At 39.7% G+C, this 72,089-nt stretch overlaps 3 protein-coding genes across 3 annotated transcripts; 1 reads left to right on the top strand and 2 right to left on the bottom strand.

Moving 5' to 3' along the window:
• The first annotated feature begins 27,037 nt into the window (after positions 1–27,037).
• On the top strand, positions 27,038–56,982 carry LOC139454385 (endonuclease/exonuclease/phosphatase family domain-containing protein 1-like). The gene is made up of 8 exons (XM_071236051.1): positions 27,038–28,082; positions 36,809–36,860; positions 37,756–37,863; positions 38,567–38,695; positions 47,455–47,593; positions 48,598–48,651; positions 49,134–49,274; positions 51,188–56,982. Exons 1-8 carry the CDS (start codon positions 27,115–27,117, stop codon positions 51,373–51,375), a joined length of 1,779 nt encoding a protein of 592 aa, XP_071092152.1. The 5' UTR covers positions 27,038–27,114; the 3' UTR covers positions 51,376–56,982.
• Positions 56,983–60,498: 3,516 nt separating this feature from the next.
• On the bottom strand, positions 60,499–61,892 carry LOC139450584 (ankyrin repeat and protein kinase domain-containing protein 1-like). Its single transcript, XM_071232343.1, has one exon. The coding sequence runs from the start codon at positions 61,740–61,742 to the stop codon at positions 60,840–60,842; it is 903 nt and encodes a 300-aa protein (XP_071088444.1). The 5' UTR covers positions 61,743–61,892; the 3' UTR covers positions 60,499–60,839.
• Positions 61,893–65,424: 3,532 nt separating this feature from the next.
• Positions 65,425–67,476, bottom strand: LOC139450573 (26S proteasome non-ATPase regulatory subunit 10-like). The gene has a single exon (XM_071232333.1). It carries the CDS (start codon positions 67,249–67,251, stop codon positions 66,151–66,153), a length of 1,101 nt encoding a protein of 366 aa, XP_071088434.1. The 5' UTR covers positions 67,252–67,476; the 3' UTR covers positions 65,425–66,150.
• Between the last annotated feature and the right edge of the window lie 4,613 nt (positions 67,477–72,089).

Here is a 72,089-nt window from a genome sequence, read left to right as displayed (position 1 = left end):
CTTACATATTCATAATAGGCTAGAATTGTATGGAGTATGGAGTGTATAATCGACCGTTAAACCCAACTCACTCACTCACTTTTACCAACTTTAAGAGGTCTTTTTGAGCCATAATGTGGCAGTGATCACCTTTGGTCATCCTGACCTTGAGACATGACAAGTGACCTTGAACTTTGGACAGTGGCTATATTGATTTTTCCCTTGAGAGTGATGATATCAGTTTATTGTCACTCTGCATATACAGGGGATTTGTTTCACCAATAGATGTAATTGTCATTGCCAAGGATATAATAAATTTATCCCAATTAGACTAGCAGGGAGTGGATATTGGACCATGGTACCTTGTCCGACTCTGGAACCCTGAAGTCTAAACAAGGTTAAAGTGGGTCGTAACCTGGTTGACTATGTGTGTGATGATGTGGATTATTGCGGACTGCGGACTGATGAGAAGAAAAAAACATACACTTGCAAACTTTGTAAGGTTTTAACAAAAAAGGAAAGGAATAAGATGTAAGGAATTTCAAAACTCGTTCTTAGTAATATGTCTTGTCAATTTGCAGTATTTGCTTTATTAATTAAGACATCACAATTAATCACATAGCCATCATAAGTTTTACTCTTGTCTCAAAAACCGCATTGTCCTCCCAACATGTCCGACCAGGGGGGCGGTGGGGCAGCCTTGTGGTTAAAGCGTTCATTTGTTTACGCCGAAGACCCAGGTTCTATTCCCCACATGCGTACAATGTTTGAAGGCCATTTCTTGTGTCCACACACACCCCCTCCCCCCCCATCCCCCCCCCTCCCTGCCGTGATATTGTTGGAATATTGCTAAAAATGGCGAAAAACCAAACTCACTCAATCATTCAATCACTCCAACCATACGGTCCCATAGTGAAGAGGTGTGATCCAAGGTTAAGAAGCTTAGCCAAATGCAGAAAATAATACATGTCATTTAACCATTTTGTAGGACAGGAATCTAACAAGAATCCTGATAAAAACAGTGTTCTGTATATATATATATGTTTGTCTTGGAGGTGTTGAAGCCAGACGTGGTATTCCCTTCATCTCATTCTAAGCAGTCAGCAGGGAAACTCTATCTCCTCGTGATGGACTGGCAACTGCTGCACTGCAAGAATGCAGCTCAGAGGGAACTGCATTTCAGTGGTTGCCACCTGTTGGGGTTCTCTCTGTGAGCAGGCAGGCTTGTCTGTCCACTGGTGGGGGAAGGGGTGGCTTTAATCTGATATGCTGGGAGTAATTCGAAACAGTTGCTGTAAACCATACGGTGCCACATATGGAGAGGAGATCAGCAAAACTTACTTTTAATGTGGCCGGAAGAATGTTCTGAGCTGCCAGACGGATGACACAAGCCTTGGATTTACTGGGGTCTGAGTGTGAGGTGGGTAGAAGGATTTTTTTTTTGTGTAGGATTGTGGTCTTTTCGGCATGGCCATGATGGTGTTAAATGTATTCTCCAGTTTGGTCTGGTAACAGTGGCGATTGGTCAAATGTAATTGTCTTCAGTTGGGACTTCTAAGGTTATATACCTGAAGATATGGATCATGGCATATTTTCAACAGTCCAATGGCTGAGATAAAGTTATATCTATAATTTTCATGATTTGACTAAATTTTGGAATGAGTGAATAATTAGTGACTTGATAATAACACTGCGAGGGGTGATAGATGAGAATCATGATTATGTGGGAATGGGTGGTATGGTGGTTTATGGCACCGCCATTCAGTTTGTTACAAAGAGTTGCTTCCCTTAGCTGCTGTGCCACTTATTATGGACACTGACATGCCATGACACTAGATGTAATTTCACTTTCTATGTCCCTGTGTTCCAGGTTAGAATTTGTCTCGACCAAGCTACCTATGCTGGTCCTAAGAGGCGACTTAATTGGGTGGTCAAACTCCCTGACTTTGTTGTTGGGATGTTATTATATACCACTGGAGTGGATCTTTGTCAGAATATCAATCACTGGATTGTCTGGTCCATACTCGATTCTTTATTCTCGAATATTACAAGACATACTCTAAAGATCTGTGGTTCTATAGAGGACAAATTGCCTTAGGACATTTCCAAGATTATATACACTTTTAATCACATTCATCTTTTTTATGACCAAAGTTGAAAAAAATCATCAGAACATTTCAGATGACAATCAATGTCCTAGAAAATGAACCAATCTAAAACTCTGAAATTGTTATCCAAAACGAGAAATGCCCCGAAAGCTGACACAATATTATTATGTCTAGATATAGGTAATGTCTGTTTAGAAATCTATTCACGTTTGGCAAGTACTTCAGTATAATTTGTCCCTCTCAGCATTTTCTGAGACTTGTCTGGGTAAATACTTTGGCAGTGTTGTTGTTGTTTTCACATGGCAACACACTCTCATGTTTGGCAGGCATCCTACTGGGAAAAGCATCAAGTCTACTGTTTTTGACATGATATAAGCCATAAGTCACACTGGGTGTGTGATGTTTACATGGTAGTGAATGGTGAAATGGGGTTTAATGTCACGTCCCAAAATTATTGCACTTATATAGCAATGTGCATGCATGTGTGTGTGCATGTGCATGTACTCGTCCGAACTTATGCCATTTTAGTGCCAGCCCACTAAGATACCTATAATGCCGAAGTTAAACATGAATAACCTACTCAGACACAATATACTGACACCAAGCCAACCAGTCTTTGTTTTTGTCCCTGGCCGAGTGCCAGGCAGGGTAACAACAAGTACCATCTTTTAACGTCTTTTGGTATGATGCGGCCAGGGATCGAACTCCAGTCCTTCTGCTCTGCAGGTGGACGCACGACCACTAGACCACAGTGGCAGTTGTGTGGTAGACTGATATAATTAACATCTGCTTTTGATGCATAATCAGATAGATTCCTCAGTTAAAAGTCTGTATCCACTTGGATCCAAGTACATTATAATTAAGCTTGTCGTAAGGGGCGACTAACAGGATCAGGATGTCTGGCTCGCTGACTTCCCAGTGGCTATCAATAGCATAACATTCACTGTGTCCTGTAGCCTATATGTTTCTGCCATTCTAAATGCCATCTTAGATCTCTGAAATTTAAAAACAAATGATTCAGGGTTGTGATTCACCTGAAAAAAAAATGTACACTTTTAGAAAACAAGTACGGTTCGGGATAGAGATCGTTTCGACCCATAGTACAGGAGATACGTATCGTATCTCAACCCCACTGTATTGGTACTCCTCTAATGATCAAGCTGATTATGTGTCATCATAACCTGTCTGTGCGTGGGCTTGTTTCTTGTTTCACCATGTTCACAGAGGCTGTAACTTACTGGCCACAGTGATACAATTCGATATTGCTGACTGTCGCTTTGTTGTATGATAGCGTGGGACGCACCAGAATGTGAGATGTGGACAGGATCCTGGTATGGGAGGCAGTCATTCCTCCGATGCTAGGTGGTGACTATCTATTGCATGGTTGGAATATATTAGTGTTGGCTTAAATGTACTGGCAGGACAGTAAGTGGAGATTCATTATGCATTATGTATGATGCTGTGTAGATGTATATTCTGATCATGTTTATCATGTTTATCTTGTTTATAAGGCCAGATGTTTTGTATTTCTTGTTCAAGGATTGTTTTCATAAAAATTATGGTTTGATACTAAATGTTAGGGAAAACATAAAATAAAGACATTTTTGCTGTTGTAATTTCTGAATTTGATGTATTTAATACACTTTTATTTATTTTGGTGTGGGTATGTTGAATATGTTTAGGGGTGCAATCAGGAAAGTTATCATGATGTCTTTTGTGTAATGTGATCAAGAACTGGCCATTGCAACCCTGTCAATGAGAACAGAATAATAAAAAAAAGCATTCACAATTAAACAAGCATTTAATAATTATTTTAGGCACGATTTCTAGTTTTCTGTTAAACGTCCAAGTTTTAAAATGGCCAGTGATTATTCAATAGGACAACAGCTGGTTTATGGAATAGTTTATTATTGAATAACTGCTTTAATAATCAAAATGTTTTTTAGTATTTTAGTAGTATGACATGGCATATGATTGAAACGGAGTAAGGGTTTATGTATGTATGCGTCTGTATCAGGATCGTGCTGATTCAGCAGTCTGTGACTTTAACCACTCTTCCGAAGCATGAGTGTAGAAAAACTTTTTTTTGTCTGGTTAGATTTGATAATGTATGTCTTTTAGTTTGGCTAAAATATAATGGATGTGAAACAAATATCAGTAGACCAGTTAGATGAGACAGTCAACTGACTGTTCATAATATTTTGGGACAAAACCATTATGATCAGACAGTGTGGTGGATTTCAGATGATAACGGTGGGGTGTGACGGAGTAGTTGTATGGTGATCAAGTGATGTGGGGATGATTAATACAATTTGTGGAACTATGTATTGATTATTCAGAACAGAGAGTGTGTTGTATCACATTGTAGAGTTCATTAGTGCATTACTTGTGGTGCATGCTGGGCGGGAGTCATCGACCATGACCGTGAGGCTGTGATATATATGGTTGTAATTTTTATGAAACCAAAACCAGTCTAGATTATAAAAAAGGACATATAGCCAGCTCTATCCGCACATAAATTCAACATCAGGAAAATATATTTTCAGAGGAGTGAGTATAGTTTTCACCACTTTTAGCAATATTCCAGTAATATGGCAGAGGACACCAGAAATGGGGTTCACACGTTGTACCCATGTGGGGAATTGAACCTGGGTCTTTGGTTAGCATATTCCCGAGGCAAGTGAGTTAACTGACTACAAAAGTTCAGTTTCCACCCTTTCCGAACTAGGCTGGAATTCCTGGTCTCGATCGGAGCGCCACCAGTGGCTATTACGAGTTATGTGGCTTCTATGCCTCTCCTATGGACCAATCAGATTCCACCTCTCGTATCACTTGCATTTGTTTCAAACAAAAATATATTGTGGAATAACAGATTTTATAGACCACCCGATCCCGTTAGTCGCCACTTATACGACAAGCATAAAAGGCGACTATGCTTGTCGTAAGAGGAGACTAACAGGATCGGGTGATCAGGCTCGCTGACTTTGTGTATATTGTGAGGCTAGAGTTAAATGAAATATTAATTGTGTTGTTAAATACGCTCTTTCAACTTGTTTAATACTTAATATATTTGTTAAAACATTAATTGAAGATGTTTTTTAGTATAATTATCTGAAATCAATCAAGATAACATCTATCAGCGTTTTATTTGCATGTGGAATATTAGATTAAGAAACAAGAAATCCCACTGGTCTGACCCTAGGATTGCTTGTCATGACCTCACATGTTCAGTTCCAAAAGCTTTGAAGAAAAAAGGAGGGAAATGGCAGACCATATGTGTAAGCTCCAGGAAATCAGATTGTTTGCCCGGGCTTATCAATAAGGGTGCCATAGATGTGAACCGAAGACCCGGGTCTCAGGAGGGAGATAAACTGGCAACATGTGTTACATTCTGGCTAAATCATTGGATCATATCGCCTGGTGCCCGATTTTGGAGGTCAATGTCCTGTTCAGATTACCTCAGGTTTGCAAATGACATTGACTGCCTTGAACATCTGGTTATAAGATATGCTCTCAGCATGTTCAGTGTCATGCATAGCTCATTTCAAAATTTGTGCCCCCCTCATCTTGCTTGTTTGAAAATATAGACAAGACCACATGGGTTTGTATATAATCAAATGCATGTTTAGAAGATTAGATTTGTTTGTTTTTTGTTTAATGCCACACTCAGCAATATTCCAGCTGTATGACAGTGGTCTGTAAATAATCAAGTCTGGACCAGACAATCCAGTGACTGACATCATGAGCATCGATCCACACAATTGGGATATGATGACATGCATCAACCAAGTCAGCGAGCCTGACCACCCGATCCTATTAGTCGCCTCTTTCGACAAGCATAGTCGCCTTTTATGGCAAGCATGGGTTACTGAGGATCTATTCTACTCCTGATCTTCACGGGAATACCTCAATGAGTGTGTAGGTGATTATGAAGAGATGAATAATTTTCTTTTGCATTTTACGTTTATTACGGTAAGTTTGATTGGATGAATTTTTCAGCATAGAAGATGAGAAGTTATATGCATAAAATATCATCTTATTAAACATTCATCACCTTGGTACCCTAGGCTATAACTAATTATCAGTAGTGGGTCAGGTAGCAGCGTAACCTTGACATACATCTTGTGTGTAGCGTAATGTGTGTATACACCATGAATGCTTGCAGCTTTAAGAACATGTGTACTTAGACATGTTAGAAGCAACACACACACATAGACTTGTGATCTATTTAGCTTCATGCAATCATTATGCATGTGCATATATATATTAACTCAATACACTTACTGACGCAATTGGGATGGATGACATGCATCAACCAAGTCAGCAAGCCTCAGACCACCCAATCCTGTTAGAGGCGACTCAGGGGATCAGGTGGTCAGGCTTGCTGACTTGATTGATGCATGTCATCCATTCGGATTGCGTGGATCAATGCTCATGATATCAATCACTGGATTGTCTGGTCCAGACTTGAATATTTACAGACCGCCGTCATATAGCTGGAATATTTCTGAGCGTTAAACAACAAACAAACAAACCAAATTACTAATATATTCCCCTGATGAGGGGCATTGAGTAGCCCTAAAAGGTTGTTACATTGTTTAATAATGTCAAAGCGGATTAAGAACTTTGTTCAACACTAAGCCCACTAGCCCAGGGCTAATACAAACATTTAACGGGCATTTTATCTTTACCTCGGGAAGTAATTAGCTTTTCATTTTCTTTCTAACCCTGAATCTGCTGTGTGATAAATGTCATATACCATGCATGGATATATATTTATCTTTACCTTTTGTACTTTAATATAATCCCAGTACATTGATACTGGTGGTGAAGCAGTCTCAGTGTACTTGATGCAAGCTAAGTAATGCATGCTTGTGATTGATTGGGGTTCCCCCGTGAAGATCCTGGTTAGAACTGGTCTTCAGCAACCCATGCTTGTCATAAGAGGTGACTAACAGGATCAGGTGATCAGGCTCGCTGACATGTCATTGTATCCCATTTGCAAAGATCAATTCTCATGATTATTGATGATATGACTTGATTTTTTTTTACCGCTGTCATATAGCTGGACTATTGCTGAGTGCTGCGTTAAACAACAAACAAAACAAACATTTTGGGATCTGATATATGATACTTTCTGTGAAACACTTCGTCCGTGGCAATGGTATGAGTGCCCATGATCCCCATGTAGATGCCATATTGTCTGCATCAGGAGAGGCACATACAGCCTGTGTTGAAATGCCAAGCTCCTCTGTTGTGTAACAAACTGAAAATAGATCTTGCACACTTTCCTGCAAACATACATACATACATGAGGATGTCATTACACAAATAATCACCACCTGTAGAGTGTAGACTTGCCTCGTCCTCCTGCTGCTCAAAAGGAGGCATCGGTGTAACATGTGGTGGTATGTCAAGGTTTTACGCGGCACAGAAATGAGAATCCAGTAAGCACAAATGTACCGAATGGACGCGGAAAAAAATACATTGTGCATCCAATAATATTCATTGTACCAAATTCTTGGCAAGAAATATAAAGCTCCTGTCAAGAAAGTAATTATTAAATCTTACAGTACAGTACACTTCTGATTTCATTGTGACTTTACTGGACCCTTTATTGGATTACATTATTTTTCCCTTGAAATTAGTAATTGTGGGTCATCTGGACCCTTAGTTTTGTAGGGCAAGGTAAGAGCCTGGTACGTGTTTCAACGTAAGTGGCAACTACGATTTGTTTGTTTGTTTGGTAGTTTAACGCCGCACTCAGCAATATTCCAGCTATTTGACCGTGGTCTGTAAATAATCGAGTCAGGACCAGACAATCCAGTGAGTGATATCATGAGCATCGATCGAACATTACAACTGCACATGTTGGTTCAAAATGTCTGCATCATCATGATCATCATAAGCATCATTAGCACTGTTTTACACATTCTACCACCTAGCCTGACCATCTTACGACAAGCATAATAAGTCCCCTTTTATGGCAAGCATGGTTGCTGAAGACCTATTCTACCCCGGATGGCGACTACGAGGATCGGGTGGTCAGGTTGGCCGCTGGTAGAATGTGTAAAACAGTGCTAATGATGCTTATGATGATCATGATGATGCAGACATTTTGAACCAAAATGTGCAGTTGTAATGTTTCTTTTTTACCTTTTTCAATATTAAAGGGATGCTGTATAAGATGAAGTTTATTCTACTTGGAAATGCCACAAAATTTTACTTGTTCTATAAGATTTTAAGATTTAACATTTAAGACCAAACGTAAATGATGTGTAATAAAAGTTATTTTGAGAAAAATCATATTCAATGCTTGAGGTATAAATTTAATAAAATATTAGGAAATGATGAATATATATTCTGTAACAGTTCTATATGTGCACTTTAATTTTGGTCAGTATCATGTTATTTACATAAATAGATAGACTTGCACAAGTCTCTGAGGCAATAATTATTAGTTTTAATCATAAGTTCTAGGTTATGTAAATAATAAGAACAAGTTGTCCCTAATCAAAAGAGACTGGAGTCCTTACTCCTATGTACTGTTCACATATCTAGACTAATGTCTGTCAGGAGGATAGATTTACCACACATCCATGGATTTTTCTTTCAGTACAGCCTTGGAGCAAGGCTAATATATAGATTACTGACATGACAACGGATTTGCTTAGGTTTCAAATTATAAACCATATTCTTGATTCTAAATACTTTACTTCAGTAAAGGCAACATTGTTTCCATGGAAATAGTGCATTCAGTATTATGCAGCAAGTTTTTCCTGTGTGTAAATATTATAACCTTTCACCATAAAGGAAGGAATGTGTCCCCAGTCTACATACCTACCCACGACTGTTAGGCAGCCACAAACTATGTGTAGTGTTACTGTGATGGTGATGTCAACATGCAATATAACAGACTGTTCAACCTGAAAGGAATGTAGAGCACTGCCAATGACTTTCCAGATCTGTTAACACTCATGCTGTGCTTATGGGTGTTTAGTTGTCATTCGTGATCTTTCAGTCCACGTTTAGTCTGTCTTACAGACCCTGATACATTTATATCAACTACAGCCCATGCAAGTCTATAATGTTTGGCAAGTCTAGATTACTGCAGTATCTGAAAATGAAGAGAATCACGGGGCTCCCTTTTTATTAGATTTTTATTTTCTGTATGATATGTTCATTTCAGAGACTATATGTTAGTCTAGTCCACGTTGTCAGATCTGCCCACTTCACTCTGGTCATCCTCCACGTAATTTTGCTGGGATTTTTCTAACAGTGGTGTTAAATCCAACTCATTGACACTCTCATCCTCCAACTGCAAGGTTCTCGAGTGATGCAAGTGATGCCAAGACATATTGATTGTGTTTGAGTCTTACTTTCTTCCAGGTTTGTTATCCTTGGTTTGTCAGCACCAGATATATGGCATACACCAATGTGCTGCAGCACTGAGGTTTTTCCCCCTATATCTGGCTGACAGACTGCGATAGAAATGAAACATTGTTCAAGGCAGCGTTAACACAACTCACTCACTCACTCACTCACTCACTCACTCACTCACTCACCCACCCACGCACGCACGCACGCACGCACTCACTCACTCACTCACTCACTCACTCACTCACTCACTCACTCACTCACTCACTCACTCACTAGTGTTGTGTTAGCTTGAAGAATTGGTCAGCTGACCTTCTGCCTGTCATAAGATAAGACAGAGATTAGAACGTGGTTTAGGAGATCTGATGACCTTCATTTAGACATCTGGGAATTGATTGATAGGATGACAGTAATTGAATACAAAAAGGTCTCTTTGCTTGAATTTCAGTTAGTCTGAGTGAACTAGAACAGCTGATGTATGTAGAACAAGTTCTCAGTCTCTTGTGACTTCAATTTGCCACTTCACTTTGTGTATCCTGAACAACTTTTGAGCAGCTGCCTTAAAAATTGTTTTTTTTTTAGAAACTGTTACTGCATGTCCAGAGGATTTCGTTCAGGGTCATCACAGTTTGTAGTTTGATGCTTGAATGAGACAAATATGTTTTCATTTTCTGTCAATTTTATTCCAACCCAATTTGCCGCAAACTGAATCTTCGAGAACTGGTTCAGAATTATATTATCAGTCAATGAGGACTAACATCATTGGATTTTTACTTGTCCTGAGCACAATTTAGTAGTCTGGGGCTTGTGGACCAGCATGAACTTTTGAAGGCTGGTAAAGGCAAAGATGAGAGGCAAGGTAATATTTGCTGTATAACACCATGTCATGTTACTGAGCAACCGTTTGATTTTCATAGGAGGGGGAGTGAAGACAGGATTATTTTGTATTGGGAGGAGGGGGGGGGGGGGGGGGGGGGATAATGTTCCCATTTTTGCAATCAAGTGTCTGTTTTCTTACAGATTGTTATGTATTTTATAAAACTAATTGAGCACCTGTTTTTGTTGAATTTTTTTTTAAAATAATTGAGCTCAATAACATTACAAAACAGATGAATTTCAAACAAATGGTTGCTTCTTGCCAGTAGGCTGGATGATAGTCACAGTACATTGGGGAAATGCTAGATCCCTTACTCACTGTGTTATACAGGTCAAAAACATCCTGTAGTAAATGGATGTCATGGTAGTGTCAACAGGAACCTAACTTGCCTCTAGGACAATGTGGGGATGGTTCGTACTCGTCTAATTTTACACACAGCTTGTTGTGGACTTTAGACATCTCACTTAATTTAGATAGTTATCAGCAAATGACAGTGTTGTGGGAATCCTGACTCTCTGCAATGTGGCCACAGACTCCGGAATCCAGGCTTAGAATAGGTCTTGAGCAATCCATGCTTGCCGTAAAAGGCAACTGCTTGTCTTTAGAGGCGTTGCGGGGGATCGGGTGGTCAGGCTCGCTGACATGATGGATGCATGTAATTATATGCCAATTGTGTGGATCGATGCTCATGATGTCAATCACTGGATTGTCTGGTCCAAACTCAATTATTTACAGACCGCCTTCATATAGCTGGAATATTTCTGGCGTTAAACAACAAACAAACAAAAACAATATGGTAACAATTGTGAGTTAATAAGTTGATGTCCTCCCCTGCCTAAAGTAATATTCCAACTGTGTCAAAACAGATGTGTAACAATCTCATTAAAATCAGACCGTAGTTCTCGCTATCGCTAAACAAAGATAAGAGGACATCCCATTAAGGGTCACATCAGAACGACCTTTCATCCAACCAATAAGAGCGTCGCTAAAAGTGACTGTCAGAATGTGTTTTCTAATCATGCAACCACAAAAAATTAAACACAGGGTATTCCGAACGACAGTTATGAGTTTATGATTATATCAATGCACTCTCAGGCCATCTATAAGCCATTCCAGAATGATCTTCTTATCAGTTTTAATACGTCAAAATATGTTTCGAAGCGTAGTCGCCAGTTTGAAACTAGTGTCGTAAAGCTCGAGAAAGCTGCCTTCTGATTGGCTAATGTCGATTTCTTGTCAGTCATTTCATTGGTCGGTCAAAATTTGCTAAAGGTTGTTCTGACGTGACCCATAATGGGATATCCTCACATCTTTGTTCAACGGTAGCAAAAACTAAGATCTGATTTTAATGAGATTGGGTGTGTAAATAATGAGCCTTGTCCATTGAAACCAGTGGTTGATATCATGGGCAACAATCCACACCTTCAGGGTATTATCATGGAACTGTTCTAGGTGAACAATACCTTCCAAATGACGTGCTGGTTTTCTTGGGGAATTAGTCAGCAAAGAGCCAGAGTCACAGGAGACTAATCACAATTTTATTTACAAGAACAATTAACAATTTACAATATACTTAGAAAATAACTGAGGGTGCCACAGAGAGTCGGTACACACTCTGGGCTGTGGGAGAGAGGTCTGCTTTGTAAGAGAGTCAAACCCCTTCTCTGCTAGAACTTGGCTACAGTATGTATTTAATGAAAGTTTGAACAATAGAAAGGAATTTGATTGGTTGATACACGATTGGTTGTGTCCTATGCTAAATGGATGGCTAGACAGAGGGGAATACTAAATCCTGTTAATCCTGTTGGACTGGCACTAATCTTGTTGACATATTTACTGGATGCTTGAAAGAGATTAGGGTGTCACTATAGATGAGCTTGTGTGGGGCTAATCCTTAATGCCCTATAGACGAGCTTGTATGGGGGCTAATCCTTAACGCACTATAGACGAGCTTGTATGGGGGCTAATCCTTAATGAGTCTTAATTGAAGTAATGTTATTCTAATATACCCCGGTAGGTGATGACAGATATACTTAAATAAATATCCTTTGTCTGGGAGATGGGATCTTGATACCTTAGGCTAGCAACCATCTAAAAAGCTATAACTGAAACTACTGATATTTTATATATGCATTTTACCTAATGATAATTATTACTTGCTAAACTATAATTATATGAAATGATGAATAAATATTACACCATGATAACTCATAAAAGCACTTGATGTAGATCTAATTATTATAAGATAACTTAGTATAAATGTTAACCATGATAACTTCCCCTCCGTCTGAAAAAGTTTGGACCCCAAACGTGTAAAATAAAAATGATTAAGGCTTAGATGGACAATGTATAAAGTTAAACTGGTAGTAGTGAATAATAATTATTATAGAGTCTCTTTGTTATAATGAAACATGATGTAAATGATCTTTCTGCTGTCATCAGGGAATCAGGATGTGGAGCTGGCTTGTCTTGGCACTCTGTACTTGTGGTTTTATCGGTGATGTATGAGGCCTTGAGTTCCACATCCTGGATTGGGGTTTGAGGATAGTTGGCTGTGTCCATTAGAGGTTTTACATGGAAACAAAGAAAAGAGAGTTAGCATGTTAAAAAAAATATGTCATATATAAATACTTCCTCCGTTTGTCTGTAATAACTAGAAAATAAAACAAATTTGATAATTACGATGTAAAAGATCAGTACATAAGTATTACTAAATGGTGTCATGACCAGGACGAATGTATTGGTGGCAGAAAAAAGTGTATCATGGAAAAATATCCTATTTTCGGATACTATCATTAGATGCTTTATACATATATGTGCATGTGCATATAACAAGTGCATTTGATTTATTACTCTAATAAGGTATACAAAAGGTGTTAGAACCTTTGTATATCCTTTTTAGAATTATTTGTTAGTTTTGTTGGTTTGCTTTTTCTTTGTTTTGGTTCATCTCAGTTGTTAGGTTGGGTTTATTTCAATTTGGTTTGTTTCACTTCGCTTCGTTTTGCTTCGATTTCCGTTTGGTTCAATTCTGTTCAATGCGATACGGTTCGGTTTCATTCGGTTTGCTATATAGTTTGATTTGCTTCGGTACGATTCGCAGTATAGGTTGCTTTGGTTTGGTTCATTTCATTTCAATTCGCGATACGGTTCGGTTTCATTTCGGTTCGATTCAGTTTTAGTTTTCATTTCGATTCGCGATAAGGTTCGGTTTCGTTTCGATTCACGATATGGTTTGGTTTGGTTCACTTCATTTCGATTCCCGATATGGTTCGTTTCAATTCGGTTTGATTCGCTTTTAGTTTTCATTTTGATTCGCGATAAGGTTTTCTTTGGTTTGGTTCGTTTCACTTCGCTTTTGAGATTGGTTGATCAGGTCAATGCTCAAAGTTTGTTGTGATACAAATAACTCAGATGATCAGGCTGATGCCATTTGTTCTCAACTGGCGACCCATAGTGAAAAGACTGGACACAAGTAAACATAACAAGATACAGCTAATAGCTGTTTAGTGATTTGCACCGTTTATTTAGGAGATTTTGTATTTTGCACAAGAATATTTTCAACTGGCATTCACAGACATATATACATAGTTGATCCTGAAATGGTTGATCGCGTCTATAGTGTATGTTTGTAGCACGGTAGTAAAACCTGTCGATGTCTTCCAAGTCTTCATGTGGAAAAATAACCCTTTTGGATTTATAGATTGGTAGTTGAGCTGGATCATATGGACAACTATCTACATTAACGGGCCAATCAGAAAGATCCTTCCAGCTATCATCAAGGTAGCTCTGTATGAGGTGGGGAGGAACATTTTCAAAATAGTGTGTAAGGTAATGATTAGTTTTGTTGTTGATATGTAAGGTCTTGACATAGCAATCTCCTTGAATAATTTCAATGCCCATAACTTTCGTTATTCCATTATCTACTTTTCGTTGGTGTTTTGGAAAAAGCGGATATGGTTTGACGTCTAATTCTATGCATGGTTTGGTTTTCTCTTGCTGGACATTCTCTGACATTGAATTACCTGACAGAACATTGACTGATTTATTGTCTTGTGCTGATTCCTTTTGGTCAAAAAACTTATGATTTTTCAGTGGACGTTTTCGTCGTTTTCCTGACATGCTTCTTTTGAGGTGAAATTCTCTCCGAATGGAGTCTGGAATGCTGCTGCCATACTCCCATGTGTTTCCTCTTTCCTAATCCTTCCATTTCACTCTGTAGTAGATTTTGCCATTTGCTCTCTTAGAACTAACAATTGAGTGGATGTCCTCTGGATTGAAAACCTGAGGGATATCCTTGGTTTGATTACCTGATGTTGGACTTGGAGGTTGAACCTGGCTGTCGTCGGGTTGTTTTCTGGATTTGGGCTGGTGATGCTTACTATTCACTCCTCTTTTCCCTTTGTTTATCGTTTCATTTACCTTGGTTGGAGCACTAGGACCTGGTGTGGCATGATTTTCCTTCATTGTTGCTGTGGGATTGGTAGGTTTTTCTGTTGTACTTGAAGCAGGGTTTTTCTTCTTTGTTGGGGTCTTTGGCTTCGGACTCTTGTTGCTGGAAGTACCTGCCTTTGTTTTGGAATTGACCTTCTTACCTTTCTGTTGTGGAGGTGACTGATCAGTAGCCTGGTAAGTTGAACTTGTTGATGGGGAATTGTTGCTGTCAGGCTGTGAATCACTGACTGGTTCCTCATTGTCATCCATGACTCCTGAATCTATGTTACTGTTGTCATTGAGGTATGGTTCTGGAGGATACTGTGGACGATCAGCAGGATCAAAATATGGCTTCAGACGGTTGGCATGGACCAGTGGTTTGTGTATTTTGTCGTCAGAACTTCGACGTAGTTTGTAGGTATAATTTGGACCTGTATGGACGATATAATAGCTACCATACCACTTTTTGGTTAATTTGTTGGAAAGGCCTTTTTCAACTTTTTGACAGTAAAGCCAAACTCTTTGACCTGGGGCGAATTCTGGTTCTTTAGCCTTTCTATTATATTGTTCTGAATACACCTCCTTAGCCCGAGCATTGTTTTCAGCTGCAATTGTTCTAGTGATTTCCAGCTCCTCAAGCAAATTTGAAAGATAACTTTTGTTATTGTGGCCTAAATTTTCTTTTGGAATTAATGCTACATCTTGTGGAGCTCTCATTTCTCGGCCGAAAAGCATAACATATGGGGATTTTTGAGTTGATGAATTTGGAGCCATCCGATAGGCCATCATGATGCCAGGAATAAAACGGGGCCAATCATTTTGAGACTTGTTACAATAGGCTCTTAGTGACTGATTGATATATGAATTGAGCCTTTCTACACAGCTGTTTGTTTGAGGATGGTATGGGCTGGTATGGGTAAATTTAATTGCCAAAAGTTCACAAATTGCTTTGATGAGTTTGGACATGAAGTTCTGACCTCTGTCTGAAATTAAGGTCCTTGGTGCACCATACCGACAAAATATTTCTCTAACGAGAACATCTGCTACTTCTTTGGCTTCTTGGGTCTGAAGTGGAAAAGCTTCACACCATCTAGATGATGCATCTGTGATGACCAAAATGTACTTGTACTTATCTGGTGTTGTTGGCAGGGGACCGAGAATGTCAACGTGCCATCGGGTGAAGACCTCTTCTACAGGTAGTGGACGAAGTGGTGCCTTCTTGCCATGGTAGTGCCTCTTGGTCTGTTGACATACCTCACATGTCTGGACATAAGTGGCAATATCGCTGTACATTTTGGGCCAGTAGTACTTAGGTCTCATGGTGTTGTGCATCCTTTCTTTCCCATGGTGGCAACCGCCAAACTCTGAGTCATGATAGGATTGCAGGACTTGATTTCTGAGGGTTCTTGGGACTGCCAGCTGTTTAATGAACTTGTCTGCATGGCCTTTCTGTCTTTGTGGAACAAATCTGTATAGGATGCCTTCATCAATTTCAAAAGTATTGGCTTCAATAAGAATCTTTTGACGATCCTTTTCATTTTGTGGAAGGACATCATCCTCTTTGTAGTCAAAGATTTGGATGAAATCTGGACAAATCCTTTGTAGGTGACGTAAATTTGGATGTTCTTTTATACTTACTTCAACCAATGTGTCTTGGGTAACATCAGCATTTGTAGCATGTAATGCTGCGACAACATTAACTGGCACTGACTGATAATCCTCTTCATATTCAAAGGTGACTGACCAATGTGTTGTCTGTGTGTCTGATTCTAAGTGATTGACAATAGGTGTGCAAATATCCTCAGTCTGAGTTGTTTGTGTGACCCGTGTGGATGAATGGGTGTTTGGCAAGATTGTGGTATTGCTAGTTGATTTGCTTTGCTGAGTTGAAGTTACTGAGAAGACTGTTTTCTCAGCATCTTCTTCTGTCTGATCATTACAGTTAATATTTTCCTCATATTCCCTACGTGAGAGAGCATCGGCATTCCCATTGGCTTTGCCGCTGCGATGAACAATGTCAAAAGTGTAGGTAGAAAGTTCCAAAGACCATCGCCCTAACCTACCTGTGGCATCCTTGATGGATTTCAGCCATTTCAATGCTATATGATCAGTGTAGACTGTGAATTTGGAATTTGCAAGGTATGGACGAAAGGATCTAATGGCTTCAACTAGAGCTAAGCCTTCCTTTTCTGTAATGCTCCAGTTCTTTTCGCTGCCATGAAGAGCTCTACCACCAAAAGCTATTGGATGTTCATTATTTTTCTCGTCTTTTTGACTCAAAACAAAACCTATGCTCATATCACTGGCATCAGTTGCAAGAAGAAATTCTTTGTCAAAATTTGGATACGCCAGAACAGGTGTATTACTCATAGCATGTTTGAGGGTGTTGAATGCCTGATCACACTCAAGTGACCATTGGAACTTTGGTTTCTTTCCCACTTCTGCCTCTGAATGCTTCTTTAGCAAGGCATTCAGTGGAAGCGCTATGTGAGCGTAATTTTTCACATACTTCCTGTAGAAGTTCGTGAGACCTAAGAAGGAGCGGATCTGCTTTTGTGATTTGGGCACTGGAAAGGTTCTAATTGCTTCAATCTTTTTGTCATCAACTTGAACACCTCCACATGATAAAACATGACCCAGAAAAGAAACTTTGTCCGTTGCAAAATTGCATTTGGATGGCTTTAGTGTCAATTTTGCCTGTTTCAGATAGTAAAATACTTGCTCCAAATGTTGGAGATGCTCTTCAAAGTTTTTGCTGTAAATTATCAAATCATCAATGTAAATCTGCGCAACCTTAAAAAGCAATTTTCTTAGCACTTTGCTCATGAGCTGTTGAAAACAAAGTGGAGAATTTGTCAAACCTTGGGGCAAACGTTTGAATTGATAAAGGCCTTGATGGGTGACGAAAGCAGTTTTATGCTTTGAATCTTCATGTAATGGCACTTGGAAGAAGCCATTAGCAAGGTCTAAAGTTGAGAAGATCTTAGCTTGTGCATTGGCTATGTTATCAACAACATCATCAAAAACTGGAAGAGGCCATGACATTGGTAAAGTGACAGAATTCAACTTTCTGTAGTCACAAACAAATCTATATGAGCTATCACGTTTCTTGACTAGGATAATGGGAGCTGAATACATAGAAGTAGACTCCTCGATCAAATCATACTTCAGGAAATCATCTATAAGCTCTTCAGTGACTTTTTGGAGATGAGGGGATTGGCGATATGGTCTACACTTAACGGGTGGGTGGTCGCCAGTGTCAATGATATGCTGGTGCATGTCAGTCTTTCCTAAATCTGCAAGACTCGTTGAAAACATGTCTCTATTTTGTCCCAAGAATCTAAGTAGTCTGTGTCGTTGGTCCGAAGTCAGTTGTGTATTGGTCAAATCAAATCCTAATTCTTGTGCAATTTTAACATAATCCCTGGTGTCATTGTCTCTCTTCTCATTGTCGGTGTTAACGGTACTGATGAATGGTTGGTCAGAGCCGATTTCAAAAACAGAGTCTTTGTCAATGTAACTAAATTTGCCTACAACTGTACCCTTGTCAAGAACTTTTTCTTCTTGGGAGGGATTCATAAGCCTAAAGGTAGCAGTTTGGCTTTTCACTTTGGAAAGAGTTCTACCACCTGCTACTTCAGAATGAGCAGTGAGGGAAGCAATGGGTTCAATCAGGATGAGGGAACCCTCTTTGACCTCTGATAGTCTAACCTTGAAATGAATTTCACTCTGAGGGGGGATGTAAATCTGATCTATTGTTTTTGCTAATCCACTAATCTCTTGCACTGAATTGGCTATGAAATTGATATATTGCCTATCTGAGGTGCTGTTGTTAAGTATCAAGGAATGACAGCTATAATCTAAGACTGCATCATTGTCATCAAGGAAGTTTTCACCTAGTATCACTGCCTCTGGAAGTGTAGGCAGAATATGGAATCTTTGAGAAAATTCCTGATCCTCAATGACAAAATCTAACACAACTGAACCTAACACTTTGTGCAATTCGCCGCCAACACCTTTAACCTGTGGAAAGGGTGAGTTTCCAAGAGTAAGGTTTTCAAAAGCTGTGCTCAGAAAAGCAGACGAAATACAACAAATGGATGCCCCTGTATCTACTAAACAATTTGTTGTTTTTGTGCCAAATTTTGCCTGAATTACACTGTTGGCAAGGGGCGTAACTAAAGACACTGTTGGAATTTCACTTTCAAAGTTACTTTCCATACCAGACTCCATTTTTGCCATGACACCTATTAGTATGTACCGAACTAAATTAAAGAAAGACAAGTAATCAACAATGTAGTACTTACAATATTTGAAGACTTTTTCTTCCTTTGTTGGTGTCTTTGCAGGAGTTGGTTGTCTTTAATCCAGTGTTGAGGTCAGAGGTAGATGCAGCTTGCTTGTTATTCCATCAGATGATCACGGTTGGACATGTCCTCCAATGGGTTCTTGTAGTTGGTTGTAGTTAGTTCCTGGACTCCGTGGTTCCGAAAACGATGATTCTCCGCCAAATTATCATGGAACTGTTCTAGGTGAACAATACCTTCCAAATGACGTGCTGGTTTTCTTGGGGAATTAGTCAGCAAAGAGCCAGAGTCACAGGAGACTAATCACAATTTTATTTACAAGAACAATTAACAATTTACAATATACTTAGAAAATAACTGAGGGTGCCACAGAGAGTCGGTACACACTCTGGGCTGTGGGAGAGAGGTCTGCTTTGTAAGAGAGTCAAACCCCTTCTCTGCTAGAACTTGGCTACAGTATGTATTTAATGAAAGTTTGAACAATAGAAAGGAATTTGATTGGTTGATACACGATTGGTTGTGTCCTATGCTAAATGGATGGCTAGACAGAGGGGAATACTAAATCCTGTTAATCCTGTTGGACTGGCACTAATCTTGTTGACATATTTACTGGATGCTTGAAAGAGATTAGGGTGTCACTATAGATGAGCTTGTGTGGGGCTAATCCTTAATGCCCTATAGACGAGCTTGTATGGGGGCTAATCCTTAACGCACTATAGACGAGCTTGTATGGGGGCTAATCCTTAATGAGTCTTAATTGAAGTAATGTTATTCTAATATACCCCGGTAGGTGATGACAGATATACTTAAATAAATATCCTTTGTCTGGGAGATGGGATCTTGATACCTTAGGCTAGCAACCATCTAAAAAGCTATAACTGAAACTACTGATATTTTATATATGCATTTTACCTAATGATAATTATTACTTGCTAAACTATAATTATATGAAATGATGAATAAATATTACACCATGATAACTCATAAAAGCACTTGATGTAGATCTAATTATTATAAGATAACTTAGTATAAATGTTAACCATGATAGTATGACGACACACTCAGCTAGGTCATACAATGTGACCACCTGATTCTCATATGGTCCTGGCTGATTTGAATTGAGTCCCTACGGATAGAGGGTCAGTATTGTACATATATATATCTGATGCTGATTGAGTGAGTGAGTTAGGTTTTACACCACTTTTAGCAATATTCCAGCAATATTACGGAGGGGGACACCACAAATGGACTTCACACATTGTACCCATGTCGGGTATCGAACCCGAATCTTCGACGTGACGCCCCTTATCTGATACTGAACTAAAGCTAACACTAATGAACTAATTTTCTAAATGAAAAATATTATTTGTGAATTTAAAGTTGTTAGTATGTTATTTTGATACTGTTAGTTTAATGAGTATAGGGGCAGTCACTAAATAATATTTTGGCTGTATTCAAGAAAGATCAAAGCCATTGTCAGCCTGAATGTGGACCAAATTACTAATCACTAGTTTACCAGATAATTTTCCGTCAGTGAAGATAAATATTTACAGAGCATCAATTATTTCTACTCTTATCAAAGGTCACATGGTCAAGGTGTGATCTAAGTCATGTTTCATCTCTCCTTGATTAACATTCATGTTGACGAAGTATTATAAGCAGCAGTTGACAGTAGGTCAAGGGGTGTTTACCGAACCCTTCATGTTACAAGTTAACCATCTAAGGGACCCATGATTAGAATGAGTGAGTGGGTATGGTTTTATGCTGCTTTTAGCAATATTCCAGCTAATAATATCATGGCGGGGGACACCAGAAATGGTCAATGGGCTTCACACATTGTGACCATGTAGGGAATCGAAACCAAGTCTTCAGCGTGACAAGGGAACGCTTTAAACACTTAGTCTACCCCCCACTGCACCCCCCCCCAAAAGATTGGAATATTTAAAATATTAAATCCTCAGGTTAGACTTAAAGACCCCTCTGTCTGACCCCTGAGTTCTGACATTGAGCATATACTTATAGACTTATTTGAAAATAATATTTAGAAAAATATGTCTTAATACAGTTGGGTTTTCTAGGAAAGAATAGGCCCCAAGAAGCTGTATGTCTTGAGAGTCAATTAAGGTAGATCTGTTTGCTGGGCACAGTGACTTGGTTGACCGGGTGTCATCATGCCCCTGTTGTGTGCATCTTTCCTGTCAAACAGATGGTCCAGGTTCAATTACTTGGCATGCTGTGATGTGGCTGTGGAACATTCATGAGAGCCTCTCTTGAAATGCTGTATTATTACCCCATGGGGAAAACATTTAGATGTGAATGTTATGATATTTGAACAGTGTGCACAATTGCTTTTCAGTTATTCCAGGCATTTGATTGGCACAATTATCACGTGTCTCAGTCCGTCCACTCCCTCCCTCCAACCTCCAAACACACACACAAATTCATGTGCCCCCCACACCCCATCCACTGCAATCATGTATCTCTCCTACCCCCATCTCCCTCCCTCCGCCCTCATCCCCGCACCCACCCCCATCTCCCTCCCTCCGCCCTCATCCCCGCACCTACCCCCATCTCCCTCCCTCCGCCCTCATCCCCGCACCTACCCCCATCTCCCTCCCTCCGTCCTCATCCCCGCACCTACCCCCATCTCCCTCCCTCCGCCCTCATCCCCGCACCTACCCCCATCTCCCTCCCTCCACCCTCAACCCCCCACTCCCACCCCCCACAACAATCATGTATCCCCTAACACCACACAACCACATTCATGTGTCTCCTACCCCCCTTCTCCCTCCCTCCACCCTCAACCCCCACGAGACTCCACCCACCACAACAATCATGTATCTCTCCTACCCCCATCTCCCTCCCTCTGCCCTAAACCTCACTCCCCACCCCCCACAACAACCATGTATCCCCCAACACCACACAACACATTCATGTGTCTCCCACCCCCCCGTTCTCCCTCCCTCCACCCTCAACCCCCACTCCCACCCCCCACCCCCACAATATTAATGTCTCCCCCAACACCACGCCCACAACATTCTTGGGACTCCCACACCCAAAACACAGCAACCATGTGTCCCCCCACACACGCAAGTCAGCAATTCTTCTATCAAGCCGAACAGTGCACCTTTAACAGACTTAATTAGCAGGTGAGCCAGAAAGTATAATGGCTGCTGGGAGTTCACAGAGGAATTCATTAGATCTACACTTGAGTTACTGGCCTGGTGTTGGAAGGCTAGTACAAGCAGGCATGACCAGAGTAGTGGAATGAGCACTGTACAGTCACTAGGTCGGGCGTCATGGGTCACTAGACACAGCAAGCACTGCTGGAAGAACCAGCTTGAGTATGAAAAGCGGAGTAAGCGTGCTGCACTTGAATTAAACAGCACATGTTACAGCTCAATAGTGGCTGTTCAATACACCAGGGCTCACAGTGCTGTATGCTGGGACGTACGTACGTGTTATGGGGTGTTGACACTGCTGCAGTTGGGCTTGGCTTTGTATTGAGACTGTAGCTTCTGCAGCACACTGCAGACTGTCAGGTGTAGCGGATACATTATCCGCAGGTTGTGGGACCATCAGGTGAGTGGTCAATTTCAGCAGATCTGTGTTATCAGGGGTAATCTTTGTTGTCAGTTGCAGCTGAATGAGTGTTGATTTGTTACATGTACTGGTACAATGCAACAGGGTTTGTGTTGGATGCTAGAAATTTGATTGCTACCCTGGTATGCTCAGAATGTAGTCCATGTGTGGAGGTATTATGATTCTGTTCCCTGTGAGTGTGGACAGATGGACTCCCATTAATAATAATAATAATGATAGTAATGATAATTAAAATTATAATAATATTATTACCGTATTCGATGTAATCAGCGCCCCGCTCTAATAAGCGCCCACGGCGATATTTGCTAATATTGACTTGTGAACAATCCCAATTGGCACTCCTTCCGATTGATCAATGTACACAAGACTTATTTATTCGCGTATAATACGCACTCGTGTGTTATATGCATTTTTAATTATGGGTAATTAAATTCTGGAAAAATGTATTTGAGAGCGCCCTGGGCGCTTATTACGTCCAATACGGTATTATTAATAATAATAATTATATTATTATTATTATTATTATTATTATTATTATTATTATAATTATATAATATAATTTTAGATAAAAAGTCTGATGATTTATTGGTTGAACGTATCGCATGTACCAGATTATTAAAACACAACTACCTCCATGAACCCTAATGTCTGTGGATAATATAACAGAGACATCTTGTCACCTCATAATCCTAAGTTCAGTCAAAAATATATGTTGACTTAGTTGAAGACCAGCAGAGTGCAGGTATGTAGAATTAACGGAGTTAGTCTTGTGTATATTTATTATTTCATACTGAAAGAATCAAATGTAAAAAGGGAGATTTGTTGAAATAATATGTCAGAAAAAAGGTATTGATTCTTATCCACTATTATAAAACGAAACTGTTGTAAGCCAGTAATTTCTAAATAATTTTACGGACTCATTTGATTGCCAGCATTATTCCTTTGTCCCTACATTGGCCAAAGCGTGGAAGCGGTACTTACAGGTAGTCATTGTTCTCCCGATGGAGCCACTATTCATGGCAGTTATGGTTTGATATGCAAATTACTATGACTCACATGTGTCGATGCATGGTCTGTGGAGTAGATTATGGAATATTCAGAATGGAGACAGCTCGCTTATTGTTGTGTTGAAGATTTACTGTTGTGTCTTGAGGTGGTAATCAACAATAAGAGAGTGTGGTTTAACGCTGCTTTGAACGTTATTCCAGTATGAATCACGGTGTTTCAGCTTGATGTGGTAGGAAACCCCTGAATGATTCTAATCAAAAGAGAGCACACCAACTGATGTAGAGGGGGGCGGTTGTACAAAGCCATCTTTGTGCTGAGGTGATCGTAACTGCCATACCTTAACACACCAACTGATGTAGAGGGCGCCGTTGTACAAAGCGGTCTTAGCGCTGAGGTGATCGTAACTCCCATACCTTAACATACAAACTGATGTACAGGGCGCCGTTGTACAAAGCGGTCTTAGCGCTGAGGTGATCGTAACTGCCATACCTTAACACACCAACTGATGTAGAGGGGGCGGTTGTACAAAGCGGTCTTAGCGCTGAGGTGATCGTAACTGCCATACCTTAACACACCAACTGATGTAGAGGGCGCCGTTGTACAAAGCGGTCTTAGCGCTGAGGTGATCGTAACTGCCATACCTTAACACACCAACTGATGTAGAGGGCGCCGTTGTACAAAACGGTCTTAGCGCTGAGGTGATCGTAACTGCCATACCTTAACACACCAACTGATGTAGAGGGCGCCGTTGTACAAAGCGATCTTAGCGCTAAGGTGATCGTAACTCCCATACCTTAACATACGACAGTCATAGCACTAAGGTTGTTTTGTACAACGGTAGCCTGTTCTGGATTCAGAACAGTGAGCACGGGGATAGGGCCTGAGGTACCAACTTTGTAACATTTTGGAGGATGGGGAAAAAATAAAAATGTGAAAACAAATTTTCCTCAGGTTTTACACCAAAATATAAATTGTTTGCAAGGCATGCTGGGTGTCCTTAAATAAGATGTGCTGTGAAAATAATAAGATTGTTTTGCTCCATATTCCACTGGAAATAAGTGTTTTTGTTTTGAAGCAGTGAACAAAAATATATGCTGTTGCTCACAGAACTGTAGATGCTCTCTACATAAGCAAGCCTAGACCAGACAATCCAGAGATTGACATCATGAACATCGATCCATGTAATTGGGATACAGTGATATGCATCAACCAAGTCAGGGAGCCTGACCACCCGATCCCATTAGTGGTCTTTTGCGGCAAGCATGGGTCACGCCAAAGACCCAAGTTTGATTCTCCACATGGGTCCAATAAGTGAAGCCCATTTCTGGTGCCCCCTGCCGTGATATTGATGAATTATTACTGGAATATTGCTCGAATATTGCTGGAATATTGCTGAAACTCACTCACGACACTTACTCACTTACTCATCTTCTATAAAATGCTGTTGGTCATGATAAATTAATTATAAGATTCTCATCTTGGCTCAGCGTGAAGATCTGTTTATTGTCCCCTACCTCCTGTCATGGAGACCTGGTGACAAATTACGCCATACATACGCAGTCTTACCAAACATTCATGCTTCAGTCGTCATGTAGTAGCATGATCAGATATCATTATTAGTCGATTATATGACGTCTCTACATACTTAGCAATAAGGCCAGGCTTTTGTTATTTTTTAGGATTATGGATTTTTCAGCCCAAAGTCCCGGGTTGGAGGAGGGGAGAAAAAAGAAGAAAAAAAGCCAGATGCATTTTTTTTAATGCAGAATGCCTCTGGCATACTTTATGAACATATTCTGTGCTCAAAAGACTGCCATTTGTGACAATAAGGCCCCTTGTAACAATAAAAATTCTACCACTTACAACACGGACAATTGTCAAGGGAGGCTAACCATGTTCGGCTTCGAGATCAACAAAGATTGATTATGTATCTCTTTACTAGTTAACAGCGGTAAATTAATATGTTTTTTATTATTAGGTGATGATAACAAATGAAATAACTGACTGAAAAAAATGGAAATCTGGTTTTATTTTTTTTACATTTTCTAAAAAAATTAGAGTCGGGGGGTCTGTGATCCGCAAAATATGTAACACCTGGCCTAACCCATGTCTTGTTTCGTAGCATGATGTAGCCTAGTCATCTATGGTGTCACAATTCACTGTGCAGAGTTGTGTCCATTGTGAAACCGGTATGAATGTGGATTTATAAATCCTGGTTGGCCCGGATGATATTTCTCGGTTTGTTATTGCCAACCCATGCTCGTGGCTTTCACCGAGTATTAAATTTCAGTCTTACCTCCAACATTAGGCTGATATGCCTTGATATAACTGGAATACTGTTAGAAACAGCATTGAACCCAACTCACTAACTCTTAACATGGGGGACACGGGTGGCCCAGTCGTCTAAAGCGCTGCAATTCACTGTGCAGAGTTGAGTCCCTTGGGCGCGCCAGAAACCTGTGATTGTGGGTCCGAATCCCAGTTCACCTTAATTATGTATCAAGGTTTGTTGGCACCATACCCATGCTCGTGGGTTTCACCGAAGTGGTAAACGTCTGAGACCTGCATCACTTCAGGCTTTACTCACACATTAAGCTGACACACCGTGATATAACTGGAATAGTGTTAAAAGCGGCGTTAAACCCAACTCACTCCCACTCTTATCATGATGAAATGTTTAACATCAGGCATGACAACAAGCAGCAGGAGGCTGTATATATTTTCACAGATTCCCGGCTGATGAAATGATTACAAGTGCACCTGTTGCATTCCAATAATTTGTCTCTGTCAAGAATAGACTTGTCAAGCTGTGAACCACATATATCGACAGTTCACATCCATTTTTTTCTTTTGTCCGACATTATTTTTAACAAATTGGTGAAATTCTAGTAACTAATTCATTGTGGCCTTATTGAGTATATTTTGTAAAGAATGAGAAATTGTTACCAGTGAATGAATGGGTTTCATTCTTCTAGTTTGAGGTCAGCCATATTGGTGGACATGTGCTGGCTGTGAGTTGTCAATGTTTGATGGAGGTATCAGCAGCTATAAAACAGATGCTGTAATCCCAGTCATGATATACACACTAAGACGGGGAACGCACAAGTTTCACAAAGTGGTAAACGTCTGGGACCTGTATCACTTCGGACTTTCCTCACACATTAAGCTGACACGCCGTGATATAACTGGATATAACTGGATATAACTGGAATAATGTTAAAAATGACGTTAAACCCAACTCACTCACTCACTCTGATCTTGTTTTCATGAAATAATTTTTTTTTTTAATTCCGCCATTTCAGAAAATGGCCCAAAGCCGGAACAAGACTGTACAATACACAGAAGACGAATAGAAAATCCTCCCAATGAAGGACGTCACATGACCAGCTGAGATTGGCGGCCATATTACAAACGGAACAAGATGGGTGCAGTAAACAGTTGCTGCATACCTCGACGATCGTTCGAGGAATGCAGGGAAAACAAGATCAGCACACCACGTGTCAAAGGTCATCGGCGCAATTTAAGCGCCACGTTTAATTTTTCATTCGGTGACGATGAAAGCGGGGATACAAATACCACCTTGCTTAACATCAATGTGGCTACGGAGGAAGAGCTTATGACATTGCCAGGGATTAACAGATCAACGGCACAAAATATTATCGACTACCGAAGACAGATTAGCAATTTCAAGAAAATTGAGGACCTTGCCTTGGTATCGGGAGTTGGTGCCACAAAATTAAGTCATATTCGATCCGAGATTTGTGTCAGTAGTAAACGTACTCCCAGCTTACACAGCAATTCACCAGATGGCAGTAAGTCGGATCTGAACAGCAGCACAACATCAAGCTACCGTGAGAGGAAGAAGTCAAACGGGACATCCCCTGTCAAGGTCAACGTGAACTCCGCCAATGTCTTCCAGTTGATGAAGGTCAAAGGTCTTGGTCAGAGTCTTGCTGAAAATATTGTGATATATCGTGACAAGAAGGGTCCGTTTAAGTCTATCGATGATCTAGTCAAGGTGAAGGGCATTGGCCCCAGTATACTCAGTGCAATACAGCATAGTTTGACATTAGATGACAGCGATGCTGCCAAGAAACCGTCTAGTGTGTACATAAATGGAGGATTGCCAAATAATAGCAATACTGATAGCCATTGTGAATGTAATGACATTGGAAGAAATAGTTCCAGAGCTTCCATGGATAACGTGGTGGATATACTCGGTCCGCTTTCCAAGAAACCCTTTCGGGCGGAAGTAGTGCCATTTAATTTTAAGTGGAAAAACAGACGAGTGTTTCGTATTGCCAGTTGGAATCTTGAACAGTTTTCTGAGGAAAAAAGCAGGAATCCAGGTGTGCAGGAAGTGGTGGCCTTGACCTTGCTGGAAAATGGGTATGTAATTTAATGATAATTACTGTCACAACAATAGTTGTGTCATTACAGGCCACACATAATAACATGCTATTTCACTCGAGAAATAACAGGCGACTATGCTTGTCGTAAGAGGCAACTAACGGGATCGGGTTGTCAAGTTGTTGACTTGATTTATACATGTCATCATATTCCAATTGTGTGGATCGATGCTCATGATGTCAATCACTGGATTGTCTGGGCCAGACTCGATTATTTACAGACCGCCATCATATAGCTGGAATATTGCTGAGTGTAGCATGAAACAACAAACAAACAAACAAACAAACAAACAAGGGAAATAATACATTATGCTGGAACTGCATTCAGTCTGCCTCAATCATAATGTATCATAATGGTTTCCAGAAGACTGTCATATTATTTTGAAAACATGTATAAACACTTGAAATGATAGAAATAGTATTCCTGACTTTAGCCAAGCATTACATCTGATAAAGAATTTTACAACATAGAGATATATATACCTCAGACAGTGTTAAGATAAATGAAAAATGATCAATACATAACTTAGATTAGATAATGATAGTATCCTATCTCCTCCTCCTCCTCCTCCTACTCCTACTCCTCCTCCTACTCCTCCTCCTACTACTCCTCCTCCTACTCCTCCTCCTCCTCCTCCTACTCCTCCTACTCCTACTCCTCCTCCTACTCCTACTCCTCTTCCTCCTCCTACTCCTCCTCTTCCTACTCATCCTACTCCTCCACCTCCTCCTCTTACTCCTCCACCTCCTCCTACTCCTCCACCTCCTACTCCTACTCCTCCTACTCCTCCACCTCCTCATCCTCCTCCTCCACCTCCTACTCCTCCTCTTCCTACTCATCCACCTCCTCCTCCTACTCCACCTCCTCCTACTCCTCCACCTCCTACTCCTACTCCTCCACCTCCTCATCCTCCTCCTCCACCTCCAACTCCTCCTCGTCCTCCTCCGCACCCTTCTTTTCTGGGGCATAACCTCTCGATTGGTCAATAGGAGGGACATAGAAGGGACATAACTTGTAATAGCAAACATTTCAGGCTTATAGCATGAAAGGAAGCAAGAGAGTTGCTACAATTGTGAAAGCTAGGTCCAGCATGCCTAGAGCAGGGGGGTAACACAGTGTATATGCCCCATGCATGAGTATACTGACACCCTGTAAGTAAGCCAGCCACACCTCTGCTGTGTTTATTTTGAAAGGTAGGTCACAGTCACGGTGTACACAAGAAGCGTGGGGCTGTGGGGAAACTACTGCATCATAGAGCTTGGCATGTTGTGTCATTGAGGCTTCAGTCCTCACCCTTTAAGTCATTGGTGTGAATGTCATTATGTTCAGCTTGCACAAATTTAAATGTGCTGGGAGCAATTGAGTGAGTGAGTTAAAATTTAACGTCGCATCGGCATAATTTCAGCCACATAGTGATTTTGGGAGCAAGTTAAAAAATTTGATGTATAAATATCTTAATTCTTTAAGTTTAGTGGTAGGGTAGGGAATAAATTAGAAAAATGAATCCAACTCAAGTCTAGAATGCCTCATCCTGACATAAAGCATTGTTCTGGGCTCCATTTGGATTATATTTTTATATTTGTTAGATATGTTTTTCAGTAAGATGACTTTATTTCTGAGACTAAAAGGTTCACACTGCTTTTCCATCTGACAAAATCAGTTTTTTTACATTTTTAGTGTATTGTAACCATGGTAACAGTTCAAGTCTTTTCCATTTTTAGGATGATTACATTCACCTTCCAGTTGAGTACAAAATGTCTTGATAGGGAATAGTTTTGACCGTAGCCTTGGCAAAATGTAGTTAGATACACGTATGAAGCGATCTGGTCATGCACACCCTGAAATTGACTGAAGTTTTATCTTGATTCAAACATATAAACGTCAGAAGCAGGGGTCCAGAAAATTTAAAATCCCAATCGGACATTTGCATTTAGGCCACGCCCCCTTCTAATAGCATATTTTAGTATGATTTCACACACATTACAAGTTGTTTTTAATAAATTCAAGTTTTCCAGTGAAACGATGTTTTCCCCCATCTCAGAAAACATTATTAGCTAATCACAGCGATCACGTAACACCGGAAATACCAGTCAACAAATCTGAACTGAAGTACGCAATTTAATCCTATTATTTTAATATCTGGTAATAAAAAAAATTGTTCATTGTTTATCTGGACTAATGTTTGCAATATATTTGATTAATTATCATGATTATGTTCGAAATTTCATTCAATAATAATTATAATGTTTATAATAATTTAGGCGAAATCGTATGCTAAGTGATCGGCTGATTGCACAACTCACCGTTATTTACAGCAACCACGGTCGGATTACCACTATCGACGCCTTGAAACGAACTTTAGTTGCAAGAGAATGGATACACATATCATAAATGCCAAACCATGACTCGCTAAAAGTCATATTTGAGGCAGTTTGACGAATAAATGTCGACATAACATTTTCGCAATGGAAATACATGTAGCTCGGGAAGTCCCTACGGTGACTGGTCAAAATCGTTTCATACGTCAAAACATATCCTGCATACCATCTGTACCAAAGTGCTACGCTTATGGTTCTTATAATTTTAATCATATATGGTGGAAGCTGCAACTAAAATAACACGATATTGGAATATATTATTCCTGATAAAATAATGATTTCAGATTCAAATTCTTCCGACCATTGCATCAAAATTCTTTGAAGTTGTATCATTGGGTACATTTTAACTGAATCACCGGTAGATCGGGAGAGATGTGTGCACAGCTGATTGCTATTTCCGGCTTAGTTTACGAGAAAATACACATGGTAATCTTAATCTCTACATATAAAACAATGCCTTGGAGAGCAGGAAATACAATTTAAATGGTAAATCATCATGTCTAGTGATGTTTCTATATCAAATTTCATACTTTTATTGACCAAGTTTGTTTTACCTGTTTATTCCCCTGAATTTGCTGAAGGGATATGATAACGCTCATCAATTATTTTGACCCCGAAGGTAGCGTTGTTTGTTTTTGAAAATGTCCGGACAGAAAAATTTAAATGTCCGGTAAGCAATATTTTAGACCGGACATTTGAGATTCCCAATCTGACATGTCCGGCGCATATGACCGTTTCCAGACCCCTGGTCAGAAGGAATGTACATTAGCATGATTAGTGACTCTTTGTGTAACCATGGATTTCTAGATAATTTTTGTCATTAAACAATGTATCACGTGACTAACCACGGGTCCGGGTACCCGTCCCGTCCCAGCCCTAGTGCTTGAGTTTCTTTTAATGAAAAGATCTATGCAAATAGTCAAGTTCCGTCATTATCAATGTTCATTTGATCATGTTTGAAATGCTGTTGGGTTAAATGTTGAAAGAAGTGTATTTGAGTGCACGGCGCATAATTCAATACTCTTTTTGTTACTATAGCAATAAGCACACAGGACCAGTCTGATAATGAATCTCGTGAAAACTGCACCGTCACCAAATAGGCAGATACTCTTTATGTTATAGAGTTAGGAAAACGTGGAGGACTCCATCAACCCAGGACGTGCTGTGTCGCGATGACCTTTAATTAAACACTTACAATAGGTGACAGGAGTTGTCGGATGAGTGTCACGCTGAACTTGCTCCAGTACTTACTGTTTCAGTATCTGATCCTCATAGACAATAAATGATTGATTAACGGTGCACTTTTATGAAGCTATTTAAAGTTTCCAGTTGTTTTATTTATACATGAAGGGTAACTAAGAGATAGATATCAACCATATTTGGTTGGAAGCATTCTCTGGTGGTGAAGATTCAAAATTGGACACGTGGGGGGGCTGAGGGGTGGGGTGAAATAGGAGTAATTTGGCGTTATTGCTTTAGACAACTTCTTTTCTGGAACAAAGAGATAGATATCAACCATATTTGGTTGGAAGCATTCTCTGATAGCGAGGATTCAAAAATGTACAAATGGTGGGGCTGATCCCCTAAGGGGCGGAGGGATAGGGTGAAATATGAGTAGTTTGGTGTTATTGCTTTATACGACTTCTTCTCTGGAACTGAGAGATAGATATCAACCATATTTGGTAATGGAATGACCAATCAGATGACCAAATTTATTATTATTGCATGGGACGTCCTCAGATCTTTGTTTAACGGTAGCGAGATATAAGATCTGATTTTAATGAGATTGAGCGTACCTGTTGCATGAATTATGGAGCAGGTACTCTGTGTTTTGGTGTTATGTGCAATCCACATGCAATCTGTTCTGTAGAAGCTTACCTCAGTCAGGCTTTTTGTAATGAAAGATTGAAATTAATGAGCTATTGATCTATGTGATATTGGACAGTGTCTTCAAGAGATGCTGCCACATCTTTGGAATTTGTTTTGAAAAATTGGTTCATTTCACAGTAGAAAATGGTCTTGAGAATGATATTGGATTAACTATTCTTAATATAGAGAATCAAAGAGAGGTGGTTAGCCTATTTTCATGTGATGAATGCAGCTGTATGTCTCATGATCAAAGTAAATCTTCTACTTTTCTAGCAGAGGAAGAAGTATTAAGGTAGATTTATCTAAACCTCATCTGTTATCCCTCTTCTGGAAGTTGTCTGGTATTGCCATTTGTTGCCAGTGTTTCAGGGCGGTTGGGTAACCTTGTGGTTAAAGCGTTTGCTCGTCATGCCTAAGACCCGGGTTTTATTCCCGACATGGGTACAATGTGTGAAGCTCATTTCTGGTGTCCCCCGCCGTGATATTGCAGGAATATTGTAAATCACTCACTCACTCACTCTGTCACATGGTTGGTTGCAGGGCTTTGTATTCTCATAATATCAATCACAAGTTGTCTGGTCCGGACTTGAATATTCCTTGCTGAATGTATAACTAGTCAACAATGGAATCAACAATAGATGTATGCAAATAATAATTATGGAGTCACTCTTCCGTCTCACAAATGATAATGACTCATGAAGATCCGGGATAGAATAGGTCTTCACCAACCCATGCTTTCCGTAATAGAGGCGGCTATGCTTGACATAAGAGACGACTAACAGGATCGGGTGGTCAGGCTTGCTGACTTGGTTGATGCATGTTATTGTGTCAAGTTTTCCTTGAGCTTCTAGTCAGATGACATTGCTTATATTAGCCTATGTTACCTACATACCTATATACAGAAAGTGATTGCTACCATCTCTGCTGGTGAGATGGCTGGTGCGTGCATCTGGAACAAGACACTCTACCCTGTAATAAGTACATGGCTCTATTTCACATGAAATCAGAATAAACAATGTTTTTCTTTTAATATCAACCACTGGTTTATCTGGTCAAGACTTAAATATTTACATTTATTTATATATACTTATTCATAAATATAGCTGGATGTAACTAACAACAAGACCATACCGACCTGTCCCAAAGTTGTTATTCCATATATCATGTATATCATGTATGGAATATTCAAATACAATTTGCTAATTTTGTTATACAAAATGGCTAAACTAAGACATCAATAGTGTTGTACATCATAAATGAGACAAAAACACAGTTGTGATTAGTCTTATAGGTCTTGTAACCATGGTAACTCTTGGGCTAGACTTGCACACCTCTCTATGGCATTTATGATTATTAGATTAAATCGATTCCAAGATTATACAAAAATAAAAAACAAGTCGTCCCCATAAAATGAGGCATCCTCAGAACTGTCTGCTTATCTAGACTTGCCTGTTACATGGATAGAAAGAATTTCAATATAAACATGGACTAATCTTTCAGTTTAGACTTGGAGCAAGGCTTTCCTGTTGGGCATGCTGGGATTTATTTTGAAATGTTTAGAGGCCGATATTCAGTCCCAAGTGTGCAGCAAATGTCATTGAAAATACTCAAAATGGAATTTAATGTTTCCCAACTTATGTTAATATATATAACAAATAGCTAATATTTTTAGCTTTTTAGAAATAACCTGTTTTTCACTGATAACAGGACAAATGAATAGGAAGAGGTTGTGATGTTTAGTTATTGATATTGCATTGAACGCAATGTCAAAATATAATGTTAAAATAGGCATACCTCTAAATTTATGGAAAAAGAAAACTTTGAAGAAAATAACAGATTTTTTCCAATTTGCCTGCCAGGGACACTTAGTTAATATTAAGTCCCTGACATCATGGACATATGATATGCACATTTACAACATTGTACAAGAGTCAACACTGTAGTTATAATGCACACAGTGTTCATATGGGGACAGTGTCCTCCATATATTCCCCATGTTTATAAAAACACCATGATATATCATGTATATATATACATGAGATAACGACCTGAGATATCACTGTTATCATACACCTTCATGAGGTGTGTTATCACTGTTATCATTCTCATGGTGATCAGTTTGATTGCATTTCACATGTTGGCCAAATGTGTCTGGTACAATAACGTGGTGTGATGTCGTCTGCTGCTGCTTGTTGACTTTTTACCAGGGCAGACGCAATGCATGCAGCATGTGTGTTGATATCCAGACTTGTTGAACAAGGTCGTTGCAACCCAACAATACCATACTTGCACAGTGCTCTCTGCCTCATGTAGAATATCACTCATGGTGTTGCCATCATAATCTGCATTGACCCCGCCGTGTCTGTGGTGCAGAGGGGCACGGGTGATTCGCTGTGTAGAGTTGCGTCACTTGGGTACGCCAGAAACCTATGATTGTGGGTTCAAATCCAGGTTCACCCCGATTATGTTTCTAGGTTTGTCAGCACCATGTGACCCGTGCTCGTGGGTTTCACCGAAGTGATAAACGTCTGAAACCTGCATCACTTTGGGCTTTCTTCCCACATTAAGCTGACATGCCGCAATTTAACTGGAATAATGTTAAAAGCTGTGGTGCAGATATTCTGGTATAATTTCAACCTTGGTCAGGCCATGTGATAACTAGGGAAGTGGGGTCACAAGAAATTTTATGTGTAGACTGAAAATGTCCTTTTATATGCTGTAAACTACTGTTATAAAGAACTCAAAGTGACCAATGATTGTAGTTCATTATAACCGTAGTTCATTAAAAGCATATATACAGCATAAATACAGCAAATGTCCGGGACCAAAAAACATTTGGTTATTTCCGTCAGTTCGTTATAAGCGTGTTCGTTATAAACGTAGTTTACTGTACTACTGAAAAGAAGTACATAACACCCGATTCTGTCCTTAATTTCTATAGTTAATCTGTCATTTGTATAGTATACGTTCACGGCCCATTCACAGAACAAGCATCTTACTTATTGAGCCTGCCTATATTTTTGTAGACGTGAAACAGAAATCGAAAAAATATTAATCTGATTGATTGAAAAAATGAATCTTGAACACCATGTTGCGTTGTTTCGTTGGTTTATTTTTTTAGCTTTTATTTAAAGAGCTTTTTTTTAAGAAATCAGAATGGGGCTTATACATGTTATGGGCAGCCAAGTTCTTAAAAGCTTCCTGTAATCTTAGGTTAATGCCATTACCAAGATTACAGTACATTTACATATTTTGTACAGTTGAAGATCTAGCGATACGTTGCATGATACATGAAGACTTGACACTATCATCAACTGGAATAAATATAAGTATGACATTTCTTGTAGATGGTAGGGCTGGGATGATTCCAACTTTACTACCCGGGTAGCCACCCCCCCTTTTACCCAGCCCTACCCGGGCACCCACTGTAGGTCTCAGGAGATGTCTCAAATGTCCGATTGGGAACATTTTTAGCCTAGCCCTGGCAAAATGTATTTAGATACATGTATTAAATAATCTGGTCATTCATACACTGAAGTTATATCTTTATTCAACTATATGAAAAATCAGAAGGAATGAGTGCACAGTCAGAAAGAAATGCGAACATTAGTAACTTGTAGTGTAACCATAGAGTTTTAGATAATTTTTGTCATCAAACAATATATCACGTGACTAACCACGGGTCCGGGTAGTCCTGTGGGTACCCTGGTCCTACTCAGTACCCACCCGACCCGGGTACCCAAGTTACCCATCCCAGTCCTAGTAGATGGCTTGCTACCTCAGGCACATATGGGCAGAAATTAATAGTTTACAATTAGTGCTCATGCAATCTTATATACTACTCATTACAAGTTAGAGAACAACAACAATTGGGAGGCTGTGTGTTGCAATGCCCTCCATCAATAACTATAGTCATATGAAAAGATTCTGTGTTCTTTAGCGTCTTTTGAGTTGTACTGATTTGTATCACTTTCATCAATACATGACCTCATGATTCTTTACACCCTAACTGACTATTTTTGAAATTCTTCAGACTTATGTATAAGTTGCATCCATGCATTCACTGTATTCACGGGGCCACAGACTCAAACACCTGATCCATTAGGTATACAAGTATATTTTGTCATTAATGTCATCCACCAGTGAAGATCTGGGTTAAAACAGGCCTTCAGCAACCCATGTTTGCCATTAAAGGCGACTATACCTGTCGTTACAAGCCACTAATGGGATCAGGTGGTCAGACGTGCTGGCTTGGATGATGCATGTCATCGTGTCCCAATTGCGTAGATCAATGCTCATGATGTCAATCATTGGATTGTCTGGTCCAGACACGATTATTTACAGACCCCCCATCATATAGCTGGGATATTGCTGAGTGTGGTGTTAAACAACAAACAACAACATTATTGTCATCCAAGTGAAATATGTTTTCTGAAAACATTTTCTTGTATTTAACAGGTTTGGTATTGTAGCGCTCCAGGAATTAGCCAGTGAAAAAGCCTTAGAAAGAGTGAGTATTCTTTATGTACCTTTTTTAGATGATTTACTATAGATTTCTGAACTTGGTGAGTAAATAAGGAAACGTACAACTTTATTGATAACTTTCAGTTTTTTGCATTTAGTGACGTTACAATGTAGATTCTTACATGGTTATCAAGCTACAGTCCAACTTGAATCTACGTCAAAATGTCGCTAATTGCAAGAGTTGTTAGCCATAAAGTTGTACATTTACTTACATTGCCAGACTCAGCAGGTCATGTTTTGTGAACTGACATTGCCAGACTCAGCAGGTTCTGTGTACTGATGTAACCAGATTCAGCAGGTTCTGTGTACTGACATTGCCAGACTCAGCAGGTTTTGTGTACTGACATTGCCAGACTCAGCAGGTCATGTTCTGTGTACTGGCATTGCCAGACTCAGCAGGTCATGTTCTGTGTACTGATGTAACTAGACTCAGCAGGTTTTGTGTACTCATGTAACCAGATTCAGCAGGTTCTGTGTACTGATGTAACCAGATTCAGCAGGTTCTGTGTACTGACATTGCCAGACTCAGCAGGTTTTGTGTACTGACATTGCCAGACTCAGCAGGTTCTGTGTACTGATGTAACCAGATTCAGCAGGTCATGTTTTGTGTACTGATGTAAGTAGACTCAGCAGGTTCTGTGTACTGATGTAACCAGATTCAGCAGGTCATGTTTTGTGTACTGATGTAACCAGACTCAGCAGGTTTTGTGTACTGATGTAACCAGACTCAGCAGGTTTTGTGTACTGATGTAACCAGATTCAGCAGGTTCTGTGTTCTGACATTGCCAGACTCAGCAGGTTTTGTGTACTGATGTAACCAGACTCAGCAGGTTTTGTGTACTGACATTACCAGACTCAGCAAGTCATGTTTTGTGCTGTAGATCTGTGATGAACTCAACACTCCTACATCAGCGAACAACAAGAAGTGGGCAGGTCACCGTGGCAACTGGAGGTGTTCTGTCTCAGAAGCCACTGGAAGGATGTACAGAGTGAGTGCAGATTACTCTCTGGTACAAACTGCTTGAAACAAATAACACTCTCTTTATTGTTTTAATTGAAACTGAACAAATGCTTATTTCATGTGTGATTTGACAGATTGATTTTATCATGCTGAAAAATTCATCCAATCAAACTTACCGCAATAAACGTAATGTGTTACAGAATGCAAAAGAAAATTATTCATCTCTTCGTACTCACCTACACACTCATTGAGGTATTCCCGTGAAGATCCGGAGTAGAATAGGTCTTCAGTAACCCGTGCTTGCCGTAAAAGGCGACTATGCTTGTTGTAAGAGGTGACTAATGGGATTTGGTGGTCAGGCTCACTAATTGCATGGATCGATGCTCATGATGTCAATCACTGGAATGTCTGGTCCAGTTTCAATTATTTCTCAATCAGACCCCCGTCATATAGCTGAAATATTGCTGAGTGCAGCATTAAACAACAAACAAACAATGAGGTATTCAAATAGTTACAGTATTACTTTTTCCCACTTCATTGACTAAGGGTCTCTTAGAAAAAAAGTTGAAATATGCATATACAATGTACCTGACCACCAAGAACATTTTATGAACAACAGAAACTTGAGTGCTAAAGCATATCACAAGGCTCCCTTTGTTTAACATGAGAAAACAGTTCTTTCTATTCAAATCAAATCAAATCATCCTATTTCAATATGATGTGTGTTTCAGAGCATGGAGTACAATGCGTTTTTGTACGACACATCACAGAATATTGAGCTAGTTAGCTGCTCTCTGTTGAAGAAGCCAGAGTCGGGAACATTTCCCTTTGTGAGGCGGCCGTTCTTGGGGGTGTTCAAGGTGGGTATTGATTCACAACCATATCGACAACCAGATCGCCACACTTGTCCGCTTCAATGATCCGCTGATTGTGTTTTTCAATCTCGGGAATTTCTTTGTTGATACGAGTCCCTGTGAGTCTGTAGTAGGTCACAGTAGAGATGTCTCTGGATAACAGGGGGGCCATTGATTGGAAGGTGAGGTGAGGTGAAACATCGTGTCCAAGATTATTGCATTTATATAGCGATATAGCGTGCGTGTTTGTATGTGGCTGCTTGTACTAGCTCGGACTGATGCCAATTTATAGTGCTAACCCACTGAGATACCATCGCAGTTTAACATGAATACCCCACTCAGACATAGTATACTGACTCCAAGCTGACCAGTCCTTGCTTTAGCCCCTTAGTGCCGAGCTCTAGACAGGGTAACAACAAGTACTATCTTTTAACGTCATTTGGTATGACGTGGCCGAGCGGTCCATTGATTGGAAAGTTTAGTGTTGTTATATATATTAAAAACAAAATTAATGATCTTTATGTGTACAGATAAAAAAAAATGTCCATTTTAGACCTATAATTAATCAACTTAATACTTGGCTGATACATTAATGTTTATTAAATATTATATTTTCTGCCTTCTCTTTGACTACCTGTACCATCATATGAAACAAATGTAAACATTTCTGTGGCAGTGAATAATTACTTTAGTTTCGATATTCATAACTTTTGTCTGGTCCAGACTCAATTATTTACAGACCGCCGTCATACAGCTGGAATATTGCTGAGTGTGGTAGGAAAATACAGTAGTAGGTGATTATTTAACTCTTGATTACGTATGCCATGAATGGTGTGGTTGTTGCAAGTACTGTAGACAGTATTTATGAGTGACCCCCAGGGACACTGGTGAGTGCACCAGACACAACAATGCAGGCTGCTGTATAGATGTTATGGATAGTTATGTATGAAAGAGACTGTCCGGAGAGGAAGGGTTAAAGGGTGTGCAAACCCCCTACTACCTTCCCTGACACTGCAACCCCCCAAAGACACCGCACCGCCCTAACACACTGCATCCCCCAAACACACTGCACCCCCCAAACACACCTCACTGCCCTACCACACCGCATCCCCCAAACACACAGTACCATCCTAACACACCGCATCCCCCAAACACACTGCACCACCCAAACACACCTCACTGCCCTACCACACCGCATCCCCCAAACACACTGCACCCCCCAAACACACTGCACCATCCTAACACACCACACCCCCCTAACACATTGCACCCCCCCTAACACACCCATAAATAAGTCAATGTACACACGACTTATTTATTCGTGTATAATATGTGTGTTATATGCACCCTTAATTATGGGCAATTAAATTCTGGAAAAATATATCTGTCATATATAAACATTTCAGGCTGTCAGCATAAACCAGGAAATTGATGATCTTTCAACTCCTTTTTTTTATCACTGAAATAATATTCTAATAAGAGCTCCCTGTTTCTAATTTTGAGAGTGCCTGGGCGCTTATTATGTCGAATACAGTAACTATTCACCTTCTTCAATTATGTGTACAGTGCATGCCAGTTGCAACAGGCCAAATGTAATCGGTCTAACCAGGGTCTGTCTGCAGTGTAAATGAGGCTAGCAATGAATTCTTACGCAGCATGGGATGTGTACAAAATGCTGTAAATATACATAGCGAGATCAGGTTTTAGACGTGTGTTAATTTCATTGAAATTGATTTGATCCTAATTTCAATTCTGTGAAATTATTATTACTCAGAGGTATGGTGTTCATGACAAGGTTTTTGTGCAGTTGGAGAGTAATTAACTCTTTTGTGGCTACAACGATCAATGAAAGTCATCAACAGCCAGATAATGGCCTACTTGGACTTTTTCTCTCTTCCCAAGAATTTATTTCCCTACAGCATGACGCTTTGTCAATAGTGTTTATTACTGTTTAGAAATACAGTCTAAATATGGCAACATTTCCACAGAAACACAACAGCTGCATTCCAGAATATGTACAGCAACATTACAGCAACATTACAGCAACATCATGGTATATGTACAGCAACATCATGGTATATGTACAGCAACATCATGGTATATGTACAGCAACATCATGGTATATGTACAGCAACACTACAGCAACATCATAGTATATGTACAGCAACATTACAGCAACATTACAGCAACATCATAGTATATGTACAGCAACACTACAGCAACATCATGGTATATGTACAGCAACACTACAGCAACATCATGGTATATGTACAGCAACACTACAGCAACATCATGGTATATGTACAGCAACACTACAGCAACATCATGGTATATGTACAGCAACACTACAGCAACATCATGGTATATGTACAGCAACACTACAGCAACATCATGGTATATGTACAGCAACATCATAGTATATGTACAGCAACACTACAGCAACATCATGGTATATGTACAGCAACACTACAGCAACATCATGGTATATGTACAGCAACATCATGGTATATGTACAGCAACACTACAGCAACATCATGGTATATGTACAGCAACACTACAGCAACATCATGGTATATGTACAGCAACACTACAGCAACATCATGGTATATGTACAGCAACACTACAGCAACATCATGGTATATGTACAGCAACATTACAGCAACATCATGGTATATGTACAGCAACATCATAGTATATGTACAGCAACACTACAGCAACATCATGGTATATGTACAGCAACACTACAGCAACATCATGGTATATGTACAGCAACATTACAGCAACATCATGGTATATGTACAGCAACATCATAGTATATGTACAGCAACACTACAGCAACATCATGGTATATGTACAGCAACATTACAGCAACATCATAGTATATGTACAGCAACATTACAGCAACATCATGGTATATGTACAGCAACACTACAGCAACATCATGGTATATGTACAGCAACATTACAGCAACATCATGGTATATGTACAGCAACATCATAGTATATGTACAGCAACACTACAGCAACATCATGGTATATGTACAGCAACATCATGGTATATGTACAGCAACATTACAGCAACATCATGGTATATGTACAGCAACATCATAGTATATGTACAGCAACACTACAGCAACATCATGGTATATGTACAGCAACATCATAGTATATGTACAGCAACATCATGGTATATGTACAGCAACATCATAGTATATGTACAGCAACATTACAGCAACATCATGGTATATGTACAGCAACATCATGGTATATGTACAGCAACACTACAGCAACATCATGGTATATGTACAGCAACATTACAGCAACATCATGGTATATGTACAGCAACATCATAGTATATGTACAGCAACATCATGGTATATGTACAGCAACATCATAGTATATGTACAGCAACATTACAGCAACATCATGGTATATGTACAGCAACATCATGGTATATGTACAGCAACACTACAGCAACATCATGGTATATGTACAGCAACATTACAGCAACATCATGGTATATGTACAGCAACATCATAGTATATGTACAGCAACATCATGGTATATGTACAGCAACATCATGGTATATGTACAGCAACATCATAGTATATGTACAGCAACATCATGGTATATGTACAGCAACATCATGGTATATGTACAGCAACATCATAGTATATGTACAGCAACATCATGGTATATGTACAGCAACACTACAGCAACATCATGGTATATGTACAGCAACATTACAGCAACATCATGGTATATGTACAGCAACATTACAGCAACATCATGGTATATGTACAGCAACATCATAGTATATGTACAGCAACACTACAGCAACATCATGGTATATGTACAGCAACATCATAGTATATGTACAGCAACACTACAGCAACATCATGGTATATGTACAGCAACATCATAGTATATGTACAGCAACATTACAGCAACATCATGGTATATGTACAGCAACACTACAGCAACATCATGGTATATGTACAGCAACATCATAGTATATGTACAGCAACATTACAGCAACATCATGGTATATGTACAGCAACATTACAGCAACATCTTGTTATATGTACAGCAACATCATGGTATATGTACAGCAACATCATAGTATATGTACAGCAACATTACAGCAACATCATGGTATATGTACAGCAACATTACAGCAACATCATGGTATATGTACAGCAACATTACAGCAACATCATGGTATATGTACAGCAACATTACAGCAACATCATAGTATATGTACAGCAACATTACAGCAACATCATGGTATATGTACAGCAACATTACAGCAACATCATGGTATATGTACAGCAACATTACAGCAACATCTTGTTATATGTACAGCAACATTACAGCAACATCATAGTATATGTACAGCAACATTACAGCAACATCTTGTTATATGTACAGCAACATTACAGCAACATCATAGTATATGTACAGCAACATCATAGTATATGTACAGCAACACTACAGCAACATCATGGTATATGTACAGCAACATCATAGTATATGTACAGCAACATTACAGCAACATCATGGTATATGTACAGCAACATTACAGCAACATCATAGTATATGTACAGCAACATCATAGTATATGTACAGCAACATCATGGTATATGTACAGCAACACTACAGCAACATCATGGTATATGTACAGCAACATTACAGCAACATCATGGTATATGTACAGCAACATTACAGCAACATCATAGTATATGTACAGCAACATTACAGCAACATCATAGTATATGTACAGCAACACTACAGCAACATCATGGTATATGTACAGCAACACTACAGCAACATCATGGTATATGTACAGCAACATTACAGCAACATAATAGTATATGTACAGCAACATTACAGCAACACTACAGCAACATCATAGTATATGTACAGCAACACTACAGCAACATCATAGTATATGTACAGCAACACTACAGCAACATCATGGTATATGTACAGCAACACTACAGCAACATCATGGTATATGTACAGCAACATTACAGCAACATCATGGTATATGTACAGCAACATTACAGCAACATCATGGTATATGTACAGCAACACTACAGCAACATCATGGTATATGTACAGCAACATTACAGCAACATCATGGTATATGTACAGCAACATTACAGCAACATAATAGTATATGTACAGCAACATTACAGCAACACTACAGCAACATCATAGTATATGTACAGCAACACTACAGCAACATAATAGTATATATACAGCAACATTACAGCAAGATAATAGTATATGTACAGCAACATTACAGCAACATCATGGTATATGTACAGCAACATCATGGTATATGTACAGCAACATTACAGCAAGATAATAGTATATGTACAGCAACATTACAGCAACATCATGGTATATGTACAGCAACATCATGGTATATGTACAGCAACATTACAGCAAGATAATAGTATATGTACAGCAACATTACAGCAACATCATGGTATATGTACAGCAACATTACAGCAACATCATGGTATATGTACAGCAACATTACAGCAACATAATAGTATATGTACAGCAACATCATAGTATATGTACAGCAACATTACAGCAACATCATGGTATATGTACAGCAACATTACAGCAACATCATGGTATATGTACAGCAACACTACAGCAACATCATGGTATATGTACAGCAACATTACAGCAACATCATAGTATATGTACAGCAACATTACAGCAACATCATGGTATATGTACAGCAACATTACAGCAACATAATAGTATATGTACAGCAACACTACAGCAACATCATGGTATATGTACAGCAACATTACAGCAACATCATAGTATATGTACAGCAACATTACAGCAACATCATGGTATATGTACAGCAACATCATAGTATATGTACAGCAACATTACAGCAAGATAATAGTATATGTACAGCAACATCATGGTATATGTACAGCAACATTACAGCAACATCATAGTATATGTACAGCAACATTACAGCAACATCATGGTATATGTACAGCAACATCATAGTATATGTACAGCAACATAACAGCAAGATAATAGTATATGTACAGCAACATCATGGTATATGTACAGCAACATTACAGCAACATCATAGTATATGTACAGCAACATTACAGCAACATAATAGTATATGTACAGCAACACTACAGCAACATCATGGTATATGTACAGCAACATTACAGCAACATCATAGTATATGTACAGCAACATTACAGCAACATCATGGTATATGTACAGCAACATCATAGTATATGTACAGCAACATTACAGCAAGATAATAGTATATGTACAGCAACATCATGGTATATGTACAGCAACATTACAGCAACATAATAGTATATGTACAGCAACACTACAGCAACATCATGGTATATGTACAGCAACACTACAGCAACATCATGGTATATGTACAGCAACACTACAGCAACATCATGGTATATGTACAGCAACATTACAGCAACATAATAGTATATGTACAGCAACATTACAGCAACATCATAGTATATGTACAGCAACATTACAGCAACATCATGGTATATGTACAGCAACATCATAGTATATGTACAGCAACATTACAGCAACATCATAGTATATGTACAGCAACACTACAGCAACATCATGGTATATGTACAGCAACATCATGGTATATGTACAGCAACATTACAGCAACATCATGGTATATGTACAGCAACATCATAGTATATGTACAGCAACATTACAGCAACATCATAGTATATGTACAGCAACACTACAGCAACATCATGGTATATGTACAGCAACATTACAGCAACATCATAGTATATGTACAGCAACATTACAGCAACATCATGGTATATGTACAGCAACATCATAGTATATGTACAGCAACACTACAGCAACATCATAGTATATGTACAGCAACATTACACCAACATATTAATATATGTACAGCAACATATTAATATATGTACAGCAACATTACAGCAACATATTATATGTACAGCAACATTGCAGCAACATAAAAGTAAGATATATTTGTTGTAGCATGATCTCTCAGGGTGCATGGGGTTTTATGCCGCCTACATTAGGTTTTATACCACGAGCTGAAACCCCATGTACCCCTCGTGATCCTAGTACAACTTATAATGTGCAGCAACATAAAGCCCATGTACAGCAGCCTTACAGCAACAACATGACATCTGCGTACTATTATTGCAGCAACATCGCAACATCACAGCCGCGACACGATCTGTGGCAGACACCCCCTGACTAGCCTCCTGCATGAATCATGAGTTGTTGATCTTATCATGTGCAGGTCACTGTCAGCTGCATGCAGGGCTATGTCAGACCTTCTCATATGTACAGGACATAGCGAGTGTCAATACCTGAACATTATGTTGCCAATAAACCTCGCAACTAATGATGAGCAGTGGGAAATATATGCCCAGTTAGTGCAGACCGATACAGTTAATTGTCGTCACTGAATCGTCACTGTGCAGACAGGTGGCGGAAATAGCTGTCAATAATGCAGCGAGTTGCTCCAAAATCAATAGGTAGTCGTGGTAGGCCTGCAAGGGCAGTATTGTGAGGCCTTTTGCTGTTTATTAGTTGCTTTACATAAACTTTGGCCTAAAATTCAATGTAGGTGAAATTGAAAATAGAGTCGGCCCGGAAACAATTGTCACAAGTCTTTTCTTTTTTGCTGATTTCAGGGTTTTTTGGTCGGTTGGTGTCCTGATGGTTCCGTAATGCTGTTGAAAAGTTAATTAAGCAGTAAAATTTAAAGAAAATGTTTGAAATCCTATATGTTTTACTGCTAGGTATTTGTGTTAAATTCAATGTTAATTCTTTGACAATGCGATCATTATCAGAGTTAGCTTAAAGGCATCCACTTTACTATGACTAACAGCAGTGAAAACATGTGTTTGGAAACAACTCTGTAGGAAGGAGTAGACACAATCACTCCCATGCTAATTGTGATACCATTCGGGACCCCTTTCAGCTTCTAGCTTTGGGCATGCCTGGGTGATTATGTTGATAACTTCACAACTTCACAATACTGGAATCATGAATCTACATTAGTGACCCACTCAAGGGTGATATAGATTTCAACGCTAAAGGTGTTGGCTGAGAGAGATGAATCCATCTCACGCGCAGAGGGGGTGCTAACCGACTAACAGCATGTGCGCTATGATGATGCACTTTACACCATAATGCAAACCAACCCGTGAAGATTCAAGGGTAGAATAGGTCTTCAGCAACCCATGCTTACCGTAAAAGGTGACTATGCTTGTCGTAAAAGGCGACTAACGGGATCGGGTGGTCAGGCTCGCTGACTTGGTTGATGCATGTCATCAATCCCAATTGCATGGATCAATGCTCATGATATTAATCACTGGATTGTCTGGTCCAGACTCGATTATTAACAGACTGCCATCATATAGCTGGAATATTGCTGAGTGCGGCGTTAAACAACAAACCAACCAACAAACCAACCAACCAACCAACCAACCAACCAACCAATAATGCAAACCACTGGACCAAGGTTGTCTTCCCTCATCAAAATCCAATTGGCCAACGTTGGCATGTGCACGTACCAGGTAGTTACAAAGAATGACAATTGACTGAAACAATGGACAAAACACACTCGGGTGGAATATTGGAATAGAAGATAATGACAAGTATTAAGGAAAAATGTAATTGAACTGTATTTATGTCAGTAACCGTATAAATGTCTGATCTCAGATAAACAAGAAGTTTGACTGTGTGGTGGTCAGCGTCCATCTGAAGGCAGCAGGACTGCAGGATGAAGCGCTGGACAAGACAAAACAGGAAGTCCGCCAAATCCCGGCCCTCATTTCTGCCATAGAGCAGCAGGTTCCAGGTAAGACCTCTCTCACCAGGGAACAGGATTCGGACACACCTGTCACATGAATAGAGTATATTGGTGTATGGGGAAAGTTATCATTTTGTTTTTAGCAAATGAAATACATATAGCGCGGGAAGTCTTATCCCATACCCCACAGTTAGCCATGTGTGCCCCCATGTTTGCCGTAAAAGGCGACTATGCTTGTCGTAAGAGGCGACTAACGGGATCGGGTGGTCAGGCTCGCTGACTTGGTTGATGAATGTCATCGATCCCAATTGCGTGGATCGATGCTCATGATATCAATCACTGGATTGTCTGGTCCAGACTCGATTATTTACAGACTGCCGTTATATTGCTGGAATATTGCAGAGTGCGGCTTTAAACAACAAACAAAGCATGTGTGCACCTGTATGTACCTGCATTTGAGATGAGATGGGTAGTGTAAACAATAGCAGATTATACAGTAGGGCTTCAGAGAGATTATGTACTATGTAAGAATCAAGTATTCTTTAACTTCTTTTGTGTAGTATATATACATTGAACAAATATGAACTTTTACCCCCTCTTGTGATTGGTCCAGGGGATAAGGTTTTATACCATTGGTAGATGATATCAACCGGATGAAAGTGATGTTTCAGGGATTTTAGTGCTGCTTCATTCAGTATAATGCCTCCCTTTATTTAGGCCAGACCAAAATAATTTCAGATTTCATTGGTCAATATGCAATAGCAGGAAGCAAGATATAAAAATAGGAAATTATGTGGGGCTGATTCAAAGTTATTTTCCTGGACAACAGTTGTGAAATTAAAGTTATAAACAAAATAAAGAAGATGAAATTAGAAATCAAATAAGAGGATATTTGTAGAGCATTTTTATGTTTATTTGTAGATATGAAATATATAGTGTATACTCACCTTTAAAACAGGATATAAATTGGTTGGGTTTAAGCACTTATTTTTACCTGTGATGTGTATTCCTGTAAGCTGGTCAGTTGAATGAATGGTTGATTTCTATTGCAGGAGAAAATGACATCATCATCGTAGGAGATTTCAACCTGTCCCCAGATTCTGAAGGTAAGAACATCTGTGTACAGAGTGCATGGTTGTAGGTCACACATTTATACTCCCCAGGGAGCTGAGAATGACAATTGAGAGCACACTGATCCATTGACAGGGGTAATAATGTAGGGTTATGAGCATACCTACAGGCACAATAGAAATGTATTCGTTATTATTATTATTGTTATTATTGTCGTTATCATTATTGTCATTATCATCATTAAGTGGGGTGAACTTTAGCTGTAGATGGTTGGTTTGGTTGGTTGGTTTGTTTTTTAACGCCGCACTCAGCAATATTCCAGATATATGACAGCTGTCTGTAAATAATCAAGTCTGGACCAGACAATCCAGTGATTGATATCATGAGCATCGATCCACGCAATTGGGATACGATGACATGCATCAACCAAGTCAGCGAGCCTGACCACCCGATCCCGTTAATCGCCTCTTAATACAAGCATAGCCAAATTTTGATTTAACTCTGTTTTTGTTTTAAGACTACAAACTGCTGACCTCAAATGGCTACACCCCCTGCATTCCTGCCACCACCGCCACCAACATCAGCAACCGTAACCCGGACGGATCCCGCTGTTACGACAACATTTGGATCAACAGACACACCAAAGAAGTGTATACAGGTAACTGGAATGGGGGTTATTCTGCCTCATGAAACCGACCCATCAGGTTGATTGGACCAGACAATCCAGTGATTAATATCATGAGCATCGATCCACGCAATTGGGATCGATGACATGCATCAACCAAGTCAGCGAGCCTGACCACCCGATCCCGTTGGTTGCCTTTTACGACAAGCATAGTCACCTTTTAAGGCAAGCATGGGTTGCTGAAGACCTATTCTACCCCGGAATCTTCACGGGTCCCGACCCATCAGGGTGAGCTCAGCTTGAAGAGGTGATGAGGTGAATTCGGGTTTAACGTCGCGTCCAAGATTATTGCACTTATATAGCAACGTGCATGTACGTGTGTGTGTGTGTGTGTGGCTGATTGTACTAGTCCGGACTGATGCCGGTTTATAGTACTAGCTCACTGAGATACCATGCCGCAGTTTAACATGAATACCCCACTCAGACACAGTATACTGACTCCGAGCCGACCAGTCCTTGTTTTAGCCCCTTAATGCCTAGCGCCAGACAGGGTAACAACAAGTACCATCTTTTAATGTCTTTTGGTATGACGCGGTCGGGGATCAAACCCCAGACCATCGCTCTCCGGGCGGACGCTCTACCACTAGACCACAGAGGCGGTCCTCAGCTTGAAGAGCCCACATGGAGAGTGATAGGTACTGAGATGAAAGTGACCAGTGTTTCTTCTTATTTACTGGTAACACTGAACATAGATTTGTCAGGCTTGTCAAGCCTCTTTCCTTCTGTGTCAACTTAAAAATATAGGCTCTCTCTGAATGCCACAATGTTGCCTTACCACAGCCTCTCATAGCAGTTCAAGGGAAATAACTCTTTGTGTATCCTGTAACAAAAACAGGATGTGGAAGGTAGGACTGGGATGAGTCCAAATTTACAACCCGGGTACCCACCCCCTTATCCTATTACCGGGTACCCACCCCCCTATCCTATTACCGGGTATCCTACCCTTCCCGAGTACCCCCTGTAGGTCTCATTAGATAGGTACAAAATATTCGTTTGGGAATAGTTTGACTGTAGTGTTGACAAAATGTTTTTAAATACACGTATAGAACGATCTGGTCATGCATACACTGAAGTTGACTGAAGCTTAATCTTTACTCAAACACATGAAAGAAATGTGAATATTAGTGACTTGAAGTGTAACCATAGAGTTCCAGATAATTTTTGTCATTAAACAATATATCACGTGAATAACCACATGTCTGGGTTGTCCCGTGGGTACCCGGATCCTACTCAGTACCCAAGTACCTGAGTATCCCACCCCAGCCCTTGTTGAAGGACACAAATACCGCAATCTGATGGCTGAGGTTGTGCAGAGTTGTGTTCCTTAGCAGTACCAGGATGTAGGATAAGATCTGATATCTGCCCTGATCATGATGATTCTCGATGACATGGCTGATGACCCGGATTGTTTCTCATTATATCAATAATTGGATTGTCTCCAGACTCGATTATTTATGGGAATATAAGTGGAAAATTGTCTCACACACACACACACATACACACACACACACACACACACACACACTTATATTGCTGAAAGCGGTGTAAAACCACACGAACGCATGCACGCCAGCATACCCCACAGGTAGCCATGTGTGCCCCCATGCTTGCCATAAAAGGCGACTTATGGGATCAGATGGTCGGGCTCGCTGACTTGGTTGATGCATGTAATCGATCCCAATTGCGTGGATCGATGCTCATGATGTCACTCACTGCATTGGCTTGATTATTTACAGACCGCCAACATATAGCTGGAATATTGCTGAGTGTGGTGTTTAACAACAAACAAACTATAGACTACTACTATTTATTTTTGAAAAGTTCTAGTGCAGTTTTTTATGTTTGAGGACAGAAATCTGAATTCTCCTTTTTCCATCTTTCCCCAGGTCGTTCCAGTGTTGTTCGTGATGGCCTGTCCAACCCATGGATACCAGATGGCTGGTCATGGGGTGGTGTTGTGAGTGACCACTGCCCAGTGTTCACAGAAATCTGCAGCAACAAAGATTTGGACAATGGAAACATAAATGTTGGAACGGATGGTGTTTTTTTCACTGTAGGGGGAGGCGACTCCTGACACCAGAAAATAGTATGATGTGAAAAAAGCTGTCGGCGCCAGCTATTGTGAAGTATTATGGAATGAGAACAGACAGCTTGGGAGAACATGCTGTCAGGGGAGACAACTCATGTTTGAGACCTGCAAATTGCATTACAGAGTTGTCTCCCTGAACAATTGATTGGTCAAGGATACCGGTAATTTAATGTCATGATGAAGATATTTGCCCGTTTTGATTTATGTAATAAATGATTTGGCAATACTCAGACTGAATATATTTGAAGATTTCTGAGACAACCTAGCCAGCCTCGAATTCACTCACGGTCCTCAGGGATGAAGATGTGTGCACCCAAGATCCAGTGAGACTGACACTTGGGGTTCTGATGATATTCAGGAGGCAACTGCTTCAAGTTATGACTCCTTGAGACCCCTTGTTCATCTAACAATAGAGCCAAGGATTATTATGACCCTTTTTTATGGGAGACAAAAATTGTAAGATTGCCTTTTATTCAGCCAACTGTTGTGAGACATGTTACATGCTTCCAGTAGCTCTCATCACCATCATTGTTTTTTACTCAGATTGTAGTATTTTTCAAATTGAGAAACTGGCAGCAAAAAGCTGTTCATTTTGGTCATTATATATTTCTAACATTGCTACAGACAGTGTATATTTTTCTGTGTGTCTAATAATTAGACAGTGCAAAAATATTTCTGTTAATGATTGAGACCCTCTTCCCTCCTACCCTTCAAAAGCCGAGATGAGTGAATGAAACTATCACTGAAGATTTGTAATGTGTTTTCAAGAGATAATCACAGCAGATTTTCTTGATCACCTTCACACCACAAAATATGTTGAACTTCCTGATTCAAGTTACCAAACCAGACTTTTGCCTTTTTTCCTATTTTTTTTAACAGATTGTTGGCCAAAACATTCAGGTCAGTAGGTCGAAAAATTTATTAATAAAAAGCTTCCAATTTCAAATGTATACTTTTTATTTCCTCAAAATGTTATGTAGATAAAGGGGGAAATGGGAGGAATAGGGAAAGAAACAGTTACAAACAGCAAGGCTGGATTGGCTGTTAAATGCAATACCGTATTCGACGTAATAAGCGCCTCGCTCTTATAAGCGCCCACGGCCATATTTGCTATTATATTGGCTAGTGAACAATCCTAATTAGCACCCCTTTCGATAGATCAATGTACACAGACTTATTTATTCGTGTATAATACGCACTCGTGTGTTATGCATCCTTAATTATGGGCAATTAAGTTCTGGAAGAATATATAAGGCGTATGCAAACAATCTAGTCAACAATGCTAGTCAACAATCCTAATTAGCACCCCTTTCGATAGATCAATGTACACAAGACTTATTTATTCGTGTATAATACGCACTCGTGTGTTATGCACCCTTAATTATGGGCAATTAAGTTCTGGAAGAATATATCTGGCGTATGCAAACATTTTAGGCTGTTAGCATAAACCACAAAATTTACGATATTTCAACTGGGTTTTTTTCTCACTAATATAATATTCTAATGAGAGCCCACTATTTTGAGAGCGCCCTGGGCGCTTATTACGTCGAATACGGTAATAGATTATTCTTAAGTCTTTGATAAGCATTTAGAAATGATACACATAAGGAAGAGAATTTATGGATGTCAACTTCTTTATTATGAGGAACACAGCGTTTGGGAGTATATGCTTACTCCGAAACATGTTTGTCACAATAAAGAAGCTGACATCAATAAATTCTCTCCCTGAGGTTATTCTTGTAACTGTTTACCTGCGTTTCAATTTTTTTCACATTTCAATTTTGGGAGTCGGCGGATTCATAAACCCAGTTTTAAGAAAGTTTGGCCTTCTTGGATGGAGTGTAATTCCCTCATGTCAAGTTACCACTTTGCAAGACTGAAAGTAAACCTTTCATCTTTGTTGATACCGGTCAAGGTCAAGGTTATGTTTGGTTCCCTAAGGACCCCTTCTCCAGGTGCTGGATTGATTGTTGTTGTCAAGATTGACAAGATTTTGTTTATCAAGTCATTGTATTTTTCTTAGATGATTATTTATTCATTTATCAGTTTCTTGTGCAGGGTATTTGTTCTGAGATTATAAATATATTTTATTAATATGATCTTGGGGTCTTCCATGGACAGTCTTGCATTTGTTTTGAAACAAGTTTACAAAAATATGTCATATATGAAAATATTCATGTAATAAAAGCCAAAGTATGAAGTGCTATAAGTTAATTTGGGAAAATTTTCTCAAAAACAAATTAATATATTTTTTTTATTTCAGTTTGTATTAATGGCATTGAGAATGGACAGCAGTGTTGAGGTGTTGGTGTATTGGTCTATGAAATATGTATCAGTCAATGTCAATGGTATTCAGAGTTTTCATAGTGAGAACCTGTTCATTATGACACCATATAAAGAAGGTGACATTTAAACATAAAAGCAGCTGCCAAATGTGTCTGTTACATTGTTGCACAGCACATGCACAAAACAGTTAGGTATCAATGTGTTTAATTGGAGAGTCCTTTCCTGCTACTTTGAGATGTTGTTGGATACAAATAGCCTAGTGGTCTGAGGCACAGCAACTGGCTGTGCAGAGTTGTGTCCCTTAGCCATGACACGATCTGCTGTTTTGGGTTAAAATCCCAGATTAGGGTCTCATGATTTCACCATGTCCATGTTCATGGGTTTAACATGACCTGCATCACTTTGAGAATCCCACTCACATTCATCCGACATGCCGCCATATAACTGAAATACTGCATAGCATAAAACACAACTGACTGTTTGATTGAGTCTTGCTGCTATCACTACCTTAGCAACCCATGCTTGCCGTAAAAGGTGACTATGCTTGTCGTTAAAGGCGACTAACAGGATCGGGTGGTCTGGCTCGCTGACTTGGTTGATGCATGTCATCGATCCCAATTGCGTGGATCGATGCTCATGACATTAATCACTGGATTGTCTGGTCCAGACTTGATTATTTACAGACCGCTGTCATATAGCTGGAATATTGCTGAGTTCGGCGTTAAACAACAAACCAACCAACCAAACCAACCTTACAGTAGGCATGGTAGGAGTTGACAGGGAGGGAGACATCAGTCTTTGATTGTATGGGATGTGGATTAGAAGCAGTGTTTCCCCTATCCAGGGCCCTGTTCCACAAAACGATCTCAGTTGTAAGTTGATCGTAACTCCCATGCTTTGACTTACGATCATCGTACTGCTACGATCCCTTTGTGGAATAAGGTCCAGGGGGGTCCTACGCTTTGATAAAACATGTTAAATGTGGACTAAATTATACAATGTTTTCATTTTCATGACATGTTTTAATCCCACTGCTGTCATATCACATCCACAAAACATCATAATGAATACTAAGGACAGGTCATCTTTTTCTATTGGTTTCCAGATTTTGATTTTTAATATTTGGCGAAAAGAAATAAAAAATAATCATCTTAAAGTTTGATTTGGATTAATAAGGTAAGGTGATAAAAAAATAAATTAAATAAATGGTGATTTATCACTGGAATTATTTTTATTTTATTGTCAAAGTGATTCTTACCATTAGCAGTATAAAAAAAACCTGTCATTCTGATTTTATTATATTTTTTCTGAATTTTCGATTTTGAAGGTCTGTGCATCAGTAAACCCAGCAAGAGAAAATAAAATGTATGGCCTAATCTACCTAGTGTCATTTTCACTGAGGAAATGCACACAACTAGTTCAACTGGTTGTATTACTGTGAGACCACCCTCTGGAAAGGGAGAAACATGGTGGGTGTATGATGCTTTTAAATCGGCTTATTTTCATTGTAATAATTATTCAAGATTTCTCAGTGAAAGATATAAACTTGACTTTTGTTTGTTATTTTAAGCTCTCTATGGATATGTTTGACCTGGAACAATACATATAGACGAGGTCAGATACATGACCATGAGAATAAAGGTAACTGACATAATTGTTGTATCCTCAATCATCCAATGTGTTATGTCTTGTATTGAAAAATACACAGGACCCAATCGGCACCATACCTTTGTTCTGGAAGTGCTGTCACCAGCTCCATCTCTTAGCACTAACTTAGCACAGAATTTCTCTCGCTCATAAGCTTTATCTTCTCGAGGCAAGCATGTCCACTAGCCTACCGGGTATATCAAAGCCTAGTTTCTACCCTTGCCACATCAAGACCACTTTTCTTGGCTCGACCCTGCGCCACTTTGCGTAGTTCACGAGTTGTGGTATCCACATGGTATCCAATCAGATTGATGTTCTTATCTCGTATAGCTTCACAAAAATGGCAACTACCATAGTCTACAGCCTCATACAACGAAAACATTTGTGAATTCATCCCTGACACAAAAACATAGGCAAACATTGGGGGTTTAAAAGATGAAAAAGACATTTTGGTGTCATCAGAGACAGGCAGCAGTTAATCACTTTCATACGAAGGTGTACCAGTTGTGGATGTTGATTTTGTGACATGTTCTCTGATCGTACTATCGATATTTGCGATAGTCCAATCATATTTAGCACAGGAAAGTGGGCTTGATGCGGCAAGGGTGGAAATAAGACTTTAATAAAGAAGCTAGTGGACGCTCTTGTCTCGGGAAGATGATGAGCTTGAAATCGAACCACATAAAATGTCTCTTCTGAACCTAGTTTGCCATAGATTGACATTCAAAATCATGGTCCCTTCCAAGATATTATATCAAATCACAAGACTCACAAATAATTATTTTTTATGATTTTTCTTCCGAGTATAAAGAATGAGCGGAAACACCCTATGCAACGAAACTTACTGGGGTGATGTAACAGCCGAGGCAAGTCTGGTGATATCGCTCCTTGTTCAACCATGAAAGAACAGTGTAATTTGATTGGATGTCTATTTTTAGCATTGTGTCATCCGAACAAAACTCCAAACAAAGCTAAGGTGGTGAGAGTCTTGGTGAGATGATACACTGGATAATAGAGGATGTTTTTGTTTTGGTTGGTTCGGGGGGTTCAAAGAAAATACATCACTAACAGGTCAAGCCTCTTCTCCACTGTCATACCTTTTATTGCTTGAATATTTATTTGCTGTTTACCTTTTGCTCAATGTAGATAGTCATTTTACAAACAGAAGCTATTCTATTTAAGTGTAAATATGTACAGACTATTCATATGAATTTTGTAAACACATAGCAATATTTTTTCACTCCTTTATGTAGATATTGATTTATATGAGGGATCCTGAAGGCTGTGTTTGTTTAATTTAAGGAGGTGGTAATAGAAGTGATGCTGTATAGAAAACGTATATTTCAGATGTCTGCAAACAAAGCTTTTGTGTTGTCACATTTGACAGGAAAATGTTGTGATAATATGCAAGACCTGATATGGGAGAACAAATTTATACATATTTCTAGTGACAGTGAACATAAAAGGGAAATGCTGCTTTTGAAGAATACCTGAGTTATTAGATATGGTACAGGACTAGTTTCAGGGGCTAGAGACCGATATTCAGCCCCAAATCTGAGGAAAATGTCAGTAAAATGTCCCAAGTTGGAATTAAACATTTTCCAATTCATGTTCATATGGTTTAACTAATGTGATGGCTTGTACAAGTGACTTGTTTTTCACTGGAGAGAAGAGACTTAAAGACTAAAATTTACATAATTTCACTGAATGCAACATTGAAATACTTTTGAATAAAGAATATAAGACCTTGACCCAATCTTAAACAAACTCTTTACATTTTCCCAGTCTGGCAGCCAAGGGCAGTTGTTTAAAATCCTGCATAAATCCCTGGGTTTATTCTCAATATCAGATTGAAAAGATCTGAGCCCAATGGCTGACATGTTTGTTTGTCATGCAGAAGATTCATAGTTTAATTCCCACATATGGGAGAAGCCGTATCTAGGAGTCCCCAGCCATCATGTGCCTAGACTATTGAGAAAGAGAATGTAAACCGTCCCACTATCGTTTATCATGTTGACAGGTCAAGTTTGGAAAACAAGCTATGAGTACATTATATAACTTAGTCTGTCCTCCGACTACCCAGTTGCTTTTGTTCATACTGCTGCAATGCAGATGCCATCACTTCTTGGGAGTTGTGATCAAATGATCTGATTGAGGTTTTCAGGGTTTTTTAAGTATTTTCCTAAACATACAAGATAAGACATAAAACTGATCGTAGTTAAGCCAAGATATCATGAAACAGACAGGCAGGCAGCTCTTTTGAACACTGCCTTTAACCACGGAGACTGCATAGGATCGACCTACAAATAGCAGCAAGTTAATGTAGGTTTCATTGCCAGACATAACTAACAATGAGCCTTATGGTTAGAACTGGTGTCACTGTTTGCATGAAGGTTGTGTTATGTTTCACAATATGGTTTGTTTCACTGTAAAACATGCAAGGAAAGGAAGTTCCTGATGGTGCAATTTTCAGTGAATAAATACATCGAAAACAACTTTCTATTTGTTGTCATTTGCCTTTATTGGGTGTTACAATTTCAACTGTAATAATGTTCGGTCATTGGCTGTCATATATACAATACGTATACGTATACACCCGTGAAGATCCGTTGTAGAATAGGTCTTCAGTAACCCATGCTTTCAGTAAAAGGTGACCCGTGAAGATCCGGAGTAGAATAGGTCTTCAGTAACCCATGCTTTCAGTAAAAGGCGACTATGCTTGACGTAAGTGGCGACTAACGGGATCGAGTGGTCATGCTCGCTGACTTTGTTGATGCATGCCATTGTATCCCAAATGCGTGGATCGATGCACATGATGTCGTCACTGGATTGTCTGGTCCAGACTCTATTATTACAGACCGCCGTCATATAGCTGGAATATTGCTGAGTATAGCGTTAAACAATAACAAAAAACAAACATCCAGAAACTCATGTTTATGCCCACATGGAGCAGTACCACAGAAGTATTAATGGTCACAGAACATTGGTGAACCACTGAAAAAGTCAGTATTATACAATCTCTATAAACAATTTCACTCAATGTATTCATTCATCTGATGTTTGGTTTGGTTTGTTTGTTGTTTTACGCCATACTCAACAATATTCCAGCTATATGACGGCGGTCAAATAATCGAGTCTGGACCAGAAAATCCAGTGATTGATATCATGAGCATCGATCCACGCAATTGGGATACGATGACATGCATCAACCAAGTCAGCGAGCCTGACCACCCAATCCCATTAATCAACTCTTATGACAAGCATAGTCGTCTTTTACGGCAAGCATGGGTTGCTTAAGACCTATTCTTCCCCGGATCTTCACGGGTCTACTCATAATGTCATTCATTGGGTCATCAGATTCAATTTTATACAGACTGCCTTGATGTAGCTCAACTCATGTTGGCTGCTGCATTAAGTAACAAAGTATTAGGTAAATCCTCCTTCAGGCAGCTCAAGTTTCTAAAATATAAAATCAAGTAATTGAGTAAACAAGGTTCCCTGAAAATGTAAATAGTGTTAAATATCTCAAAGGTATGAAATATCACGGTATTGTTGACAAACATTAAGCAGTATGTGTTATAATCTACAAATGTGTGATTTATTACGGCAAGTATGGGTTGCTGAAGACCTATTCTACCCCGGATCTTCACGGGTCTGAAGGGGCAAGAAGTAGCCCTCAAACATGAATGTGTAACAAAGAAGTTCTCCTTTAGAATAATCATTGTCCTGTTTACATCCAACTTCTAAATGCCGATAAAGAATTTCACTGAACCAGATCATAAATAGAAGTCAATTTTAGTTCTTTCATAATCTTCATTCTGTTGAATGTTCCACTAAACATGCTGAAGCGACTGTATGGGTTAAACAGGTGAGTACATGGCAAAAATCTTCAGGAATCGCTGCTCAGGAGCCATGAGGCCTCCATTAGTTTCATGTCTGTCTGTTTGTTGTTTAACACCACACTCGGCAATATTCCAGCTATACGACGGCGGTCTGTAAATAATCGAGTCTGGACCAGACAATCCAGTGATTGATATCATGAGCATCGATCCATGCAATTGGGATACAATGACATGCATCAACCAAGTCAGCGAGCTTGACCACCCAATCACGTTAGTTGCCTCTTATGACTCAGCAGTATTCCAGCTACATGATGGCGGTTATATTCGAAATAAGAATCTGATTGGATATCAGGTTTTCAACACTTGGGACACAACTCCCCCTCTACACTGGGTGGTGTCATGATCAATCCAAGAAACATAGGTTTGAAATGGCAAGGGTAGAAACTAGGCTTTGAGGACAAAATATTCTTCAATTAATCGTTTAGCATGATCTCAGAAAGTGCAAGGCTCTGTGGGTTTCAGATTTGATAATCATGATAATGGCGTTTACTTTAAGTCTTTCTTAAAATGTGAAAGAAGCTTTGCTCAGAATATCACGAAGATCAAGCTGATACAGGACATTATGTCCTAAGCTTAAGGGATATTGTATTAATAACATACATTCCTCTCACATACAGACCATTTTATACATCCAATTCACAGCCACTCTCTCCTTACTTGGTGGCTACACATAACAAGAGGCCCATAGTGCCTGTATCGCTCACCTGAATATTTATGGATTCATGACAAAATATGCATTTGCATTGTACATGTATATAATACTGCAAATATTTCGTAATTTTGACACTGTCAGCATTTAAAAGGTGTGGATGGCAAATCTGACAGCATGAACGTTTACTTCTCTAGATACAAATGTAACATAAAGATCTGAACTGTTTCCATGTTATGATCCAGGATCTAGGTTTCCAGAGGCAAGGCTGCCTCCCAGGGCAAATCCTAATGGCATAAATGTATTATTCTCTTCATAACAAACAAATGTATACAATGTATCTGTTTATTATAGGTTGGGGATAATATCGGTTTGCATGTTATGGTCAAGGTTCTAACACCTTTGGGAGAGCCAGACAGCAATAAACCAATAAGGCCAAATTATCCCTATTTGGCCCCGCCCCTCAATCCCTTGGTTTTGTCAGCCCCACCATTTGAAACATTTTGAATCCTAACCACCAGAGAACGCTTCCAACCAAATATGGTTGGTATCTATCTGTTAGTTCCAGAAAGAGGTCGTTTAAAGCAATATAGCCAAATTACCCCTACTTGACTCTGGCCCTCAGTCCCCTTGGGGTCAGTGCTACCGTTTGCAGAATTTTTAATCCCCACCACCTACTGATGCTTCCAGTCAAATTTTGTTAATTTCCAATTAGTGGTCCAGAATAAGTCGTTTGAAAAAATTGTTGACGTACAGACGACGGATACCAAGGTATATGGCATAAGCTCACCTTGCTCATCAGCTCGTTTTGCATGTACTAGGTGCGCAATAGGGCCTTGGCACTATCTATTAATATTATCCAAGAGTATGAAAACATCTGTTAAAAAAACTTATGGTACAGATGAAAATTTGCGGGCTTTAATTGTGGACCAATGCATTTGTCCAATCTGTATATAAATACCCCTTCAAGGTCTAGTAAATGGTAAGTGGCGGAGCAATATGAATTCCTTGACAGGCTCGGGTACTGGAAGAAGATTCACTGAAGTCGTTACTCTTGATCCCATTGTTCTTCGAAGTTTAAAACAGGCTAATTCTTGAAGTGAATAAGGTGCAGACACAATGTCTGACAGAAGTTTGAATTCCTCAGATGCACTGTTTATTTCTAACCTATGTATCTCAGTCACTGGCCAGTACCCAACATTTATAAGCAGCTGCATAACAGCAATGTCCGTCTTTTTCAGCGCAATGAAGAAAGCAGTCTCTCCATTATTATTGACAGCATTTAGAGTGACGCACAGTTCAACAGTTAAATATCTGACAACTCTATAATACCCTTCCCCCACAGCCAGATGTAAGGCAGTGTCTCCGTCTTGATCACACGCTTCAACATCAGCACCTTGAGAGGACAGGAGTCTCATCATTGACACCTTACCAAAACGGCTTGCAGATAGAAACGGTGTTCCTCCTCGACTTGAGAGATTAACGTCAGCCCCTGCCTGTATCAGCTCACATGCTATGTTTACACTTCCTGTCCGTGCAGCCGTCCCAAGCGGTGAACGTCCAAAATTATCCCTCAAGTTGACGTCTGCACCATAACTCAAGAAAAATTTACAAAGTTCAGGCTTGTAGTGCACAACAGCTAAAATAAGTGGTGGCATCCGGCCACCATTATTCACGTCTGCTCCTGCCTCAAGAAGATATTTGACAACATCGAACCAGTCATTAAGTGTAGCTAGGTACAATGGAGTGTGGCCTTTACTGTCAACACACATGATGTCCTCATTGTGATCTTCTACTAATGATTGTACAACTGTTAGGTGACCCTCAATGGCTGCATAATGAATCGGCCGTCGGTCTGGGTGGGGCATGAACCCTAAGGAAAGGAGAGTATTTAAAACATTAACATGTCCTGCAATGGCAGCCACAGAGACAGGCACTGACGACGGGGGTTGATTTTGATAGCAATCTGGATTTACACACTTTGTCCTAATATGATGCAAAATATCATCTACCTTGCCTTTCTCAATTATTGCATTCAGGGCATGTAAGTCACTCATTTTTTATGAATCTCTCTCATAAATCCATACACAATTCAAATCAGCTTCAGTTGACAGACAGTTGAGAGTGATAGCCAGGATAGAGGATGGGCAACTTTGCAACTATCCATGGTGTCGTGTCCCGTTGTCATCGTATGTTTAACTTGGTCTACTGGATAAAATATATGAAACAGTGGTACGGATTCTGTCACAGACATTTGAGAAACCAATCTTCTGTAATGTGTGTTTGTCACCTCCTTGATGTTGTTTGGTTCAGACACACACACACACTGTTCACACAGCTCGCAGTTAGTAACATATGTAAGGGAGGTAACTCTAATTTAAGGTCTCAGTTCACATTTTGACTTAATGTTCAATCCAGCCTGCAGTTTCGAAGTTCGACCCCATATATTTATTTATTTAGCTTGATATATATATTTGTTTTACAAATTAGCATTAAAATTTATTTAGCTTTATATATATATTTTCTTTACAAATAATCATTAAAATCGGTAGCATAATGCTTCATTATTACACAAGTGATACATAAATACTTCACGTTTATCCTGAGCTATGCATTTCGTATATAATCATACAGTAGTGTGCTCCATGTAGATTACAATAAGGTCATTGTTATGTCAAAGGTAGAAACAGTTTACCCTACTCAACGTAATAAGTGCCCAGGGAACTCTCAAAATTAGAAATAGGGGACTCTTATGAGAATATTATTTTGGTGAAAAAAAAAAGAATTGAAAGATAAATTTCGTAGTTTATGATGACAGCCTGAAATGTTTATGTACGACAGATATATTTTTCTAGAATTGAATTGCAAGTAATGAAGGGTGCATATAACACACGAGTGCGTATTGTACGCGAATAAATAAGTCTTATAAGTACCACAGTAAACTCATACAAAATGTTGAAGTCTGCCCTTTGGGATTAAATGTGCCAGGAACATTAGGAAGAAGAATACTTTTCACATACAATCCAGAAATAGGTGTTTGTCCAGTTTACGTAACAATTGCTTTATATAATCAGGTGTGCAGGAACTTATTTTCATTGTGATATTATGAAATTTTACTGTGAAATTGGCACCCTAAAACAATTTTGAAATGTTTGTAATCATTTCGTTCCAGCCTATTACCAGTCAAGATATTATTTTATCTACCAAAAAATTGTTTTTAATTCATTGTTTATGTTCCTGGTAGTCTAGATCTTGTACTTTGTGTACCCCCTCTGACAAGTGTAAATTGGCACGGCTATATGGCACCCCAAAAAGTACGAGAATCTGTACTTTACAAAGAAAGTGTTATCCCAAATATAACATTTGTTACATTTGACCAATTTCTAAATGGCATTGTGTGTTCATAGCTTTCAGCCATGGGAGCCGTGCCAATATACACTTGTCAGAGGGGTACACAAAGTATGAGATCTAGACTACCAGTTGTCGGACTTTCATTTTGTGAAAGCCTCGGTGGAGGAGTGAGTTAGATCGCTGACATTGTGTGCTGGCTATTAGGTGCCTCAATCTAGGAGCGTGGGTTCGATTCCTGGATGGGACTCAACCCCAAAAAGTACGAAAATCTGTACTTTACAAAGAAAGTGTTATCCCAAATACAACATTTGTTAAAGTAGATATTTACAAAGGATTTCACACACCCATATTCATGATGATGTTGATGATGTTGTGATAATGTTCACACACCAGTTTATGTAATGTGTGATGATGTAACAGTATTTGAAATCAAGTCGGTCAAATCATCTATGATCATGATGATCATTTCTGAGAAATTGTCTTAAAAACAATATTTGACATGTCTTGGAGGAGTGAGTGAGTGAGTTTGGTTTAACGCCGCTTTTAACAGTATTCCAGTTATATCGCGGTGTGTCAGCTTAATGTGGGAGGAAAGCCTGAAGTGTTGCAGGTCTCAGACATTTACCACTTGGTGAAACCCACGAGCATGGGTATGGTGCTGACAAACCTAGAAACATAATCGGGGCGACCACCCGTGCCCCCCTGTCTTGGAGGGTCATTCACATGGTACTTATTTTAATTATATTTAAGCTTATTTGCAGAAAAGCTCAATTAACTTAATTTCAAAGGTATGTACTGCTTCAATGCCTGTTATGTGCTCAACTTTTTTCAGACATCAAGATATGGGTTAATTCCCTCCACTTTTAAACCTTTAAATAAAATGTTTAAACATATACATGACAGACAAGTGATAAGACAATGCTCGTCACATGCTGCTGTCCATGAGCGCTGGCAGAAACTGCTCTGATTTTCATAGTTTGTCAGGACTATACCCGTGCTTGCAGGTTCATAAAAACTTGGTTGATGCATGTCATTGATCCCCATTACGGGTAGCCAAGTGGTTAAAGCGTTCGCTCGTCACGCCAAAGACCTGGGTTCGATTCCCGACATGGGTACAATGTGTGAAGCCCATTTCTGGTGTACCCCGCCGTGATATTGCTGGAATATTGCTAAAAGCGGCATAAAACCATACTCACTCACTCACTCACTACCACCAGGTGCCACTTTCAGAAAGGGATAGTCGTGCTACGACTGTCATAAGTCTATGCTAAAATATAGAGATATGACAGTCATGGAACTACGTTCACTTTGTGAAACAGTACCCAGACTACCAATACACTCCTTGTCCATGTTGTCAAAGAGGATATATGTCTGAGGTCTCTCATTATTGCCTTTACAGCACTCTACAGTTCAGTTCAAGTTGGACAACTTATTAACCAGCTTCCATCCACATGATCAGGTCCTACACATCCAACATATCCACACACAATAGGCTCTATCAATGGATACTTTGTGCTAGTTTCACTCAGTTCACTCCACATGTTGCAAACCCACATTGTAAAAGAACTTATTCTTTTTATTATGCAAATCCTTTGGTCACATCAGTCAAGCATTTGACACTTTTCAAAAGATAATGTCCCAAAGTCAGTTTTAGTTTCACATATGCACTAATTACAATTTTTGGATGAGCCTTAGAAATTTCAGAGAATTAGTGTTAACCATATTTCACTAGTTTGTAGCTATGGTCCTGCTTGAACCATCTTCCCGAGGCAAGGAAGTCAACTGACTGTAAAAGTCCAGTTTCCACCCTTGCCAATCTAGGCTGCAATTATTGAGTTATGTTTTGGCTGGACTAACGAGTCTATGCATTCAAAATCGTGTAACGAAAATGACATCCGGTTCGTAAACAACACAGATTTTAACATGCAGATGTCGATCGACTGTAGGATTTGCAAAGCATCTGTACCGTCAACTGTGCATAGACAAATATTTTCCAAATCTTTTCAGGTTTTTAATCAAGGTGCTCACGTGATTTGATGCAATTCACGAAATGAGACCTGTTTTATTACAATATGTATGTTGAACTTCAATCAGATCATCTTGACTAGGCACCGCCTTTTTGTTTGAAGCCAACGCAAGTAATTTGAGAAGTGGAATCTGATTGATCAGTAGGAGGGACATACAAGGGACATAGCTTGTAGGTGGCGCTACGATCGAGCCCAGAAATTCAATCCTACCTCGGCAAGGGTGTAAACTGGACTTTTAGAGTCAGTTAACTCCCTTGCCTCGGGATGGTTTAACAGGTGAATGAGGGATAATGCCTCAGTGTCTTGTCCATTTCCAGTTTAAGTCAACAGCCTTAGACATTTATGCCAGTCCAATAGCCTGAGACTACTAACTTGTGCTGAGGACTAGTGAAAATCCAATGATGGTAGTCCTCACTGACTAGTAGCGTTCGGGAAACTCAGACGATTTTGTTGAGTCGGATTACAATTGTGACTGTCTTGAGAGATTCTGCTGTATAGGATCAAAATCGTAACAATGTCCTGTGTTGTCTGGCAGTGTCCTGTGGATCGGGATGCTGTTGTGATGAATGGGCATGAATTTTTCATTGCCTTTTATTGTCAATCGAGTCCATATTGCGTCCAGATCTTGCAGAATGTGTTCACTTTCCAGTCACTGTCTGATCTCTGTCGGATGGCATCAGGACGCTTTCAGGACAGACTGGTCATTGTTTACCATGTGGAAGATACAAATCGGATCAGATTCGGATAGAGAACGGGAGAATCAGGACAAATTTGGCTGGAAACATCTGAATGGAAATACAATTTAAAATGATGCAGGAGGTGCCTGAGAACTTTTTTAGCCTAACAAGCATAAGAGACACAAATCTGCACAGCGAAAGTATGTTATATCCTAATCCCTTCATGGTCTTGAAGATGGAATGTGACGGAGCAAGATGAACTCCTTAACTGCCCGTGGTAATTGCAGGTGATTCACTGAAGATGTCAACTTTGGTCGTAGCGTATTTCGAAGTTTGAAACAGGCTAATTCTTGAAGCAAATATGGCTGTGTTACAACGTCTAAAATAGGCATCAGCAGTTCTTCTGTTGTACCACATGGAAAATCACACAACACATTCAATGGCCATCTACCAGCCTGGTGAAACAGAAGCATAATGTCATAATCCATATTGTCAAGTGCTATGGAGAAAGGTGATTCACAATCCAAGTTAACTGTCTCTACAACGCACAGATCAACAAGGAGGTAACGTACAATTTCATAATGACCCTCCCGAACTGCCAGATGTAGGGGTGTGTCTCCCTTGTTATCAATCACATTAACATCTGCATCATGGGCCACAAGAAATTTCATCACTGACAAATGACCGAACTGGCTTCCTGCCATAAATGGCGACTGTCCATTCCCACACTGTGCGTTTACACATGCCCCTGCTTTCACAAGGGTGCAGGCGATGTCCACATAGCCTTTGCGAGCAGCAGCGCGGAGAGGTGAGCGTCCATATCGGTCCTCCTTGTTCACATCAGCTCCTTGCTTAATAAAGTAGTCACAGATATGAGGATGATAGTGAGCAACAGCAATGACAAGCGGTGGTATTCGACCTCCGAAGTTGACGTCTGCTCCTCTTTCTACAAGAAATTTGACAATATCAAAATGACCTCTGCGTGAAGCTAAGAACAGTGGTGATTCATCAACACTGTCTAAACAATTCACTTCGGTGTTGTGATCTTCAACCAAAGATGTTAGTACAGCCAGATAACCTTCTCTGGCTGCATAATGAATTGGATGTTGGTCTGGGTGTGGAGGAAACCCAAGGGAGAGGAGTGTGTTTAGTACGTTCACATGGCCATGTATTGCCGCTACTGAAACTGGCGTCATCACAGCGGTCAGATTGCGAGTGAGTCCTGGCGTGATGTTATTTGTCCGAATATGATGTAGGACTTCTTGTTCATCACCATTTTCGATCAGCTGAGCCAGGGAAATTAACTCATTGGAAACCGACATTTCTTTCAACTAAACCTGTGCGTCTTTTTCAGTTATTATATGTGGCAACGGAGTAAATTCATATCTCCCTTAGCCCCCTGCTCTTGTGTAACTTGGTCGTTGCTTCCACAACCTGGGCGGTCAAACATTTCAAATGCAATGCAAGTGCAGTGCTATCAGTTCAGAGTAGCCGACTGATACATATTGTGTACAAAGTGTCACATTCCATCAAAACACGTGAATCAAAACAAACTACATGGGGAGGTAACTCTAATTTCTCTATGATACCTCCCTTACGACGTGCCAACTGATTTTTACACGTTCGAACCTTTCGTCGGGCTATAGCTGAACTTGTATTTTTGGATTATTACATGTTTGCACAAAAAAATGGTTAATAATAAAAAACTTTGGGGATCTAGAGCCTATGAGAACAAATACGAAAAATTAACCTAAGCAGAAAAAATGTCTTCGTGTACTTCTGGCACACAGTACTACAAACCCCAAGAAATGTGCAACAATATCCCTTCTAAACGTATTGATTGTTTGGTAAACAGAAACTTCGTCTCTAATTGTAAGGAAGGGAGTAAGACAGACCACAAGATGATGCATTGAGTCCCTTTATTTAAGTCAGGTAGGTCACAAGGCGATGTCAATCAATGGATTGATTGTCTGGACTCGATTATTTACAGGCCTTCATCATATAGGTGGAATATTGCTGAGGTAAACAACAACTAAAGTATGGTAGTCCACAAGGCGATGTATTGAGTCCCCCTGTATAAGTAAGGTAAGCCACAAGGTGATGTATTCAGTCCGTATATCAAAGTAAGGTAAGCCACAAGGCGATGTATTCAGTCTGTATATCAAAGTAAGGTAAGCCACAAGGCGATGTATTCAGTCTGTATATCAAAGTAAGGTAAGCCACAAGGCGATGTATTCAGTCCGTATATCAAAGTAAGGTAAGCCACAAGGCGATGTATTCAGTCCGTATATCAAAGTAAGGTAAGCCACAAGGCGATGTATTCAGTCTGTATATCAAAGTAAGGTAAGCCACAAGGCGATGTATTCAGTCTGTATATCAAAGTAAGGTAAGCCACAAGGCGATGTATTCAGTCCGTATATCAAAGTAAGGTAGGCCACAAGGCGATGTAGAAAGTCTCTCTATTTAAGCAAAGGTAGGTCACAAGCCGATGTATTGTGTCTCTCTATTTAAGTAAGGTAGGCCACAAAGCGATGTATTATTGCCTCTATTTAAGTAAGGTAGGCCACAATTTAAGGCGACGTACTGTGTCCCTGTGTTTAAGTAAGGTAAGCCACAAGGCGATGTATTCAGTCTGTATATCAAAGTAAGGTAAGCCACAAGGCGATGTATTCAGTCTGTATATCAAAGTAAGGTAAGCCACAAGGCTATGTATTCAGTCTGTATATCAAAGTAAGGTAGGCCACAAGGCGATGTATTCAGTCCGTATATCAAAGTAAGGTAAGCCACAAGGCGATGTATTCAGTCTGTATATCAAAGTAAGGTAAGCCACAAGGCGATGTATTCAGTCCGTATATCAAAGTAAGGTAAGCCACAAGGCGATGTATTCAGTCTGTATATCAAAGTAAGGTAAGCCACAAGGCGATGTATTCAGTCTGTATATCAAAGTAAGGTAAGCCACAAGGCGATGTATTCAGTCTGTATATCAAAGTAAGGTAAGCCACAAGGCGATGTATTCAGTCCGTATATCAAAGTAAGGTAAGCCACAAGGCGATGTATTCAGTCTGTATATCAAAGTAAGGTAAGCCACAAGGCGATGTATTCAGTCTGTATATCAAAGTAAGGTAAGCCACAAGGCGATGTATTCAGTCTGTATATCAAAGTAAGGTAAGCCACAAGGCGATGTATTCAGTCCGTATATCAAAGTAAGGTAGGCCACAAGGCGATGTAGAAAGTCTCTCTATTTAAGCAAAGGTAGGTCACAAGCCGATGTATTGTGTCTCTCTATTTAAGTAAGGTAGGCCACAAAGCGATGTATTATTGCCTCTATTTAAGTAAGGTAGGCCACAATTTAAGGCGACGTACTGTGTCCCTGTGTTTAAGTAAGGTAAGCCACAAGGCGATGTATTCAGTCTGTATATCAAAGTAAGGTAAGCCACAAGGCGATGTATTCAGTCTGTATATCAAAGTAAGGTAAGCCACAAGGCTATGTATTCAGTCTGTATATCAAAGTAAGGTAGGCCACAAGGCGATGTATTCAGTCCGTATATCAAAGTAAGGTAAGCCACAAGGCGATGTATTCAGTCTGTATATCAAAGTAAGGTAAGCCACAAGGCGATGTATTCAGTCCGTATATCAAAGTAAGGTAAGCCACAAGGCGATGTATTCAGTCCGTATATCAAAGTAAGGTAAGCCACAAGGCGATGTATTCAGTCTGTATATCAAAGTAAGGTAAGCCACAAGGCGATGTATTCAGTCTGTATATCAAAGTAAGGTAAGCCACAAGGCGATGTATTCAGTCCGTATATCAAAGTAAGGTAAGCCACAAGGCGATGTATTCAGTCTGTATATCAAAGTAAGGTAAGCCACAAGGCGATGTATTCAGTCTGTATATCAAAGTAAGGTAAGCCACAAGGCGATGTATTCAGTCCGTATATCAAAGTAAGGTAGGCCACAAGGCGATGTAGAAAGTCTCTCTATTTAAGCAAAGGTAGGTCACAAGCCGATGTATTGTGTCTCTCTATTTAAGTAAGGTAGGCCACAAAGCGATGTATTATTGCCTCTATTTAAGTAAGGTAGGCCACAATTTAAGGCGACGTACTGTGTCCCTGTGTTTAAGTAAGGTAAGCCACAAGGCGATGTATTCAGTCCGTATATCAAAGTAAGGTAAGCCACAAGGCGATGTATTCAGTCTGTATATCAAAGTAAGGTAAGCCACAAGGCTATGTATTCAGTCTGTATATCAAAGTAAGGTAGGCCACAAGGCGATGTATTCAGTCCGTATATCAAAGTAAGGTAAGCCACAAGGCGATGTATTCAGTCTGTATATCAAAGTAAGGTAAGCCACAAGGCGATGTATTCAGTCCGTATATCAAAGTAAGGTAAGCCACAAGGCGATGTATTCAGTCCGTATATCAAAGTAAGGTAGGCCACAAGGCGATGTAGAAAGTCTCTCTATTTAAGCAAAGGTAGGTCACAAGCCGATGTATTGTGTCTCTCTATTTAAGTAAGGTAGGCCACAAAGCGATGTATTATTGCCTCTATTTAAGTAAGGTAGGCCACAATTTAAGGCGACGTACTGTGTCCCTGTGTTTAAGTAAGGTAGGCCACAAGGCGATGTATTACTCCGTCCATTTAAGTAAGGTGGGCCACGAGGTGATGTACTGTGTCCCTGTGTTTAGGTAAGGTAGGCCACAAGGCGATCTTTTGAGTCCCCCTATTTAAGTACGGTAGGCCACAAGGCGATGTACTGTGTTCCTGTGTTTAAGTAAGGTAAGCCACAAGGCGATGTATAACTCCCTCTATTTAAGTACGGCAGGCCACAAGGTGATGTACTGTGTTCATGTGTTTAAGGAAAATAGGCCACGAGGCGATGTACTTTGTTCCTGTGTTTAAGTAAGGTAGACCACAAGGCGGTGTACTGTGTTCCTGTGTTTAAGTAAGGTAGACCACAAGGCGATGTATAAAGTCTCTCTATTTAAGCAAAGGAAGGTCACAAGCCGATGTATTACTCCGTCTATTTATGTAAGGTAGGCCACAAGGCGATGTATTACTCCGTCTATTTAAGTAAGATAGGCCACGAGGTGATGTACTGTGTCCCTGTGTTTAAGTAAAGTAGGCCACAAGGCGATGTATCACTCCCTCTATTTAAGTAAGGTAGACCACAAGGCGAACTATTGAGTCCCCCTATTTAAGTAAGGTAGACCACAAGGCGATGTTTTACTCCTCCTATTTAAGTAAGATAGGCCACAAGGCGATGTACTGTGTTCCTGTGTTTAAGTAAGGTAGGCCACAAGGCGATGTATTACTCCCTCTATGTAAGTAAGGTAGGCCACAAGGCGATCTATTGAGTCCCCCTATGTAAGTAAACTAGGCCACAAGGCGATGTACTGTGTTCCTGGGTTTAAGTAAGGTAGGCCACAAGGCGATGTTTTACTCCTCCTATTTAAGTTAGGTAGGCCACAAGGCGATGTTTTACTCCTCCTGTTTAAGTAAGGTAGGCCACAAGGCGAACTATTGAGTCCCCCTATTTAAGTAAGGTAGACCACAAGGCGATGTTTTACTCCTCCTATTTAAGTAAGGTAGGCCACAAGGCGATGTTTTACTCCTCCTGTTTAAGTAAGGTAGGCCACAAGGCGATGTTTTACTCCTCCTGTTTAAGTAAGGTAGGCCACAAGGCGAACTATTGAGTCCCCCTATTTAAGTAAGGTAGGCCACAAGGCGATGTTTTACTCCTCCTATTTAAGTAAGGTAGGCCACAAGGCGATGTTTTACTCCTCCTATTTAAGTAAGGTAGGCCACAAGGGGATGTTTTTACTCCTCCTATTTAAGTAAGGTAGGCCACAAGGCGATGTTTTACTCCTCCTATTTAAGTAAGGTAGGCCACAAGGCGATGTATTGTGTTCATGTGTTTAAGTAAGGTAGGCCACAAGGCGATGTACTATGTTTCTCTGTTTAAGTACGGTAGGCCACAAGGCGATGTACCGTGTTCCTGTGTTTAAGTAAGGTAGGCCACAAGGCGATGTTTTACTCCCTCTATCTAAGTAAGGTAGGCCAAAAGGCGATGCACCGTGTCCCTATGTTTAAGTAAGGTAGGCCAAAAGGCGATGTATAACTCTCTCAATGTAAATAAGGTAGGCCATATGGCGATGTTCTGTGTTCC

This window comes from Haliotis cracherodii, unplaced genomic scaffold (assembly GCF_022045235.1).
Source record: "Haliotis cracherodii isolate W230 unplaced genomic scaffold, xgHalCrac1.p SCAF_10, whole genome shotgun sequence".
Lineage (NCBI taxonomy): Eukaryota > Metazoa > Mollusca > Gastropoda > Lepetellida > Haliotidae > Haliotis > Haliotis cracherodii.
This window is presented reverse-complemented; position numbering and strand designations above follow the sequence as displayed.

Bases quoted from the DNA above. Each gene is read 5' to 3' on its own strand.
- LOC139454385 (XM_071236051.1), top strand. From the start codon at position 27,115: ATGGGTGCAGTAAACAGTTGCTGCATACCTCGACGATCGTTCGAGGAA. The intron at 28,083-36,808 runs GTATGTAATTTA...TGTATTTAACAG, and splicing joins TTGACCTTGCTGGAAAATGG to GTTTGGTATTGTAGCGCTCC. The intron at 49,275-51,187 runs GTAACTGGAATG...ATCTTTCCCCAG, and splicing joins CACCAAAGAAGTGTATACAG to GTCGTTCCAGTGTTGTTCGT.
- LOC139450573 (XM_071232333.1), bottom strand. From the start codon at position 67,251: ATGTCGGTTTCCAATGAGTTAATTTCCCTGGCTCAGCTGATCGAAAAT.
- LOC139450584 (XM_071232343.1), bottom strand. From the start codon at position 61,742: ATGCCCCACCCAGACCGACGGCCGATTCATTATGCAGCCATTGAGGGT.